At 36.8% G+C, this 69,037-nt stretch overlaps 6 protein-coding genes and 1 pseudogene across 13 annotated transcripts in view; 3 read left to right on the forward strand and 4 right to left on the reverse strand.

Annotated features, from left to right (window-relative positions):
- Nucleotides 1-6,196: 6,196 nt before the first annotated feature.
- LOC109004202 (E3 ubiquitin-protein ligase HAKAI homolog) lies at nucleotides 6,197-13,580 on the forward strand. Of its 6 annotated transcripts, none has more exons than XM_018982663.2 (7): nucleotides 6,212-6,736; nucleotides 6,930-7,088; nucleotides 7,737-7,801; nucleotides 8,638-8,696; nucleotides 9,584-9,898; nucleotides 10,886-10,944; nucleotides 12,120-13,580. In XM_018982663.2, the coding sequence occupies exons 5-7, from the start codon at nucleotides 9,650-9,652 to the stop codon at nucleotides 13,300-13,302; spliced, it is 1,491 nt and encodes a 496-aa protein (XP_018838208.1). In that variant the 5' UTR covers nucleotides 6,212-6,736; nucleotides 6,930-7,088; nucleotides 7,737-7,801; nucleotides 8,638-8,696; nucleotides 9,584-9,649; the 3' UTR covers nucleotides 13,303-13,580. The 6 variants fall into 6 exon arrangements, with proteins under 6 accessions (XP_018838207.1, XP_018838208.1, XP_018838214.1 ...); XM_018982669.2 differs by lacking the exon at nucleotides 7,737-7,801 and having other exon boundaries at nucleotides 6,212-6,410; nucleotides 6,530-6,736; XM_018982662.2 differs by lacking the exon at nucleotides 7,737-7,801 and having other exon boundaries at nucleotides 6,197-6,736.
- Nucleotides 13,581-15,784: 2,204 nt separating this feature from the next.
- LOC109004206 (reticulon-like protein B12) lies at nucleotides 15,785-18,610 on the reverse strand. 2 transcript variants are annotated; one of them, XM_018982674.2, is made up of 4 exons: nucleotides 18,364-18,610; nucleotides 17,925-18,105; nucleotides 16,598-16,809; nucleotides 15,785-16,484 (listed from the first exon to the last, which is right to left on the reverse strand). In XM_018982674.2, the coding sequence occupies exons 1-4, from the start codon at nucleotides 18,428-18,430 to the stop codon at nucleotides 16,315-16,317; spliced, it is 630 nt and encodes a 209-aa protein (XP_018838219.1). In that variant the 5' UTR covers nucleotides 18,431-18,610; the 3' UTR covers nucleotides 15,785-16,314. The 2 variants fall into 2 exon arrangements, with proteins under 2 accessions (XP_018838219.1, XP_018838220.1); XM_018982675.2 differs by having other exon boundaries at nucleotides 15,981-16,484; nucleotides 18,360-18,448.
- Nucleotides 18,611-19,340: 730 nt separating this feature from the next.
- Nucleotides 19,341-25,464, reverse strand: LOC109004204 (ataxin-3 homolog). Its single transcript, XM_018982672.2, has 2 exons — nucleotides 24,834-25,464; nucleotides 19,341-20,213 (listed from the first exon to the last, which is right to left on the reverse strand). The coding sequence occupies exons 1-2, from the start codon at nucleotides 25,074-25,076 to the stop codon at nucleotides 19,629-19,631; spliced, it is 828 nt and encodes a 275-aa protein (XP_018838217.1). The 5' UTR covers nucleotides 25,077-25,464; the 3' UTR covers nucleotides 19,341-19,628.
- Nucleotides 25,465-27,321: 1,857 nt separating this feature from the next.
- Nucleotides 27,322-34,246, reverse strand: LOC109004205 (OVARIAN TUMOR DOMAIN-containing deubiquitinating enzyme 3). Of its 2 annotated transcripts, none has more exons than XM_035688524.1 (8): nucleotides 34,154-34,246; nucleotides 33,759-33,912; nucleotides 33,359-33,446; nucleotides 30,176-30,239; nucleotides 29,149-29,254; nucleotides 28,931-28,985; nucleotides 28,329-28,382; nucleotides 27,322-27,780 (listed from the first exon to the last, which is right to left on the reverse strand). In XM_035688524.1, exons 1-8 carry the CDS (start codon nucleotides 34,173-34,175, stop codon nucleotides 27,670-27,672), a joined length of 654 nt encoding a protein of 217 aa, XP_035544417.1. In that variant the 5' UTR covers nucleotides 34,176-34,246; the 3' UTR covers nucleotides 27,322-27,669. The 2 variants fall into 2 exon arrangements, with proteins under 2 accessions (XP_035544417.1, XP_018838218.1); XM_018982673.2 differs by having other exon boundaries at nucleotides 27,326-27,713.
- Nucleotides 34,247-43,491: 9,245 nt separating this feature from the next.
- Nucleotides 43,492-50,340, forward strand: LOC109004195 (acetyl-coenzyme A carboxylase carboxyl transferase subunit alpha, chloroplastic-like). Its single transcript, XM_035688526.1, has 12 exons — nucleotides 43,492-43,741; nucleotides 44,194-44,579; nucleotides 44,672-44,746; nucleotides 45,385-45,492; nucleotides 45,618-45,778; nucleotides 45,888-46,002; nucleotides 46,122-46,276; nucleotides 47,508-47,559; nucleotides 47,634-47,702; nucleotides 48,337-48,414; nucleotides 48,496-49,663; nucleotides 49,921-50,340. The coding sequence occupies exons 2-11, from the start codon at nucleotides 44,250-44,252 to the stop codon at nucleotides 49,660-49,662; spliced, it is 2,310 nt and encodes a 769-aa protein (XP_035544419.1). The 5' UTR covers nucleotides 43,492-43,741; nucleotides 44,194-44,249; the 3' UTR covers nucleotide 49,663; nucleotides 49,921-50,340.
- A 757-nt stretch (nucleotides 50,341-51,097) lies between these two features.
- On the reverse strand, nucleotides 51,098-52,131 carry LOC109004197 (annotated as a pseudogene).
- A 16,404-nt stretch (nucleotides 52,132-68,535) lies between these two features.
- The window catches only part of LOC109004208 (steroid 5-alpha-reductase DET2-like), a 1,372-nt gene continuing 870 nt past the window's right edge, over nucleotides 68,536-69,037 (forward strand). The window contains exon 1 of the mRNA XM_018982676.2: nucleotides 68,536-69,037. This exon is cut by the window's right edge and continues 870 nt beyond it. Coding sequence (XP_018838221.2) covers nucleotides 68,860-69,037 — 178 coding nt within the window. The 5' untranslated portion in view covers nucleotides 68,536-68,859.

Genomic DNA, 69,037 nt, shown 5'->3' on the forward strand with positions numbered 1-69,037 from the left:
ATAATAACATGTAATTAGACACTATAGTATAAGTCTAGTATAGAAATAAGTTAGACGCTATATTATAATTCTAATATAAAAATAAGTTAGATATTATTATAGAGGTAAATCAACAATGAATGATTTAGTTTTAGCTTTTAATTTTTGAAAAACTAAAATTTGAAAGCCCACAAAATATTCTTTTTTAAAAACGGACTAAATATGAAGTTAAAAAAAAAAAAACCCAAATTTAGCTCCACTTCGACAAGTCAGAGCCAGAGTCAGATCGGATCCTACACAAGTCAAAGTCAAATTTAGGAGAATTTGACTCCAACTATGTTGGTACTCACCCCTAGATGCAAGTTCATAGAGAGCTCCCTCCCCATGCGAGGGTCTAGATCCACCCCCCTCGCTAGTGGTGGAACCATGGAGGTGACATATGGCCGTCAATATGGGACAAAAGAATTTCATTGATAATGTTAGAATATATTGAAGAAGACAATCAATAAAATTAGAAACCAAAATAAAATATGACCAACGTTCACCATTCAAAATGGTCTCAAAGCATAGGGTGTTAGTTTGGTATGTTCCCTTATATTTATCTTACAATTACATTGAAGGCTGTAGAGAGAACGTTCTCTAATACTTTCAATATATTTAGTTTGAGGTTTCTTTGGAGGAAACTAAGATCATTTCCTACGATAATGCTAAAAATAAGAAATTGTCGATAGTTATAAGAGCATTCGCATCAATTTTAGTTTTTCCTTTTAATTTACATTATTGGCTTAACAACCACCTAAATCATTAGAGTTATATGCCTAATAAAAATTGAAAAGACAAAAGATGTTGAATAGCTGAAAATAGAACTTATTGGCTAAAAAAAAAGGAAATGATTAGGTCAGCCCAAAGAGAACTAATAAGGTCCATAGAAGGAATGAAATATCTGGCTCGAAAATGAGCTGAAAAAAGAACTTATTGGTGAATTAAGTCACACACACACACACACACACACACACACACACAAGGCGGGAGCAACGTGCAAAACACGTTTGCCTAGTTTTATGAAATGATTATTATAATGGAATACAAACAGACACAAATAACAAAAATAAACACAAATGAAGGCTTAATTGGGACTAAATGGGAAACAAGAAAAATAACTGAAAAACAAGAAACAATCATTGTTCACAGTTAGATAGGCACTTATTATGATAGAGTAGATATATATATATATATATATATATCTTTTTAATAAAAAAGGGGAAGAAGAAGAAAGAGAGAAATGACTAAGGAGTTGGGCCCAAGAATAACGAGAATTTCTAATAAAATCCTATATTTTATGTTTTTTAACTTTAAAATTTATATATTATAGAGCACGCTACTGATGTGATTAGTCAAAGTAATTATTTTATATTAAAAAAGTGACACGACCAATCAAATCAGTAGAGTGCGCAAAGAGTATGCAAAAGTAACTGCACATAAAGTTTTTGCAATGAAAATATTAAAAGAAAAAAATATGAATGACAAGAAGACTAGATACAGGGAAAATGCTAGACATTCTAGAATAATGTTTACTAATCTTAAGAATAATTCTTATTAGAAAAGATTAAATCCAAGGGTTGTTAATTAGCATTTTTATGTCAACAAAGTAAGATAATTATGTGATAATAATGCAGTTTCTAATATTATTCTAAAGGAAGATATGCAGTTTAAATGGAAGCAACTTATACTTAATTAGACACATAAGTGGACTTGATGATATTTATTGAACATTTTAATATTATTTACAACTATAACTGAAATGAGTTCCACTTTATATAATATCTATCTCTTCTCTATTGTCAACTTTGAGATTTTGACAAAAAATTCTAAAAGATGTTTGGCTCTTTTGAAGGCATTTTTTAGTAGTATATTGACTATTGAGAGGCCGTTCCCTTGACTTTTTAGAGAGAAACTTTGCCTTCCCTCTTGAACCCACCTCAGAACGGTGAAAGGGGAGCAAAGGTTGCCCCATTTCTACTTTTCCTTCTTTTTCTCATTTCATTTTTTCTTTTCCCTCGTCTTCTCCATGCAACTGCATCTAATTTATATCTTCCTTTTTATTTATTTTTCTGCTATATCTACTTGTCTTGTCCCATTTCGATCAGACTTGAGAGGCTAGATCTATTGCTTTTTGCCCATCATCTTCATACATATCCCATGCACCAATGGAACTCACTCCCCAAGCTCCACCACAACCCACATCTGCAACCTCTTTATCACCCGTGTGTGGCCCTCACATGTTGTAAACAACACGCGCAAAAATCATACGATGCTCTATCATGGTGCTATTAATGACTTTTCTTGTGTTTTCTCAACCTCTTTAATTCCTACATTCTCAGCATGCACTTTTTGTCCTTAGTTTTTTTCTCATTTTTATCTAGAAGAAACAACCTAGTTTTGTTACTGTCCGTTGCTCAATCATCAACATGCGCCTCCTCTTTGGCCTTGAAATCTCTCACCACCAATTCGGAGATACACTTGGTACGTGAAGCCCAAGTGCCACCCTACACACTGGCATTTCTTAATTAGGTTTTTTCACCATTACCAAGAGGCAATATTCTATCTGTTAACTTCTAAAAGTAGCGCAACAGGCCAAAATGAGAGAAAGATTCATTCTCGGCCTGCTGAGACTACTCGAGCCTTGATCGGTGTAGAGTGGAGCTCCCGACGGTGGTCTGGTGTGGTTGTACAGTGTCAGTGCATATATACATGGTGGTGAACAGTAAATAAATGTAGAGAAGATAAAGAGATAATGACACCCAAATTTACATGGTTCGACTTAAAGTTTACATCTACGGGGGTTTTGGAGAAGGGAGAGTCCACTATAATAAGCTTATTTACAGTCTATCATGATCTCTCTTTCTCTCTGTACAATGGAGATCTCCCTGCTCTTTCCCTTGCCCAGAGGTTCAAGAAGCTGAAGCCGTTGAAGTCGAAGAAGAAGAAGTCTCCCGAAAGTGGTTTGGTCTCTTTGCTTTATCATCTGCCCCTTGCCTACTTTATGTCTCATCTTTTCTCATTTACGTCTCATCCCCATTTTTCCTCTTGACACCCTTTCTTTCCTCAGCCTTTTCTCACTCTCTCTTATTCTTTTCTCCTCCCTTTATCTTTTAGTAGAGACCCTTTGATGGATTGGAGTTGGTTATTTGGACATAGGATATTTTATCCCCTCCACTATTGTCTCTTACTTCTAATAATTCTAGGATTCTAGAGAATGAGGATATAGAACGCTCTACCAGATGCCTTGGAGCAATCAACTACAATCCACCTTTGACCAATCCTTTTGAAAAAAGAGTGGAGTCCACTAGTGTTAAAAAAAAATTATTAATTTATTCATGCAGATTCTGTATTTACTCACTTTTTTCAAAGGGATTATGCGGCGCTTGTATATTCTACGACTTCAAATATCATTTCTCTTATAAACAAAATGTTCTATAGTAGTAACTCTATCATTTGGTGCTACTTAAGGAATATAGGTCTAAACTAATGTTTTGGTTCCTTAGTCTCTTTTTTACTTCTAATTATATGCGATGTATTGATTGATTGTAACGTGGTATTTTATTGTTGCTTCCCATCTATATAGTGAAATCTTATTGAAAAAAACCCCTTAAGAGCATTCTTGAGTCATTGGCAGTAAAATAAAATTTGATTAGCATAACCTCCAAGCTCCAAAATGGAGGTCTGTAATTCGAAACCTCACAAAAAAAAAAAATGATATTCCCACCGATAAAGGGTTTAAAAAATTGTTTAAAAAAACAAAAGAAAAATTGCACGTTTAGTGAGTTTTTTCTGTGATGTTTTTTTTAAACAGATTCATTCATTGAACTGAAGTTAATACATAGTTTGGAGACAGTGGGGAGTTTCCTCCAAATCCAGTATACACTTTGATCTAATCAAAGCATTTTTACCAAGTAAGTAAGCTATTACATTGTCTTCTCTGTTGATATGCTTAGTAACACATACATCCAAAAACGAATTCTTGTTTTTATATCTGAGATGATCATTCCAAAGTAGCTATCATCTGGCACCTATTTTTTAATCCTCATTACTACTCTTTTGGAATCACCCTCTAAGATTACCTTTCTCATTCCTAGATCAAGAACAAAATTTACAGTTGTTAATGCTCCTACTACTTCTACAATTAATGGATCAGGACAAATGATCTAGTTCCTTCTCATGGTAGCCAAGTAGTTGCCTTCCTCATGTCTAACTGCAATGTCAATGCCAATCTTGTAATGCAATCTGTCAACTGCCACATCTCAATTACTCTTGCAAGACCCTGATGGAGGAAATTCTCATGTACCAATTCTCGATGTATTACTTTGATTCTGAGAGTCTGTGCTGGATTTAATTGCTGCTAGATCATGTTGCATTTGTAGAACTTGATGTGATACTGTCTTAGGATCAATCAATACATTATTGAGCACTTTATCATTTCTTCTCCTCCATATGTTCCATAACGTCAGAGCTAATTCTTCCATTTCATCCTACTGTAACTTCATAATCATATCTACAATAAGCTCATTCATATTCTGACATGTGGCCTTGCTCTTCTAGATCTTTTTTTAACACTGTCCCAGAATATTAGTTACTGAAATGCATTCCCAAAGAATGTGTTTGGTTGTTTCTGGAACTAATAAACAAACGGGGCAGCTATCATCTGTCATCACCCTCTTTTTGCGGAGATTCTCTTTAGTACGTAGAATGCTGAGGCAAGCTCTCCATAGGAAGTTTTTTATAGTAGAGGGAATGCCAAGATTCCATATTTTGGTCCATTCCTCTTTGTTTTGATTGCATTGTGAGCTTTAACCCTTCTTTCTCTCTTGAATCTCTCCCTGCAAGTAGTAAGCACTCTTGACATTAAAAATCCCGTTAGCTGAGCACCTCCATATCAGTTTATCTAGTCTATTAAAGTGGCTAATAGGTATTTGATTGATAATGTTTGCTTCCTGCCTTGAAAATATGGTATTGATTAGATTGGTATTCCATTCCCTTGTTTGTTGATCAATAAGCATTACTACTTTAACTTCTGTGTCCATCATCTGAAAACCATTCTGAGGTTTAAAAGTGGTGGGTGTTGGTAGTCATTTGTCTATCCAGATTTTAATTGAGTGACCATTCTCTATCCTCCAAATGGTTCATTCTTCTAGTAGAGGTCTGGCAACTAAAAGGCTTCTCTATATATAAGAAGGACTATTGCCTAACTTTGCTTTGAAAAAGTCAGTGTGAGGGAATTTGGATTTTGCAACACTCTCCATCCTTGTTTTGTTAGTAGAGCAATATTAAAGTTTTCAAAATCTCTAAACCCTTGTCCCCCTTCAACTTTAGATTTCCCCATCTGACTCCAATTAATCCAGTTTATTTTCCTCTCTTGATTGATCTATCCCCACCAATAAGCTTTCATCAGCTTGTTAAGCTCATGCAACAGGTTTTTAGGAAGTTTGAAAATCTCCATAGAATAAATTGGAATAACTTGTATGACAGATTTTAGAAAAGTCTCTTTACTAGCTCTTGATAGAAATCTCAACTTCCCACTGTTTAATTTAGCTTTCATCTTGTTCAGAATAGTAGAAAATGCCCTCACTCTTGATCTTCCTAACAAAGCAGGTAATCCTAAATAATTTTTATAGGAAGATATTGGAAATAATTCTCATAGGAAGATATTGGAAATAATTCTCATAGGAAGATATTGTTCTCATACCTGCTATGCTAACAATGTAGTTTGTAGCAGCTGCTCTTGTATTCTTGCTAAAAAATAGAGAGGACTTTTCAGTAGAAGAGGCTTGGCAGAATAAGATATTGTCCACTCAACTCTTGCAATCTACTTCATTCAATTGAAGAGGCTTGGCAGAATAAGATACTGTCATATGCAAAAACACAGAAGATTGATGGTGAGCTACCCTCTTGCCAATGGAAACCCAGAAATGAGAGTAAGAGCTTCTGAGCTGTATGACAGATTTTTCTGTAATGTTCGTTGGCACCCAAAATAAAATGGCAATTTTGATTTATGTTATTAATGAGCAATACTACTCGAAGAGGACGAACACACAGAAACCGTCAGAGTCTCTCTCGGTAAGATGTAACATCCAGGCCCATTAAACCCAAACCTAGCCCAAGGCACAGCCCAGGCCCATTGAAATTTTTATTTTCCCCTGCTGTTTTTCCCCCAGCCCCCACGATAACTCCCCCAACTTCTCCCTGTTTCACGCAGCCACCACTTCAAGTTCAGATCCACCCCCCACCTCCCTCTCACTCCTCTGTTTCTTCCTCTCGGCCTCTCTCCATATTTTTTTTCACCTTCTCCTTTCAATCCCGCCACTCTCTCTGCGTCTCCCTATTCTTGTAACTGCCACCCACCACCATAGGCCAAGCCCTCCACCACGACGCCGGTAAGCTTGCCCTCCCCTTCGCTTTCTCTTTCCCTCTAACCCTCCGTTAATCTCTCTCTCTCTCTCCTCTGTTTCTCTCTCTCTCCACCGTTTGCATCTCTCCTCCGTTTTGCCGCCAGACTGTGTGCCACCGCCTCCCTCTTTCGGTTTGTCGATGCCGTTGTCGTGTGCCACCAAGTCGCAGGCCGTCGCTGTTCGTCCTCCGTTTTGCTCAGCCGCGCCATCTCCCCCGTTGTTTTCATCCTCTCCAGGTTGCGCCTCCACGCCAGTCGCCACGCCGATCGCTCATCCCTTCTCCCCGATTTCGGTCGCCCCTCTTCACGCCGGTAAGCTCGCTGCCCCTGTCCGTAGCTCTCTTTATCTTCTATAATTTTTCTCTGTTTTTCAGTTTGTTATAATTCCTAAAAATGACTGCCTTGGCAAATTCCATGCTTTTGGTTGTTGTTCCGGTGTCCGTATTCCCCAGTACACATTCCTCTCTTTAATTTATTTTTCCTGTTGTGTGTTTTCACATTTCAGACTAGGTTTTTTTTCCTCCCCCAGTAGCCCCTTTAAGTCCTGAACCGTGACTAACATAGGCCATCGGAGTCAACCTCTTACTGCCAAAGGCATCGAAATCAGTCCTAGACTGCGTATTCTCAGTATTGAATTCACCGTATTCACTGCAACGAAATTAGGGTAAGAAAATCCGAGCATTAGTATCGTATTTATACTGTTTTTTTGGTGACTTGTACATTAGTGCTTTTTGGATGGTTGTATTGGTTTCTGGTTGTGTAAGAAACTTTAGAGTTGTGACTTCTTGGTTGCGTTGATGTGTGGATAGCCTCTGATTTGAGGTGTTGTGGGCGAAGAAGACTCAGTAGTGTGGCTGTTTGGGTTGCTGTATAGATTGTGTGCGACGTGGGGTGTTGCTGGTTGTAGTATTGTGGGCGGAGAAGACCTGATTGTGTGGTTGTTGTGTTGATCTGTGACGGTGTAGGTTGATGTGTGACTGTCTGGGTATTTACATGTTGTTGTTGGATTGTTGGACATGTCGTTTTGTCATGTCGGGCAAATGTAGTTTGGTGATTGGTTGGAAAGTGAGGGATAAGTGTCTTGAACATGTGATTGATGGGTTGGCGTACAATTGTGATGGTGAAGTGAAATTGAGGAGGATGGGCGAAATTAGTCTTGTATCGTTATTGGGGCTGTGTTGTATAATTAAGAATCGGGGTATTATGATGAATTGTACATGCTGAATTTGTAATTTGAGTTATGGATTTTTGTTAGTAAAGTTAGTTTGTGTTTGTTTGGTTATTAATACTTGGTGAATATTTTCTGGTTTAGGACCTTAGGTTGTGAGACTATTAGGGGTCGGACACAAGACTTAGATAACACGCTACAAGAATCAGGTTAGCGGGATTCTTATACTAGACTTTGCATAAAACGAATGGACTGAGGTTGATTTTATGAAAAATATGCATGCTTTGTTATGAAAAGAAAATTTGAAAACAACCTCGGTCATTTATCTGCATTACTCATGAAATCCGTATAAAAAGAGAAAAATATTTTCTGTCATGACTGGTGTAGACATGAGCTATTGTTGACATTTTTTTTCTGAACTGTGCAAAAAAAGCGAATATGAAATCTGAAATTTATGCATGACTAAGTGAAGATGCTTTGAATCTGTTTTTAATTATGTGAAGATGATGTGAATCTGTTCAGTACTTTGTTTTGATATGATGTGGCATCTGAAAAACCTTTGGCATGAATTTCAGATTCTATATCTGATTATATTTCTAGTCATGATTCGATGATTCTGATTATGCTTTGCTCTAATTTATGGCCTTGCCACGGGTAATAGTAGTGGCCTCCGGCCCAGCCACGGGTTATAGTTGTCGCCTCTATTTGAGTACATACTATTTTGGTGACAGAGTGATTTATGTTTTGCTTGGCTATCCGCAGATGCACAACCCTATCACAGGGGGTAAACATGACATCTATTATGATATGATGCTCTGATATGATAATGATGATGTTGCTCAGTTATGTCATGGCAAAGAATTTTCGAATATGAATGTTTTGTGTCGCTTTGATATTTTGATAACATGTTGATTCTGCATTCTGAAACTAAAAATGTTTTGTTTTGCATTCTAAACCTTGTAAATGCTCATGTTTACATACTAGTATATGTTCTATGCTTATTGAGTTGTTGATAACTCACCCCTTATATCCACAATATTTTCAGATGATGTGAATGTTTCAGTTGAGGATCCAGAATAAGATGCGAGGACAAGATTGTTGAGTGTAAGGGATAAGTACTAAGATTACTGGAGACTGTTATTTAGTAGATTTGATTTATTATGTTGATTTAGTTTATTGGGATGTTGACACGTTTATTAAGACTTTGAGGAGTTGTTGGTTTATTTGTTGGATCATTTCATTGATAACCTTGTGGAGGAATATATATATATATATATATATATATATATGTATAGTTGATGAAAATAGATGAAATTATGTTTATGGAATCTTTGAAAATTTTATTTGTACTGTTAGATATGATTTTAAGTGACAGGAAGTAACTCTCCAACCCACCTGGAACCGGGGCGTTACGTAAGTTTTCTTCGGCGTTTCTCACATTCATTTTTCATATGGATTTCTATCTTGTCGCTCTTAAATCCTTATTATTCTCTTAGAGTTTTATCTGAGAAAATTGGAAAAAGGGAAGAAATTCTATAGCACATAATACCCCATTAATGCTCTGCAAAACCATGATTACAGATCTAATTTATGCGCATTCTACTGGATTAATTCTATTAAACTATTTCTTTGTTGAATTGCCAGCTTACTGGACTCATGCATTTGTAGTTTATTTAGTTAATCTTGTTCTCTAAATTATGAATTGGGACCGTTTTGTGACTTGCTGCAATTTAATTCTCACCTTTAACAAGTTCCTCACTTTATAGTTCAACGTACTTGTACTGATTAAGGGAAAAGAATGCATGTGAATTTGTTTCTGAATTTGAAAACTAAATACACCCTTGATTGTGATTAGTGATGTGTACTTGTTATGGTTTGATTTACAAGATTGATTAGTATAAATTTGATTGTCTCTTCTGTTTCGCTCTATGACTATGATGGTAGGTTTTTCTTCTCAATTGTTTGACTAGAGGAAAGGCTTTGATTTATAGGACTCGAAGAATTGAAGTGGAGTATTGGAGAAAAAGTGAAGGAGAGTGAACATATCTGGGTGAAAGATGCTTCAGATCCGGCTTAGGCCATCCTCAGAAGGTGCTGGAGGGGCGAAGCCCTTGCCTGTGGAAACTGTGACAGTCGCATGCCCTGACCACCTTGTCCTTGCTGATCTCCCTGTAGCAAAGGGTATTGGTGCAGCAACTTCCGCTTCCCTTGTCAAGACTGTTGGTCGTAGGTCCCGTCGCCCTCTTGGTGAGAGAGTCCATTTTTGTGTTCGCTGTGATTTTCCCATCTCTATCTATGGGCGCCTGGTACTTACTAAACATAACTGTTACCATTCTCCTAGTTGCTTTTGAACTCTCTCTGGATGTTTTCTTCTCTAATTACATAGTCTCTTGTCTGGCTTGTGTCATATCAAATTTCTTTATTTTTATAGAAGATCGAGGTAATAGGCAATCTGTTAACTTTTCTTGTTAATCTCATCAGGAATGCAAGATTTATTTAGAATATCAGAAATGAAAAATTTATTGTTGTCAACCCTTTCTAAGGTCCTTGTACGATATAGGACGTCAGGCGAATGAACTTTGTTTCATTAGGGTTCGGAAATGGACTTATTGTATACTTCCTATGTACTTGGGTTGTGTCCCTCTTTGCTTTTAATAAGATTGCCTTACTTATTACAAGAAATGGACATATATAATCTTCAAATTACTTTTAAAAATAAATTTTAAAAGAAACCTTGAAAAAATGGAAACCGCTGTCTTGTATTTTAAGGGTTCAGAACGTTCGTTATATAGTTAGTTAGCGATTCAATTGTTTTCATTCCCTTGAACAGCAATTTATGCCTTGCAGTTTCCTTGAAGTATGTTTGAAATATTAAGTTATAATGTGATTTAATTTGTTCAGCTGATGCGATGTAAGATATAACAAAAGTTAAACTCTTGCATTCCTGATCAAGCCTTTCACTTTGTTTCCTGTAGATACCTCAGTGTAGTGGCAAGTTTGGAAAGTTTGTAATACTAATTCAATTTCTATCCTTATTTTGCTGATTGCTCAGATATTTTAGTCCATATAATTTTCAATGCTTTTATTTAGTGTGAAACACATATGAAGGAAGAATACAGCAATGTTAAGTAGTAAGGTACTGATTGCCAATCCCATGTAAGAAGGTGGGCCCTATCTAAATGAAGGCTGCTTATATTCATTGCCTTTTGTGTGCTGCACAGTACATGTCTACTAAAGTGTTTTGGTGGCTTTGTATGGATTTTATGTTGTCTAACATGTTTATGCCCCTGCAGAGTCCTTGCGAGCATGCCTTCTGTCTCGATTGTGCTAGGAGTGATTCAATATGCTACCTGTAAGGAAATATCTGAACTTTTTATGGCTATCTTTTGCTACTAACTCAATGGTTATTTCTTTCCTTGCAACACCCTACTGAAAACAAATCTGCAAGATTTCCTTTTGTGTTTGTTTTTAACTGTTTTGTAGTATTCATGATATTCATCTCCAGTTTCTGCCTCCATTTCTTTCACAACCTTGTCTTTGACTTATCACCCTTCCCCAAGAGAGAGAGAGAATCTTTTGATTCAACTATTTCGACACATACAAACAGAGATTAGCCCTCTGATACCCCTCCACGCCAATTTCATGCAGTTGAACCTTGAGCCCCTTTATATGAGGACTACTTATCTACAAGTGCTGGCACTGAGTCTAAGAAGTGATTCAAGTCATAGAAATGAATGCCTGTGTTTTATCGTTTTATCCTTCAGATGGGTCCTAATCCGAATGCCCATCACCCTTTCCCACAACCCTAAAACCAAAAGGCTAGTAGAGGGAGGAGGATTCTCATCCTTACCACTGCCCCTGTGTTTAACTGCTGACCATTACAGTGAGTTGCAATTTTGTCATTAAGTTTCTCTGCTGCTGGTTTGTGGGCATCACTATAGAGAAGAAAATTTTGAACTTGCTTTGCAAATGATTTGGTATTCTTGTCTAGCCCATCTCATACGAATTCAATGTTGCGTCTGTTAGCCCTTAAGATTTCCTAACCTAATTCTTTGTAAGTTTTAGATTGGTCTGTTGAAACCGTAGTGCTGCTAGAAATTAGTAGTCCTGACTTGTTACTTTTGGCTGATGTGTCGGGTAAAAACTATACTGTTTAAAATTTAATCTAGTAAAAACTATAGAGAAATGCTGCTCTTCCAGATGGGGGATCCCGAATGTTTTTATTTTTTTTTTAATGATTAAGGAAGTGTTTTTTAATGATGTTGTAAGAAATTAAGTGTTAAAAAAATTCATTAAAAAAAAAAAAAAACTGCTCTGTTGGGATCCCCCATGTGTGGCTGTAGAGCCACTCAAAAATATAATCAATTGTTTCTTAGAAATTAAATTTCTAATGAAGGGTTGTTTACTTTACTGTTAACTTCCTGCCATTTTTTTTCCCAACAACTATCATAGGTCTTTTGTGCTAAAATGTATGAAATGATTGATGACTGAACTAAGCAATTCTTTCTCATCTGTTCTGGAATACAGTTGTGATGAGCGTATACAGAAGATTCAGACAATTAAAATGATGGAAGGGATATTCATCTGTGCAGCACCACATTGTCTCAAGTCTTTTTTGAAGAGGTCTGATTTTGAATCTCATATCCAGGAGAGCCATGCTAACCTTCTTCAACCCAATGCCGAGAAAGAAGATGGAAATGAGTCAGAGTCTCAACTTGCTAAACAACCTACTGCTTCGGACCCCACTGCCCGTGGTCCTCCAAGACCAGTATTTTCTCCTGGTTCAAATTCCCAACTTCATGATCGTGAAGACAGAACTCATCGACAGCAACCTAGGGAACCGCCGCCTCCAAGGCCAGTCATACAGCCAAAGCAACCTAGTTTTGGCCAAGTACAAAATCATCCCTCAGAGCTGCAACCCGACAACAACCGACCCCAAGGCTTTGACAGGCTGGGCCCCCAAAACCGCTTCCATCAACAGATTTTTGACACCCACGCCACCCCACAACAAGAATCTGGCCAGTTTTCAGACAAACAGCAAGGAATCCTATCTGAGAGTCCATTTCCTGAATACCCACCCATGCATTCCTTTCAGCCATCTAATTTTGCCGTGCCAGTTAATTCAAATCCAATGCTAAATCCTCCTCTCCCTTATGGATATCCTCCTTTCCAGCCTGAGGGAGGCCAACCATTTTATGGCACTCCCTATGAGGTTACGCGGCAGGATTCAGCATCAGAAGCAGGAGCAGAACAGGGATCATTGTTGGGTTTCCCACCAGTTCAAGCAGGTGGTGTAAATTTCCCAGCAGCGTATGCTCAGCCCTGGAATGCAGGCTTTGTTGGTTTGCCTTTTGAGCATCAACCTGGTGGTCAAGGCATTATAGATGGTTTCACAAATGCATCAGATTCTCATGGGAAAGCTGCATTTCATCAAGGTGAGTTTGGACGCAGTCCTGGAGGTATGCCTTCAAATCCTCCCCCGCCCTTGGCCAGTAAGGGTATGGAACAAGTGCAGAGTGGCAACTTAATGGATCCAAGGGATGGCAAGGGCATATTAGCACCACAGCCCCTGACACTCCCGCCACCGCCTCCACCCCGACCTCATTCCTCGCAACTTAAAAGAAAGTTCTATCCCGATGCTAGCCGTGATGGACAGGGCTATGGGTGGCAGCATGAAAACCGTGATAGCTATGGGAGTGGCCAGGAATAGCAAATATGCCGGTTTTCACTTCAGAACCTTTTTACATTTGAACTCATTGAATCAATCAATTTAGCCCGTTGTGCCTTTTATTTGTTCCCGATAAAGCGTTAGTCGATCTCATGCTCTGTGGGTCCAGTTTGTTCGTATATTTTGATTGGATATCTTGCGAATATCTTCAGCATATTCTTTACAGTGCTTCCCCATATCACAGACACTCAGATGTAGTTTGAATGAAACATTTGAGATGTAAAATTTTCATAAAATTTTTGTTTATTTTTTGGGAAAAAGAGCAGCAGACATGAGTAAGGAATATTTTATGAGATGAGATGAGATGAAATTGAAGTTAAAAAATTGAATAAAATATTATTAGAATATAATTTTTTTTTTTTTTAGAATTTGAAAAAATTGAATTGTTTATTTTATTTTGTGCAGAGATTTAGAAAAATTATAATGATAAGATGATAAATTTTTAAAATTTTAGATTTTAATCTTGAAAACAAATCAGTAATTAAATTTCAAATATTTTGGAACAATTAAAAACCAGAATAATGTCATTTTCACGTGTATAAAAATAAGTAGGTTTTCACTTTTCCATGAGCTGTTGCATGGCTCAGAAGATGTGTGTGTGTATTAAATGGTCCAAGACTCAATTTAAAACCTTTCACGACTAATGAGGGTCTTGGAATCACATAACGAATATAATTCCTTCCACAACTCAATGGCAGTTGCCGGTTTGGAGTGACATATTTAATCCTTCCACGACTAAATGACTAGAAGTCTACCACCAATAGAATTCTGCCACGTAATTAAATTACAATTCTATGCTAATAATTAATGTCGACGTGGCAAGATTCTATATATATATACCCCCAAAGGCCCAAATTCTTTTTATTAAGTAGAATGAGAGCAAAGCTTTAGCAAATGATCAATATATAGGTTTATCTCATAATATTAGGCCGTACGTATATAGGTGCTTCATTGCAGCAAGAACGATACCACCTAGAACCCACCCTACCTTCTTCCTTAATATCTCTTTGATCGATTCAATTATTTTTCTTCTTGTGATCATGCCCTCCATGACAAGGGCACCCAAAGCAACAGTACTTCTCGAGATCAATCTCATTTCAGCCCAGGAACTGCGCCCTTCACGCAAAGCATCGAAAAGTAGCATGCAGACGTACGTGGTCGGGTGGATTAACCCAAAACAAAAGCTGACTTCGAGGGTCGACGCAGCCGGAGGTAAGAACCCTACATGGAATGATAAGTTCATATTTGCAATCAATGAAGATTTGCCGTTCGAGAAGCCCAACTCCACGTTGATACTTGAAATCTACTGCAAGCGGCGTTGCTTGAAGGACAAGGTCATTGGCAGAGTTCACGTCTTGTTGGATTGTTTGATAGGTAGAAATGGTCGATGGGATACTGAAAGTACTACAGTACCTGGATATAAGGTTGCGGCTTTCCATGTGCGTACTCCATCAGGCAAGCCTGATCAAGGGATCATGAACATTGGGGTCATGAATTTGGATGGTTTGTTTAATCAAGCCATGCCTAGTTTTCTTAGTTCAATCTCGGCAATCGACTACAGAAAATTGATGGGTACTGGCACGCCTATAAGATCGTGCTTTTGAGCATCGTGCATGCTTTCTGATTTCAGATATTTAATTTCACTCATCTATGTAACATTGCAACATATATAGGATAGTTAACTAATTTCCTGTATATATGCCTTGGTTCTGCACCAATATTGGTAATTATAAATATATCCCGGCCGTCAAAATGCTTTGAATCAATTGGCAACGCTTCGATTTTTCACCAAGAGAACTAAGGAATCCCTCCTTCCCATGTATCAAAAATTAAAAAATAAATAATATATGAAATAAATAAATATATCCCGGCCATGTACGATCACAGTATATATTACATGTAGTGCCATTGATGTCTGTATGACTAGTAGTACTAGCAATGAGATTAAAGACAGCTGGGACTTCCTGTGAATGGGACTTCATCTTTAATATTGATGTTAAAGATGAGCTAAGGTTTCGGTTCTGATGCGGAAAAGGCCTGCCCTTGGGCCTTGAGTTCAAGGTAAGCATTCATGTGAATGGGAGTCGTTCGCCAAGATAGACGATTGTGGTATCATTCTACCGATTCGGGCTTCAAGCCACAATAGATCGACCCATTCTACCAAAAAACATGGACCCAAGTCTATGATTTATTGCCCATTTATTTTTAATTTACCTCATCTGTAGTCAATATAATGGAGTTTTTGCATGGTACACCCAACTTAATTTTGACGTTTTTCTAGGTTTATTCTCGGAAACCATGCACCATCATGAGATTCTGATGGCTGAATTTTTTGTGATATTTTTGGTAATAAAATAGAGAAAAAATTCGTCGGTGAAATATAAGTTAGGTGATGATTAATCACATTTGTTGTGATTGGTACTAAATCAATACCATTTTGATACTGTCTGCCAAGTGCCAACTATTTTGATTTGAAAAGATCTAATACGACTCAGGATTGGACTCTGAATCCATCCTTGTCCTAAAGAAAATAAATCTTGACAAAAGTCTACATTTTGACAAAGTTCAAGTTCAAGCGTGTAGAGACTAGGCTAAGGCCCTACCATATCATACCAAACTCCAAGCTCTCCTAATTAATTTCAAATTACATCCACACATAGTTCAAACCCAAAGGGACTCCTTGTATTATATGTTTCTCAAGACAAGATTATATGACTTGTATCACTTTGACAAAATCTTTTTTCAGTTGTGTTTCTTGTGTACAATCGCCTTCATCAATTCTATAGTGGGAATCTAAAAGATCTAGAATGAAAACAAATATGCAAGAAAAGATCTCATTTTTTAAAAGAAAAGAAAATTGCAATCTCCCACACTCTTAGCACTCCCCTGGCATAGCAGAAAACAAAAGTAAGCAGGAAACAAAAAAAACCCGGGACGAAAAAGAAAAAAAAAACTTTAAAGAAAAAGAAAAAAATAAAGGGAAGAAGAGAAAGATCAGCTCAGCTTCTTTTTCTCTAAAATCCATTTCTGGACTCTTCTGATATAGTCCTGGTCTAATTTCACATACAATTGCTGCAATTTCCTGCAGCTCACTATGCCATATTTGTCTATATGATCTTCATACTTTTCATACAGTGCTGGAATCGTGAGAATGATAACAAGGCCTGCAATAGAGGAAACTATAAGAATGACCTGATTCTTAGGATTATCCTTTTCAATATCTAAGGACAGATCATAAGTCAAAACTGCATTTAATCAAATGGTAGCTACAACTTACTGGTGTAGCTCAAGGTAAGGAAATCAGTCAAGCCACCAACAAAATAAATCAGCCACAGATATGCAGCTACTTTGAAGAACAGCCTTGAATCCTTACCCAGGGCAATATCCTGGGAAACTGAGAGCAAATTGTTGACATGCAGGCGGATGAAATTTGCCACTTCATTTACCATTTCTTCTGACAGATGCAAATCTGGTAGAGGTGGAGCAGGTCTGCTCAGAAGAAAGAGAAGATCAATTGAGTGGTAAGTTTTGTTATAAACAAGTAAAAAAAAAAGTCCAGTGATTATTAGTTTATGTTTACCAAGGATGACGGATCAAATACTAGCTTCTAATATAAAATAATCTATCAGGAAGCAACAATGGCACCAAAACTGAAAACTATATATGCAGTATGAGAACTTTGCAGATAATCAACAAAAGAACCACAACTGTTATAGCCCATGACATCATTTTATACCTAATTCTTGTGCACAGACCTCGAAAGTTTTTAATGCCTAGATACCCTTTTCATTACATGTACCCCCTTGCTACTTTATTAAGATACCAAAAAGAAATGTCCACAACTAAACTCAAGGAGACACCAAGACTTGAAAATCCCATGCCTTCTTGACTGATAATCTAAAACATCATATTAAAGGTCGCCTCTAAGACTAATCATAGCTAAAAAGTGCACCTGTTAGATCATCCTAGAAATTCAATTTGGATAATCTTATCACTGAAAAGCATGTTATTTTCTTAGCAGAAGAATTAGTTCATCGATGAGATGTTTTACAATTGACAAACTATTTCCCATAGAATATTTAGCATTCATCTTTCAAGAATGACAAGCAAGTTTGGGTTTGACACAAATTGACAGGCACAATAAAACCATTAACCATCTGTGATGACTGATTCTCAAATATTGTTGCAATGTATTTAACCGGAAAAAAATGTGGATTCGAAATTACAAGACATCTTCCGCATCAAAGAAGAGCTAGATCACTAATGCATAAACCTATAACGATTAGACCAGGGACATGATAAGCCATCAGCAGCTCAAAATGAAAATTCTAAGAAGAAAACGTGATCTCTAGACAACCTAAACCAAGTAAGGAAACCAAGGTGAATTAACAAGTTGTTAACAAGAGAGGAAGCACTAGCTAACCAAGGCAAGGATCAAATAATAAACCCAGGAAAAAAAAAAAAAAAAAACTTTAACTCAATCTGTGCCATGACAACTCATTATCTTAAGATGCGTAGTTAGTTGCCACGTATATTAAAGTTGAAAAAAGAAAACAACTAAGATCAAAACTATAGTTTATCGAGCACCAATTGTTTATATATACCTGTTGAGAATCGACGCGGCTTTGGCCCAAAGAAAGAGGATGATAATGAGAAGCAGGAAAACACTTGAGACAAGCGACAACAGAGTATAACCAGATTTCTCAAACACCACCCAAGCAGCCAGAGTAACTAATAATATGCTCAAGGTCACGTCCTTCCGCTTCCAAAGTATCACATCTGCAGCTGTTTTAACATAAAACCGGAGATCAATGCAAAATCCACCCACATTCATAATCTTAAGTACGCTGTAGTTAATGTTAAACATCCAGAGAGAATTCTTGATAACGATCTAAATTAAGGATGAAATTCAAGTATAATATTCAGAGAGAGAGGGAGAAGAGCTGGGAATTTAGACTGCTGAATTGGATCGAATAATAAATTTTAATATTATATATTATTAAAAAAAAATAGCCATGATCAAGAAGAGAACAACTCACATACCAAGACCTCCTCCAAGAATCTCATGGACACTTCTTTGCCTGTTAAACAATCGGCCAGATGAACTCATTTGGATAGAACTGAGACAAGCTTGAATCCAATCGAGATCTTAAGAGCCCAAAAAGAAACAGGTAGCTTTAAGATGATTTTCAGGAAAAAGCAAAGCAACGGGTCCTCTTTTGCCATGTACCTACCTTTACTATATATATGTCAGAGCCCGATGGGTATAGCATACATGGATGATTCTTGAAAAGTGGGGTTGGTGGTCTCAGTTTCCAGCCTAAAAGCATCATGCCACTCATGACTTTTTTTTTTTTTTTTTAATCTTTTCTTTCGTTTTTCTTCAAAAAATATACGAATAATACATCTAGGAACGTAGAGTTTACTAGTATGTTAGCTAAATTTGTAGAATATTCAAATATTTACAATTTACATGCAGAGAGAGAGAGAGAGAGAGAGTTGAATATAGAGACCAATTCTTTCCATGAGTGACTGACTGCTAAACTGCTGCGCATGTTGTTTTGCCTGCCCTCTCCCTCACTGTTCGACGGGATGAACTTTGTAGGTTATTCCTGTCATTTAACGAGGGTGTCGTTTGTAGGCCAATATGGACATTTGCCAATCAATGTAACAGTCATAGGTTGTAAATACCTCGGCCTATTACAGGCTTAACAGCCATTCAACGGGAGAAGTCTAATGGGATCTGTAAATATTTTCTACAAAGAGAGAATAAATACTATGTATAGATTTACAGAATTAAATGCATTTGGATTATAATGGGATCTACATATTGTATTTATTTATCTCTCTCTCTCAATTGTAAAAAAGTACTTCAATAAAAATATTATAGGGAATCTTGATTTACCAAAGAAATATATATATCATGCTTCATCCTGACCAATTACCAATTTTGACCCTACGCTTTTTCAAGCCTGAAAAAAAAAAAGCATTCGATCAAGGATTGTGGAAGCAACACAAAAAGGCAAAAGCTCCCCAATCTCCCAACGAGGAGGCATAAAATAGAGGGAAAAAAAAAGTATATAAACTATTGCTAATCTGTAGAGAAAAAAAAAATACACATATATCATCCATGGCAAAGCTGAGGCTGTTTCAATGTTTTTACAATGTCAACTAAGGTTTGCAAAGTATAACCAAGATGTATACCGCACAGCTCAATGACCTTGTGCCAAGGATTTGCGTTGCAGCATCTAACCCGACAAGGATCATTGTGCTCAACAACTGAATAAAAATCCAAAGAACTTTTCTTTTCATTGATGTTCTTCTTTACTGGTCTGATTTTCATTTTGTGGGTGGCCAGTTTCAGAACTGGCCGTGGCTGGGAAATAATCAATCAAGCTAGCAGCTATTGCAGCTTTCAAGTCCTCATCTTCCATTTCCGAAATAATTTCTCCTTCCCTAGATGGAAGAAATGGGTTTGATTGTTGTTGACTCGGATCGATTCTCTGAGGAGGAGCCAGTGTTGAGTTGCAGGATTTAGTTATCCTCTCAGCATCTTCGGGTGACAGCCACTGCCCGTAACCATTTGAAGCTTCAGAGGATGAGATGGGACATTCTTTTGGGAAGTTTCCTCTCACCAGGAAAATGCTCCAGCCGAAGCCTTTCAAAGAGTCCAGATAGGCTGATAGGTAAAATTTGGAAAGGTGCTGCGGGGCTGCATAGAGACTATCAAAGTTATACCATTCTCCATTCACTTTCCTGATACAGAACCAATGATCCTGCAAGTGACAGATAAATGCATTTTCCAACTCAGGGTCAACCTGGGCATGCTCAGCGACTGGAGAATCAAGGGGTATGACTTGCAAATCCCACACCTCTAAAGCCTTTTGCAACACCTGCATGAATGTCTTTCTAATTAGTCGGTTCAAAATAGTACATATTAAAAATTATTATCAAGCAATAATGATGATGAAAAAGAATGCAGGTGTATATTTTTCCCAGCCAAAAATAAAGCTAAATAAAATTAGATCTCTGCCTTAAGGTGAACTAATTAGATAAAAAATTATCCATCTCAATCGTAAGAGAGGACACCACACTCTGTGCTTATCGCTTCAGATGGTTTGCTATAGGCTTTTCTCAGGATTCTGATATCAGACCAAGTGCCTAGAACATGAAATCTTGTGTAACTGCACAACTCTATTACAATTATAATTTTTTATAGGGCAGATTAGTGCAGAATTTACAATTTACTGAATATGTACAGCAAAGATTTTGTTCTTCCGGCAGACTATTGAACTAGGTAGATGGTTAACGATGACTGTATAGAACATTGAAAGACATCCAAGAAATGGGCTAAAGTCAGCATACAGGATCTGAGCTGAGATCAACTTACGCAAATTCTTTTTTATAAGACAATATTATAAGAAAGGGTGAAAGGGCGCAATCCACATACACATGGTATATTTAAAGAAGCACCAAACTAAGAGATAGAGGGAGAACGAAGAGAGAAAATCAATATAATTAGAATAGCCATGACTATTATAGGCTGACATCTAAACAAAAAGCTTTTAGCATTCTGGATCAAAGTTCATCCAGTCTTCTTGCAATCATCAAAATTCTGAGCATTGCGTTTACTTCACACGCACCAGATGAGGCATGGCGAGACCAATAGCCAAACTTCCATGCTGCAATGATCAGCATTCTAACATCTCCAAGCCATCAACTCTACCACTTTTGACGCATACCCACACTAAAAAGATGCAATATCGAGGCTCATAATTTCATTGTCTAGCGTTGTTGAAGAGTTGTCGGTAATCTGCCACCGAGGCCTCCTTATTCCAGGAAAGTCTGAAAAGTTCCGAAAAAACAGCTTTCAATGGTTGATTGCTGCACCAAAAGTCGTGCCAAAATTCTCTCTGGCCTGTATCCCACCATAAATCTGATAAAGCCCAAGAAAATCCCCTGATCGTCCTTATGTTTTCCCACATGCCAACACCATAAAGTCCCCTGACTTTACTAGAGCACTACCATCCCCATGTACCACCATACCTGACTTCTATCACAGCTACAACACCTCCCTTTCGGTAGTAAAGTGCCATGGCCATTTGCCCAAAAAAGCACAATTAAACACCAGCAAATTTCTGACTCCTCACCCCCTAAAGAAACCAGAGGACATATCTTGGGCCAGCTAATCAAATGAAACTTGAACTCATCGCCAAACATAAAATATCTCTGAAAGTCTTTCTATACAATTGGTCACACCAGCCAGTATAGAAAAAACAGACATATAGGAGGTGGGAAAATTGAATAAATTGCTTTTGATCAAGATTGAATTCAGACCTAGGTTTAAGCCTAAGGCTGAGTTGGAACTCAAACATATCCCAAACTCTATTGTCACCAACTAATTCTCAACAAATAAGTAGATTTCTGGATTGTAAAGGAAATTCTTATCATCCATTGATGTGCTAAATGAGTCACTGATATGTAGCAGCTGGATGAAGCCAAAAAGTGTGAAAACGATGTATGAAATTCTGATGTTGGCATTTCTATAGGTTTTAGTGTGACAAGTACAGCTTTTAAATATCTTGATCCTCCTTTTTGACAGAGATCTTTACGTCCAATATTTGAAACCATGCATGCACCTAAAACGCTTTAGAATTACTTTGGTGAAGTGATTCAAAGGGAAGGGCACCAAAATTCTAAGTTTATCTAAGCTTTGATATGAGGAGAGAATGGAGGAGTAACTCTACGGAGAGTCGATTGCTAAATAGGTTTTTTGCCCTTTTCTAAACGCCACTTTTCCTAAACCAGGCATAACATTACATATAATCTGTGAATCCCCTCAACAAAATCAAGCCTTATGTAACAATAATATGTGTGAAATAACCACGTATCCCAAAAGTTTAAAATGATGGGAAGGGGTAGATTTACTGATTTAGGCCATGTTTGGATATAAAAAATGTTTGGAAATATTTTAGAATTTTGCTTGCAAGAAACTCCTTGCCGAGGGCCTATGCACCTCTGGGATTAGTCGGGATGTTGTTCCTAGACACCCGGTGCCAATAAAAAAAAATATATATGTTCAAGATTAGGTTTTGGAAGGAGAGAAAATTTCGAATAAAAACCTTTTTAACTGCCCATTCTTGAATTAATAATACTTGTTTACTTATAAAAAAAAAAAGAATTGTATTGGAGTTTGTGAAAGTGGATAGATAAAATTAAAAAGTTGTTTGAATATAATTTTTTAAGATTATTTTTTGTATTGGAATTTGTAAAAAGAGTTGTATTGATTTTTGTGTTTGAGTAATGATTAGATGAAAATTTGAAATAGAAAAGATTTTTGTATTTGGGTAATGTTTTTTTTTTTTTTTTTTGTTTTATAAGTATGTATTTGAGTAATGTTTGGGAATGAAGTTATGAGAAAATTTGAGAAATGTTGAAAATTTTGGAAATTCTTAGTTTGCCAAACATAGCCTTAATTATTTATATTTACTTAACACTCCTCCCTCACGTGTAGGCCAGACTCCCCCTTAATAAGTGAGCCTAACACGTAAAACATTAAATTAATTGAGTGAAGTGTCTGTCAGGGTAGAACTCAGGACCTCTACTTTGATATCTTGTGAAATTATCACTTGTCTCAAAAGCTTAAGTTGATGGGAAGAGATAGATTTAATCATTTATATTTACTTTTTGATTGGCACTAGGTGTGCAGGAACAATGTCCCGACTAATCCCAGAGGTGCACAAGCCCTCAGCAAGGAATTTCCTACAAGTGCACCTCGGGTAATTCGAGGGGTAAACCCCCCAATCCGATGACCCCTAGAGATTGTTTGCACTCAAGAGGATTTAGACCTTGGGGGAGCATACCACTAAGCCCAAGGTCTTTACCACTTGAGCCAATCTCTAGGGGTTCATTTATATTTACTTAACAATATGCAACGATGAAAGGACCATGGGACATGCTTCAAATAGTCTAACTTAAAATTTCATCAAGCCAATTCATGCCTCTTCAGTTCGGGCCCAAAAATTAAAATCAAGCTAAGAAGTTGTAATCACTGTAATGCTGTCCACCATAATCCCAGAATAATTTAGATGGATGTGTCAGAACAACCTATGGCTTTGGAAGAATCCAGTAAATCCATACAAAAATAGGCAAAAGCTGGTATTTATATACTAGAAACAACCTCTGGTTAGAGCTTCATACTTTCATTTTGTTCAGGCTGACCTTATTCTGGTCAAACTGCCAAACTCGCAACCTAAGAACATATCTGACATGCTGATGTTATATCAGTACAAGGTTTACTGGACCAATTGTTGACATGACCTTGTTAGGAAAAAAAAAAAACAGCCACAAGAAATACTTTCCAAGGCAGAGTGGACAAAAAAAAAAATCAAATCCCTTCAGTCCTTCAATTTTAAAGATCCAAAAATAAAAGGCAAAATATACTTTACTGGAGAAAAACATAATCTTGTTGCATCTAATTTAGAAGTTTCAATCATCAAACACCGCAAAGACATCACATTACACTTCCCACTACTCTTAAATTGCATATTAAAGCCTGCATGCATACCCTACATGGAAAGTAGATAAATAGATCATAATAATGAAGTCAAGGTCCTGTGATAACCATTACTTAGTAATAATCACACCTATGATAAAAGGTGCTTAACATGCCTATGTAGAGGAATATCCAGTAGCCTTTAGTGCTTTTTATTAAACTGATTATTACTCATAAAAAACAAGTAGAGGAATAACCAGTAGCGACACACTTGCCAGCGAGTGATGGTTAGCTAAAGTATGCCGTAGATCAATGATGAGCAAAAGTAAAATTCCAAATTCAACTATTATCAGTAAACATCAAGCCCACCAAAACAGGTGTTAAGGATGCATACCAAAAAAATATCCAGTCGAGGTACATCAACTATCCATGAATTGGGCCTATAAAATAAAATCCCCACTAAAAAGTAAGTTACCACCACAATTTGGCTTAGATTAGTTTCCTCCACACCAACCGCAAAGCTAAGTTGTCTAGAGTCTAAGAAACCTAGAACATATAAGTTTATGTCCTCCATAGTCCGCTCCACACATTTAAGAATTTTATATCATAGAGTTACAAAATAGATAGAAACAGATCCTTCTCGTTAAATGCCACTATCAGAATTATTCATTCATTCTTTATTGAACAAAAACTTTAATTCTACTTATAAAAAAACATATTTTTAATTCATTGTTCTTCACAACTATTAATAAGCAACCAAAAGGAACCGAGCAAAGCATGCAAATTTGACTGCTTTCCATAATTAGAATAAACTAAAACCTAAATTCTGAAACCCCTATACTAAACGCAATGCAAATCGAAATAGCTTTGTGCCATTCTTCTAAAACCAAAAAAACTCAAATATCCACAACTTCATTTTTCTCTATACAGTTCTCCTAGTTTTTCACAGTAACCAAACAAGGGATACAGGAAAGAAAAAATGATTTTTTTTTTGGCAAAAGAAATAACGAAATGGAACCTGGATGCTGAAATCGCCGTCTAAAGAGACGTTGTGGGACTCGACGGAGAGGAAATCGCCGGAGGCGGCGCCCCCATCGAGCATCATCTGGCGCTCCTTGAGATCAAGATCGGTGGCCAGTGCGGCCAAATCAAATTCGGAGAAGAAAGGTCCCTGCAGCACCGTGTTCACGCAATGCACCGCGCACAGCTTCGACTCTTGTACCTCGTGGTACAACATTCCTCCATTGCTCGCTCCCTCCATATTATTTTCCAATCTCTTTCTCACAGACCCCAAAAAAAGGAAAACAGAGTAACTGTAAAAATCGATAATCCTAGAGCCTAAGAAAAACCCGTGTTTCTTATGTATCTCTGTCTTCTTTCCCTCTCTTCTGCGTATGGATACTCCGGTATATATGCTTGTGCGTGAGAAGGGACGATGAGGAAAAGAGGATGGTGGGGATATCAGAAAAGAAACTATAGAGTCTAGACATGCCGTTGGGGTCAATCCAGCATATGTTGAAGCGACTTTGTGTTTCTAAAACGATAAATCTCGTCGTAGGAGAAATGCTGGCATCATTATTCAAAAAAAAAATCATGCTACAGTTTCCGCTCCCAGCCGGCAGCACCGCTGGGAGGTACCGTCAGTTATAAAAAAATTTTTATTTTTTTTATTTTTTTATATATGTATTTTTTAATATTTTTAAATATATTTTTAAAAAAATAAAAAAATTTATAATATTATTAAAAAATATTTTTTTAATTATTAAATCAAAAAAATCAAAAATCAAAACGATAAAATGGAGCGTACAATTGGGTAGAAAGAATAATATTATCCAAAAAAAACAATTATTGGTAAAATGGTACGTGGTGGTTGAGAATCGGTCTTTTTATTAAGAGTAATGCTGTGCATCAGCCGGAAGTCGCAGCACACCACACAGATTTATTTTTTTTTCACTCAATGTATTGAGTGTGCAGCGACTGCAGCGCACAATAAGCTGATATTTATATTTTCTCTTTTACTAAACTCCTTCGAATCTTTTTACTAAAAAATTATTGGTAAAACGGTATGTGGTGGTCGATTCTTCAAGACAATTTTTCTTTCTGAATTTCACTAAACTCCTTCGAATCTGACATCTGTATTTAACAAAATTGAATGCTTTTATTTTACTTTATAACAACCATATTAAAAATCGCATTACCTTATATTAAAGAAAAATAATTAACCTTTATAACTCTTTTATAATTCTATTAAATGAATAATAGTTTTGTAAAACTGAATTGTAAAAGAGTTACGAGAGAGTTGTATAACTTGTAAGTGTATCAGTATCTATATCTAAATATAAGTATTAAGAAAAACAGAATAAATACTAACAAAAGCTAGATACTATATTAATTTAAGAGCACTAGCATGGTTTTCTCTATATGCATATGTAAAATTATATCTTTTAGAATTGATTTTTGTATATAAAAAAAAACTCTCACATTGGATTATGTATCTTTGAGCCAAATAATTAATATTATTATTTATTTTTTTCTTAAAATTATTATATATATTATAATTAGCACCACTGCAAATTTTATCATTTAGCACCCACTAGAATTCTTTTCTTAAAATTCTCTTCGTTGGTGGAGAGAGGGAGGGGGGGGGGGGAGAGAAAAAAAAATGTAATGAAATAAAATTTGGAGAGCGAATAGTGCATATTCAAATTTACAGAAAATATTGTTCATAACTACGTAAATTTTTAGATATGCATAATTCAATGCAGCTCAATTTAAGGTCATATTATATAAATATGTGGATACATATATAGATACATAATTCAATATTAGTGTTAGATTTGTAGTTTGTTTAATGAACATATTAATTAATTAATTACCTAGGTTTTAAAACTGAACCTTTTTCCTTGTTGAATTTTCTCGATTGATCAAATCAACATCTTCGACACGTTTCCTAATAAACTATTAGATAGCATAAATAGTTATTCAACACTTATCTTACGCGTAACTCCTCACTCAATGAGAGATTGGAAGACTTTATTTGTTATAACACAAGGAGCATGGTTAATAGTGATTCTCATCCACATGATCAGCTAATGAATACCCTGGATCTACTGGACAACCATTGATCAATTGAAGTGGATCAGGGGTGGAGATCTCCCACTGGCCACTACATTATAGGGCAAGACCTTCGTGTACAACTCGTCTCTTTCCACCCCTTTAAGTAGAACTGAGCATGGGCTAGACCCTTATCCCATCTTTTTTATTTTGAGCAATCCGAGATACAATCTCTAAATAGGAATTGTAATACAAATTTAGACTATTTTAACTTTAAAATTTTTTAAAATTACAAAATTATCCCTCCTAAAATGATGTTTTCTCTTATTTAATAATGTGCCTGCAAATGCAGTCCCTACTTGAAGACTGCAAATAAAATTTCTCTTTTTTAGAATGATACCCATTCAAAAGCCTAATTTTCTATTTTTTTTTTTTTTTAAATGAAGGCACCTTATCAATCAACCACGCTTTGAGTTTAATTCAGCTTTTCTTTTTTTCTTTTTTTGAGTTCTTATTTTCAGATATTATCATTAAAAAATACTAATACTAGTAAATCCCAGAGGAAAGATTATACATTTTCATTAATACAGTAGTAAAAAAGGTATCTCCATGCCCTTTGGCGCCCCCCCTCCTTTTTTTCCTGGTGCTGCAGCATCATTAGCTTATTCCCCTCAGGCAAAATGGATTTTCAGATGAGTTCTCAGACAAGCAGATCATAGTGGTTCTTCCCACTGTACAGTAGCCTCACAACTTTCCTGGCTCTTTCTTTTATCAAGCCCTTACGAAACTCAGCTCCATACTCAGCAATGGGAATAAAACCAGAGCCCCACCCACCCTTTGCGTGCTGCAGTTGAATTGAACGTGAGGATGTTAGAACATGAAACAGCACCTTTTTTACAACCCCTGCTCGTCTACAAGGACGGAGAGAGAGAGAGAGTGGGGACATAAATATTGGAAGCAGCAGCATTGATCCAAAATACAACAATGTGTATGCGTGTGTAGCAAGGGAATCAATGCCTGGAACCATGACAACTGCACAGTTCACAACAAATTTTGTTTTTTTTTTTGGCATGTAATTCACAACAAAAAATTTACTTGCAGCCTCCAGATTTAAGTTGGAGATCTCAAAGGCCCAAAATTATTACATGTAACACAGGTAGCTTTAAGACCATGAGATGACATTTTCTTGATAAACAAATTCCATGCCCTTGTAAAATTTCCTTGTCCCCTTGTAAGCTTTAGACTTGATTACAAATTTCCAATCACAGTTACAAGCTATTACAAAAGTTATAATAGTTGGGAGGACAGCAACTGAAGCGACTTCAGAATCACTAGAAACCAATTCAAATTGAAAATTTGAAAAAACAAATGGTAAATGCAAAAGAAGTAACGAGCCATTTGCCAAAACTAGTAAATAAAAGCATCCAAGTTTACATAGCTTGTGAAGGTAAAAATATACCTCATGCTCCGGTATGTAAACAACAATTGGCTGCCTACACAACTTTGAAAGCACCTGGCAGAATAATAATGGTAAATTGTCAGTATGCAATGTCTAATAACAAGGTTATGTAGTTTGCATATACATGAAGGTTTGCATTTATGCACTCCCACTCAGACACATACAGATTAGTATCGGCAAATAAAAAACATTCAAGGTGAATTTAACAATCAGAGAACAAGCAATGTGACATCAACGATATCCCAAAGGCAGATTATTTAGTGTCCCCAAGAAAAAAAAATAGAACAATAAATCTAACGGTTAAAAAGCGGCATCATGTCTTCCTTTTTTATTGAAACAACAAGAGTTTAATACATATGCAACAGTCCAAAGCACGCCTCAATAGGTTCATGCAAATATAATCCTATAGCAGGTTCTTCAGCACTTAACACCAATTGCCACTTAATAGATAGCGTCAAAACTAGTGCAATGCCTACTATTACAAAGATCTTTTTTTTTTTTTTTTTATAAGTAAAGGAAAGAATTAGTGGTTGTCAGAAGTGGGATCTGAACCCATTACAAAGATCTTAAAACAACTATTTAGACTAACAGAAAGAACTAACCAGTAGCTCTGACTCTCCTCCCCAGAAATCAGGTCGTTCAATGCGTTGGCAGTAACTACAAAAAGATATTTGTTAATAAATGGATAAACCCCCACAGTATTTGGCAATAAGCATACATCGCAAAACCACTAATACCAATAAGCATATGCTAAAACATACATCAGGTTGCCGGAAGTTTAAAAGAAGATCCACAATGGATAGAAAGATAAAGGACCTACCGTTTTAAAGATTCCTCAACTGTAATTGCAACCAGTGCTTCTTTATACTGATGGCGTTCTTTATCATTTTCACATATAACGTCTCTCACAGCCATTCGTAATTCATCTGCATATTTACAACAGTTAGTTTGTACCAGGATTTGTTGAAATTTATTCCTAACAGCCTCTACAGAAGGACAAAAGATAAAGTCCTCTGAAGGTTTAGCTCTGTTTAATATTTAACAAATAAAAAAAAAAAAAAAAAAAGGATACGAAAGCCCAAACTATGAAAGCCAGGCAATAGCCCCTTGCTCCTTATGTTCCTTGCATGCTCCGGGAGAATAATTTATGTGCAGTAGGTTTACAATCTCGTATAAAGGGCCATAATGAGTATCAAACACATGATCCATACAAGTCTGTGTCTTACTGTTACATATTTTTCTTTGCATGGGTCTGGGAGGTGATTTCAGGACAATAAATCCTAATTCTGTGTTTGATCATAGCTGGGCCAAGCTATAGAAATTCCAACAGTAGCCTATGGTAAAATATAAAGAAGTTTTCCAAAGCAAAACACAAATGGAATAGATCCGTTGATCTGGGCCCACCAACTAACCACTGAGTTAAACAAGACTATCTAGGCACTGTATAAAAAAAGGAGAAGAAGAAAAGAAAAGGGAGTCAATTGTAGTTGAAAGTATATTATAAAGCACTCCTGGCTGACATATATTATGGTGCCTACATTAGATTAGAGGTCATACCTATAATCCAATTTATGAGCTCTACAATTCTATATAAATAAAAAAAAAAATCCCCAAACAACCCAAAAAAAAAATTATGAGATAAAGAAGGAAAAAATGGATGAATCTAGCTACCTTGAACTCATTCATTAGAGTAAAGAGAAAGTGTCAAGACTACTAATTGATAACTACATTGAGATGGTATGGAACAGGCAATGAAAAATAATGCTATCATGGACTCCTTTTTATTGAATGAACATATCCTTGAGATTGGAATGGAGATTTTATGAACACGAACAGATCCAGCAAACCTGCATTTTCTCTCTCTTCTCGTGGGTTTAGAGAAATAGCCTTGTTGAAAGCCATACCTTTGACCTGATTTTATCATTTAAAAGTTAGTTAGGAGGCAATGGTAAGTTACAATACAGTTCAATGAACCTTCAGATATACCACAACCATTTTGTACATAAAAGTGAAGACAGCACAGAAAAACAAGTTTTAGTTTATTTTCTTTCTTAAATAGGAAAAGAATTGGAACACTCTCTCTTGTTATTAACTACATTATTTAATGACGTAAAAACTCCTAATTCTTCAGTTTTAGCCCCTTTTTATTTGTTATGTTCTACAAATTGCCACATGCCCTATGTACCATAGATCATATCATACATGAATAACTACAATAACCAACTTTTTTCCTTATTTAACATAAATGGGATTTTCTTCTCATCTTGCTTCCATCTTTTCATGGATGATATTCTTTATTTAGTCTTACATTTAGTGGATAATTTTGTTCCTTCTTTCCCCAAGATAGTATTCTTTCTATATGTCTCTTACTTCTCTTACAAAAGACCAAAGTTTTTATATCGTGTAACTATCCAAGGAAAGTTCAAGCCAAATATTAGCTTGGGATTGGCCAATGTTGCAATTTGAAAACTAGGAATCATTATAAACCACAAGATTTCTCCCTCCAAGACAATGTAGGATTTCATTAACCACCCACCAATATTCAATCCAGGTATGACAATCCCCTAAATCTCACTCGCCAATATGGGATTTGACGTGTTGGATTGGTTTTGATACCACTTATAACGACCCAAGAAAAGCCTAATCCACATATGAGCTAATGGTCCAAAATAACTAGTCAATGTTCCAACCAGGGTCCCTTGGAATCATTACAAGCCTCAAGAACTTCGCCCTCCTAGGTAATAAAGGATCGCATTCACCCTTCTCATATACTCAATCCAGGGTGTTAGTGTAAAAATAATATGTTGGCATGTTCTTATGAAAAAACTTAGTCCAATTGAGTTGTCAATATGTTGAGTAGAGTCCAAGTTGCAAATTCGCAAGATCTGATGAGATCGATCTAGCTGGAGTAAATCAGTCATAACTTTGATTCCCATATTGGATTGAGGTGATATTGGTGTCGTTGAAAAGCTAACTCAATTATTTACAAATTCATGTTTCACAAGGATCTTCAAACTCCAATGTATACAGGGTCAAAACTGGACAAAAAGTTCGCTCGACAGTTGCTCGAGTGAAAATTCCGGAAATCGATTTTTTACTAGGGTTTGGACTCTTTAAGTGGTCTTCTCAAACCCTAAGGGCTCGTTTGGACACTTAGAATATCTCAGAATATCTATGAATAGTAGTGAAATTGTTTGAGTTAAGATGTTTATTAGGTTTTGGAAAATAAAAGAGAAAAAGTTGAAAAAAAATATTATAAAGTTAAAAAATTCTTTGAATATAATTTTTAATATTATTTTTGTTTTGAAATTTGAAAAAGTTATATTATTTAAATGTTTTGTTTAGAAGTTTGGGAAAGTTGTAATAATTAGGTAATGATTTGATGAAAAAGTTGAAGATTTGAGATTGAAAAGTGTTTTGTATTTGAGTGATATTTGGAAAGAAAATATCTTAGAATACTTGAGAACACCTTGTTACCCAAACAAGGCCTAAGTATATATAGAACAATATGCACGACTTCTGGGGTAGGGAGAGAGGCCAGAATTGCCATATTCAGTGTATTTTAGAGAGAAAACCCTAAAGAGATTTTTTTTTTTTTTTTTTATATAAGTATGGTTTTTCTTTTAAGGATCAATACAAGGTTAGAGAGATTTGACAAGTATTATCCCCCGGAAGTTTATAGGAAAGTCAAAGGCGAAATTAGGAATCATACAAGCAAGAGTGACAACATCAAGAACAAAGCAGAGAATTTCAAAGGTCAGAAATCACATAAAGATAGGGATAACATAAAATAAGAAGCCATTTACTGGCTACATGAAACGCTAGAAAGACTCGTCAGTTTCAATCTTGGCGCTCGCATCATCCTCAAACCGATCTTTCTTTGTTGGAGACGGAGAAATAGGTGCCCTCGGAGGTCTTTTCCCTTTCTGCTTGTTCCTAGGCCTTGGCTAGTTATATATATATATATATATATATTTTAAATGAAAATGAAAAGATAAAAATAATGATACAACTAAATGATGATTATTTATCAAAGAATTAAGCTTAGGTTGTGTGACACGCCGACAGCGAGGAGTTCATGAGCTGAAAGTGTTCTGTCAAATAGACCACTTTCATTGTGCATTGAAAGATCGGTTATCTCTTGATAAACAGACCTTCATCATATTGTGCTCGTGTTTGAGTACTACTGAGTCCATTGGTGTGGACGTGTTCATTGGCCAGAAGGATTTTTGGAACTGCCTGGGTAAATCGAGTTGGTGCTCGTGGTGAAACTATAGAAAGGCCGGAGGTCCGGAGCTGCCTTGGTGCAGAGATCGAGTGGGATACTCATAGTGTTACAAGCTAGATTTAGTTACTTTAAGGGTCATGTAATTGTTTTTGAATTGGTTGTAACAAACTTAATTTCTAAAGTGGATATTAAGTGGTTACCGGAGTGGTTTTAGATTTTGAAGACGTTCTTCAAATGAGGTTCCACTTCATTACCAAAATTGATGTGTTAATTATTTATAGTGATCTGATTAATTATTTAATTTATTGATTGATTATAAATTTAAATGGTCCAGTAAATTTAAAAAACACCTTTTCACCCCTCTCTATGTGTCTTTGGGATCTAAACCACTGGTTTTTCACAGGGCATTACATATCGCCTCAAAATACACTAGTTTGGCACCTTCTATGGATCATCAAAGTTTACCCATTAAATTTTATGCATCAATTTCCAATAAATGCATTACTAACCATGAGCTTTAAACACGTCATGTAGTTAATTTATTTGCCCTATCGCAACCTTATAGCAGTAGCTGCAAGCTCAACATGTTAAATCAGTCACAAACTAAATCAAAAGTTTTTTCTTCCACTCCCTAGAACTTGTTCTTAAGTTTGAACTTTTAATTTCAGTTTCCAGCTAGGTGAAAGTGTTACTTAACTCATCCTATAGTATTCAAAGCTTAAATTTCATCAGAATTCGAGGTGAAAAGATAAAATTGAAGCCATGAAAACCTTTTTAAAATCAATATTCAGAGAGATGTTACCAGGGCACGAAAAAGACAGCGGCCATCTCCGGCAACTCTCTGAATCGAATAGCGCTCAACTTTCCTCATTGCTGGTGATTCTATGCCCCTGGTAAGCAACATTATCGTGGAAAAGCGTAACTGTCACAAATCCAAACTATAGTGACAATGGTGGACATATAAGCTGTGGGGGTAAAAAATGAAAAACAAAGCATAAGAAATGCTCATTTGTGAGAACGATTATGATTTCACACTTATCATTCTATCAATAACAGAAATTCACCAAAAAAAAAAAGGAACTGTGCTGCTAAAGAAGTTTTTAAATTTGAGATTTAGGGTGTCTGTTAGTAAATTACAAACACACATGCTCATACATATATCTAGAAGAAAATAACTAATGGGGAAAGAAAAAATAACTTACAATGGTGGTCCAATTTTAGCAAAGAACCTATGGCTATTGTATTCAAGGAAAGCCGTAGGACATGGTTGTGAATTCGGAATTGAAATCGAAGGAACCGGAGAAGAGACCAGCTCGAAGTTAGCAAACCCATTCTTTAGCTGCTCAAGAATAACCCCTGCATATATTTTATCGAAAGATAGTGTATATTAATATATATGTGTGTGAGTGTGTGTGTGTGTGTGTGTGTATTAGTGCTCTGTTTGGTTTTGGAGAAAACCAAAGTTAAAAGAAAGTAGGAAATCCGAATCTTCCTATCTAAGATTTTCAGTCAAATGAAAGAACTTTGAAACGAAATCTGGAACTCGGAAATAGGATGGAATGCAAGTTTGGAGTTTGAGAGATGGTAAGGATACTACCGTTTGAAAGCTTATCCGCCATGATAGATTCACTCCGCGAAGTGAGAGTGCGAAACGTAGATAGGGGAAAAAGGGTGAGAGAACTATAACGACGACGTTTGGGTTTCGACTCCGGCCTTGCTTGTTCTTTACCAATTGTCAAAACGAGGTCGGTTCACATGGTCCCACTCTGCGTGATAAGTTCATTTTTTTTTTTTGAAAGGAAAACTGTGCAATTCATATCTATTTAGGTTGAGTTACTGTTCTTTTAGCAGGCAAGGCTTGTTTACAATCGGGGGCCTAAAATGTGCGGTTTGAGTATTAAGTTTAGATAAAACTTAAAAATTAAATAAAATATTATTTTTTAATATTATTATTATTTTAAAATTTTAAAAAGTTAAATTATTTTTTATATTTTTTATAAAAATTTTAAAAAATTATAATAATGAGATGAGATAAAATATTTTTATTATCTAAACAGAACCTTATTGAATCTGATATCCACATTTATTACTATTATTATCATTTAGGTTGATTATTTTATAATTATTTATTGAGCTTAATTTTGTGATATAAATATTTTGTTTATATAGAAATCTTATATAAAAAGAAATCATAAATTAATGTGATTTAACATGGTACCTCATATCCAATTTACAATAAAAGAACATCACAGTTGGACGAAGAATAAATCTACACTCATCGAGGATCCATCCTGAGGATGGGTCCCGATGAGTTTTTTTTCACTTAGTGATTAAAAAATTATTTTTTAAATGATATTGTGATTTTTTTTTAATATTTAAGAATATGAAAAAAAAATGAATCAAAAACAATAAAAAAACAAATTATAACTTGTCAGCAGCCATCCTCGTGCTACACCCAAGCACGGCTCTTTGATGAATTAAATTAAGTCGCATCAATTTGTAAACTTTTTTATATAACATTTCTATGTAGACCTAGCATTTCTCATATTTACAAATGATGAGACTACACAAAGGGCTCACATGTCTTATGATGAAACAATAATGAAATTCTACCTTATAGCTTGTAAGTGTTTGTGCAATCATTTTAATTTTTGAAAAAAAAATAAAATTCACTCAAAAAAATTAATTTTTTTATAGTGGATTATTTTTTCCTTCAAAAATTTTGCACGGGACTTGCACGCTCTATATTTGTATCTGGCAGTACTGTTCACATCAAAGTTTTAAATTTTATTTCAGTGACTATTTTAATTCGAGTACAAGAATATTTCAATACCAGTATGTACCAATACACAACTTTAAAAATATCGTGTTGTATATCAACTAGGAACAAAATCATTAAATTACTTTAATTTTTGGTAGGTTTTATATGCTAAGATTATTAAATATCACATTTGAAAACTTACAAAATGTCAAAATGCCTATTCCCCAATTCACTTGACATAAAAAATGCCGCAACAGAGTTCATGGAATTATCTACTAGATGCTAGAATTATTGCTGCTTCGGATCCATTACTAACTAATGCATAAAACCATCCAACAACAAAAATTAAAAATCCACGAAATTACAAGCATTACAGTCTCATGGCATAAAAGAAAAATAGAGTTAGATTAATACTACAAAGAATTTTTCTATAAATAGAGCTACAGCCAACAGTTGTGAGATTGGCAACCTCAAAACTATTGAGAGTTGAATCTTGGATTGGCCATCTCATTATTTGCCTCATATCACACTTTTGGTTTTTATCTATTCCATTCAAAACTTAATCACACATTGAATTATATATCTAAATTTTATATAATAATAAAATATTATTAATTTTCAACTTCTTTATTATTTTTGTAAATTTTTTTATCATATTTTACATATCTACTAATTATAATTTTTAATCAAATAAAATATATTTTATTTTAATTATCATAATTTATAATGTGCATTTTCTCGATAGTTTTATAATTAATAACATAACACTAATATCGTTCATTCTAATTAAATTATTATTTTTTAATTATATTTATAAAGCAAACTAATCGATGAAGTCTCAACACATATTTTACCCCTATTTGGATTGGAGGTGTTAGAGAACTCAGCAAAATACCTCAAGCACAGCTTATTGAGTTGCTTCACAAGTTTATCCAATCTAAACAAATAATCCAGCAAGTCTCAAGCGTCTCCTCTTGGTAGTGAAGTATATTACGTAGAATGAACTAGATTAATACTCAAGAAATCCATAATTTAGATACTTTCATAAGAGAGAACAAAAAAAGAGAGATTTTATACTTTTTATGGAATTTTCTGAGAACCATTTGAGGGGGCTATGTATATCCCTCCCTATGCATCTCATACTACTAGCCTTAAAAGCTAACCTTTAAACCATACAATAAGTGGTTATTTGCCATTTTAATTCTTAAGCATGTAATGTATGGCCATTAAGTCATGCGTTACATGTTGTTACGGAACATGAGGCATCTGCCCATGTGGGCACCTCCATCTTACATCTCTTACTCGCACACAGTGGACATGACTCTAAGCTTGCATCTCTCTAACGTTCCCAATCTTGTTCATACAAGTAAATAGATTGTGCGACCACCAAGCATACCTGCAAAAAGAAAGGTGTGAGCACTATACCAAATCTCTCCCAGAGAAAACCAGCATAGTAACATCCATAAAGTGTCTTATCATGTCCTAGACTCATTCGATCGCATCAGATCAAGTATTTTCGAATAAAGTTTTGAATTCCGTTACGATGACCGTTCCGGTTGAAGTACTAGAACGAAATATTTCGGTACCGGTACGTTTTGGTATACTGTTTCAGGATAGACATTATATGAATAAATTATATATATAATAACTATATTCTAAAATAAATGGAAAAAATGCTTTGTATTTCTTAAGAGAGAAAAAAAATGAAAAGAAACTCATTTATCTTTATTCTTTTATTTTTTCTTAAACGTACCCAAAGTAAAAGCATTTTAGATATCGCATTCCTATTTAAATCAATCAATAACCATCTCAAAGAGAATTGGAGACAAGTATCAATGTGCAAAAGTTCTATTCTAATGTGCATAAAATGAAGGGCCCAATTTTGATACAATGATATGTAAAATATAAATCCGTAGCAGAATAACAAATTGACAACCCAAGATTCGTAAAATCAAACTGGAGCAGGAGGAGAAAAACTATTCATCACTTCCAAAACAAAAATGAACAAAAGAAATTGATTAATACTAGGAAATGGGTGGGTGCTTTCAAAAAATAATGGGATACTCAGTGCCCACAGTGACATTAAAGAAGGGGATCTGGGAATCGGGATTCTGGGGTCGTCGACTCGTCATAGTTGCACCGTTGGCTGTGGAGATCGACGGTTGTGGAGCGATGTTAGCGTCATTGTGGAGGAGCTGGGGGTATATCAATGGAGATTGGATCTGCACGTTTTTTTTCATTGAGATTGGACTTGGAGAGCTGCAGGCCATCAACTATCAAGGGGAAGAAATAGAATCGAAGAACCCTGAAGGAGAAAAAGCATCACTTTGCTGGTATAATTACAAAAAAGAAATGGGCATATGAGATATTTACAAAAAGACCATCCCAAACAATTTCAGATCGAAATCATCATTCCGGTCGAAATGTTGAAATCCTATCGAAATGGATCGGAACGAGCCAAAACACCAGAAATTATGTCCAATACGAAACACAGCACTCCATCATTCGGGTCATTTTTCCGGAATGGAGAATTCAGGCCATTCCGGCCGAAACGGAACGATTTTCAAAACTTTGTTTTCGAACCCAACTCATAACAATACTTAATTACCTCCAAATCATTTCGATATGTTCACAACCTTAGTCGCTACCAATGTGTAGCGTCATAGTTCAACGTCGGCAAACGCCATCGAAGATACAATGTTGAATAGTCTTCTTTTTACCCTCATGTCATTCAACTTTGGTCAAACCGCTTTTCCAGCAATGCTTTTTTAGACCATATCAATCAAGGTCATAGACAGCATGCCAAAGTGGCAGGCATCACAACCTCCATATTATGACATAGTCAAAGGTAAATAAATGACACTTGTTAAAATATGAGACTCACACAGTGAGAAAGAACGAAACCATTTACTCACTTATTTGGTCGAATAAGCACATATAGTATGAAATACATGCTACGGTTGATTTCATTGTTGAGCAGAAATATATACCTAGTGGTTGATTTACTCTCACCTAGGTCACTGACCCAATCAGCATCACTGTATCATCTTAGCTACAAATTCGAACCTTGATAACACAACACATAGTCCACAGTTCCCTTGAGATATCTCAAAATTCTCTTAACTACTTTCCAGTGAGCCGGTCTGGGGTTAGATTGGAATCTACTCACCAAGCCAACTACATAGTATATGTCTGACCGAGTATACATTATTGTGTACATCAGGGCTATCCACAACATTAGCATAATGGATACAATTCATCTTTTCCATTTCTCTTTGAGTCATAGGACACATCTTTTTGGACAAGCTCTCGCTTTTAGCAATAGGAGTGTCAATGGATTTACATTCACTCATTTGGAAGCGCTCGAGAACTTTCTTTATGTAAGTCTGTTGGGACAAATACATAAGTTTATTTGATCGATCTCTTATATATATTAACTCCCAAAATATATTTTGTCTCACCCATATTTTTCCTCTCAAAATTGAAGAATAACCACTCTTTTGTGGTGACTATCAACCATTTGTCATTTCCAGCCAGTATTATATCATCAACATACAATGACAACATAATGAAGCTCTTCTTGGACCTTTTGACATATACACAATGGTCATCCGTGATCATCGTAACCCATTCGAGAGAATGACTTGATGGAATTTGAGATACCATTGTCTAGATGATTGCTTTAGGCCATATATAGATCATTTGAGCTTGCACACCTTGCGTTTTTTACTTTTGACCACAAAGCTCGGGGGTTGATCCATATAGATCTTCTAATCTAGTTCTCCATTGAGAAATGTTGTCTTAACGTCCATCTATTAGAGTTCCAAATCCATGTATGCTATCATAGCTAAAATTAGGAGAATTGAGGCAAATCTCACCATTGGTGAAAAATTTTCCTCATAGTCTATACCCTCATGTTGGGTATATCTTTTCGCCACTAAACGAGTTTTATACATTTCTATTGATCCATCCGACTTGCGCTTCACCTTTAGAACTCATTTGTTCCCAATAGCCTTGCGCCCTGAAGGTAAATCTATCAAATCCCAGACCTGGTTAGTCTTCATAGACTCTATCTCATCATTTAGTGTTTTCATCCACTCATCTTTAATAGTTATCTAGCCCTAGTCACATGTAAAGACAAAACCTACTAAAATCGTATTAACCTTTTTGGCCAGTCTACAAGGGCAGCTACTCAGACTACAACAACTTGTTGGGCCAGTCTATAAAGATGATTCTTTTAAAACCATTACAGTCCATTTTTCTTGTTCTATTAATGCATTTACAATTCTTACTAGAGCCACCTTAGTCTTTTGGCTATACATTACATTTACAGTTCTTTCTGGGGTCATTGCAATTATTTCAGCTTATCATTCACACTAACAATACTAACTAAGAATATTTAGCAGGAATTTTCTATTTTATCACTAAAAAAAAAAATGAAGGCTAATGTCTAAACATTCAAGCCTAATATACATAGTTGATAAAATAATCATATATCCACATGTTCATGTAATGACATTTAATCTAAAATATTAAATAAAAGATCACATGTAAAATAACGTTATGAAATATTAATAATAAAAATAGCATGTATCTAAACATATATCCATATGTTCAATTCATATATACATGTAATCACATCTAATCTAAAATATTAAATAAAAGATCATATATAATATAACATTATGGAATAAAAAAAAACATGTATCTAAGCATATAAATTATGCAAAATTTTATTATTATTATTATTATTTATAAAACAAATGTATAATAAATACATTTATAATCCACACTTAAACCAAAAGAAATTTGCAGTCCAGTGGTGCACCCAATTCCTTGATTTTATTAGGTGGTACAAAAAAAGTCAAGTCTATTTTTTAAAAAAAAAAAAAGAATGGGCTGAATAGCCCAAGCCCATATAAGTTAAAAAAACAAAAAAAAACAAAATGGGCCATTTGGCCCAAGCCCAGATGACTTTGATTCATATTCTACCTTCAGCTAGGGTATTGTTCACGTAAATAGTGCCTCTTCGCAGCAAGGCAGTTGCCGCCGCCACAAGCAGCCTCAGTCGTAGATGCAGTCTCAGCCTCAACCGCAGCCGCATCCTCATCCTCAGCCGCTGAGACACGACTTTGTCTAAAAACTAGGTGGCGCCACACCACCTCTTTGGTAAGCGTAGCACCACCACAGTGCACGCAAAAGCGGTTCAACCTTATAAAAATTAAAACAATACAAATGGCACCATCACAAATCCAAAAAACAAAAATGCGAAAAAAATAATTTTTGGTAAACTAGGAACAACTAAAAACATGCTCTGATATCATAATGTTATATTCCATAATGTTATATTATGTAAGAATGTAACGCATAATGTTATATTATTCGTGAAGGTTCAAAATAAAACTCATAAAATGTCAGACCGCATGATTTATATTGTAATGCATGATTTATATGATTTATATTATAACAAAATATAACTCAACATTTTTTGTTGAAGGTTCAAAATATATTGTAACAAAACAAATAGTTTGTCACTTTAATTCTTAAGCATGTAACGTTACAGCACAAGAGGTGTTTGACCATGTGGGCACCTCTCCATCTTACAGGAGGAGAGATGGAGAAAAATGGAAGAATTGGTAGATGATTGAATCAATTTTGTACAAAGAATGAGAAAAATAACATGATTGTTCATAAAGAGAGAAAATAAGCTTAAAATGTGGATGTCTAAGTTACTGTTCATCTACATATATGTTGAGATACTGTAGCTAAAAGCTTAGATGGCTATTAGGTACTTAATCCAATTAAGGGCAATTGGCTTGGCTACTCCAATGCTAACGCACTTAGAGAAATAGATCTAAATGCATGGCATCTAATGCACTTACATGCTATAAATCAAAGTGAGGTTCTAGAAAGAGATATAGAGATTGGGAGAGAGACATATATAGAAGGAGTCTAGACGATGGCTGTAGACGAGTGTGTGACAATGAGGTAGTATGGCTGGTGGCATGACTCGTGAGACTAATGAAGGAGAGCTGACAGAGTGAACTATGAAGATTGTTTATGAAGGAAGAAGAAGAGAAGAATGGTTTCTTTTACAATGTAAGCAAAATTACCAAAATGCATGTCATGTCTCCCATATTTAGTATTGAAATGTGTAGTCTCTGCGGATTTCCTTTAAAAAAAAGTAAGGGCCACCATTAAAAATAATTTTTTTATATAAGTCTTAAATTCATTCACATTTTTCAAAATGAGTACATGGAGATTGTACACTGTAAGACTGAAAATATCATTTATTTTTTTAAATTACAGAGGATGTCATTTAGCAAACAAACTAAACCGAAACATAGACTTTGACTGAAGAATTTTGCTACACATCATCTTACATTACACAACACACGTTTTAATTTTTTTTTTTAACTTTTGTTAATTTTTTTTTGTTTCATTTCTACTAAACTAATTAAGTTATTTTACTCATCATCCATACATCATATATTTGATAATGAAAAAAAAAATTATGTATATTGTGTGGTGTAGAAATGATGAGTAGAAATTATATATCTACAGCAAATGCATCCACATCTCTCCTTTGTCATTTCGAATAGCTCCCCTACCCTGCTCTTCCTGAATTTCCTCTGCAAGGATATACGTGCCTAGAAATTGAGTTGGACTTGCTGATTGTTACTAAATGGATCCATATGAACAAATGTCTAGTGTGGTACCTATAGGACTTTTGGGAGAAAATAGTCAGTTTACTCTGGGTATGCAAGTTTCAGTTAAGCATATATACAGGGAAGGAAACTCTGTGGCTGATTGCCTCGTGTGTATGGGCTACGAAGGAAGGAATCAAACTTGGTTTAACTCCAACATGGTTCCACTGCTCTTGAGAGGTCTTCTAGGCTTCGTTTGGATCTCAAACTCATCTCAACTCATCATTACAACTTTTTCAAATCCCAATACAAAATATAATAAACAATTCAACTTTTTCAAATTCTAAAATAATAATAATATTAAAAAATAATATTCTAATAATATTTTATCATCTCAACTCAACTCAACTCAACTCACTTCAACATCCAATAAGAACTGATAAGGCTAGTTTGCCTTACTTGAGAATGGTTTGATGGCGCTAGTTTATCCTTTACTTAGGTCTGTTCTTACCCTTTATCTTTGTTGAGTTGTGTTTTATCATTTGAGTTTTACGGGCCTTGATGTAACTACATATTTTTTCGTTAAAAGTGAGGGTTTATCAATAAAGTTCGAAGGTTCCATAAAACAAAAATGATGAATAAAATTGTTCTCTACTGAAACAACCGAAACAAGGAAATTTGAGCAAAAACCTGATTGTCAAGTGTCATGGATTGCTATTTCAATAGCAAAAACTTAGACAAGTACAAATAGCCTGCTGATATGCGTGTTTTTTTTTTTTTTTCTAATCAAGGATTATATATATATATATATATATATAAGAAGAACAAAGTTCAAGGTGGATAATTTTCACTATCAATATACAATAAGCAACTAGGAATATTATTTAAGGGTAGACTTCTAAAAATATGATTGGTAGCTGCCTATTGCGCCACTGAGTGCGCACATTGATTTTGAGATCGATGAAATTTAGTAAATTTCCAGTCTTGATGATGTCGAGAGTTAAACAAAATTGTCCCCAATGATGGTTGAAATGTTCCAGAAAGCAGTGGTATCTTGATTCTCAATAGATGTAAAAATCGATTGAGCATCCCCTTCTATAATTGCTAGATTCTGAGCAGAAGTCATGTTGGTTGCTAGCAGCGCTGCCAATGCTTCAGCTACTAAAGGGATAGTTGTTAGTAACTTTTTTATTTTTATCTCCAGAATATCTCCACCTTAATTTCTTTATATTACTGAGGCTACTGCAAATCGGTCTCGAACTGTTGCATCAAAGAAGAAGCTTAGATAATTTGAAAGAGGAGGTTTCTATTCTTCTTCTATGCTATGTTCACTCTTTTTTTCTTTCCAAGCCTGCTGATATGCTTATTAGAAGAAGATTGTTGTGAAAATAGAGTGGAGTGGAGCCGTGGAAGCAAGACCACACGTGCCTAGTGTTGAGTTCTAACAAGCGAGACGGGATCGTCTTCAACGGCCAAACCGAAAAAAGCTGGCTCATTATTATTAGCGCACAGCACAGCGACAGGGTCCCTCCCAAAAGATTCACATAAGAAGTCTCGCCCACGCATCCACCCCTCGCGCAGACACTATCGCTCTCAAACATAAGAAAAGAAAAAAACCCCAAAACAAAAGGCGTCTCTAAAAGTTTGACGATCTCTACGATGCTCCTCCATCTCTCTCTCATTGCTTAAGAATCTCCATTCACACTCCCCCCCTCCTACCTAGCTTACTTTCTAGCCTTTTCCTCTCCCTCCTATAGATTCTCTCTCCACTTTTCTGGTAATTTTTTTTATCTGCTTTGGTTTCTCCTGTGACGATCTTTTACTTTGGTACGGTGCGTGTTGAGTCATTACTTGAGATTTTTGTGTTCGTTCTATGTTGTTGTTCTGTCTGTTTGCTGGGAAAATGGAAGAAGCTTCCGGAAAATGAGAATTTTGTGATTGTATGGTGCTTTCTACAATTGTGAAATCTCGGTTTAGCTGAATTAGTACCGAATAGTTATGTTAGGAATAGCTGATTGGAAGCTTTTGTGAGAAATCTACAATCGAGTGAAGAAATGTCACTTTCTTTTTCGTTTTTCCGCTTTCTTTGTTTTCCTTTTTTTTTTTCCCTGACGCAGCCTAATTAGGCACTGCTAAACTTGTTGTTCAATGTCCAGTCATTTTGTTTAAGTTATTCTGAGATTTTTGTTTTCGAGATTTATGACTTCTGGAGCTATGTTTTGGAATTAGATCTTATTGGTGGATTCGGCTGATAGTTCGGAGAAGTCGGCTTTCGGAGTTGGAGAATGGCTTCTTCACTATCGTATTCTCCGGTTGCATTCGCTGGAGCTTCGGCTTCGGATCTTCTCCGGAGCTCCAGCAACGGCATCAGTGGAGTTCCTCTGAGAACACTAGGAAGGGCTCGATTGGGTGCAAGGAGGAGGGATTTCGCCGTCGTCGCAAAGATTAGGAAGGGGAAGAAGCATGAGTATCCGTGGCCAGATAATGCGGATCCTGATGTTAAAGGTGGGATCCTTAGCCATCTATCGCATTTCAAGCCGTTGAAGGATAAGCCGAAGCCCGTAACTTTGGAATTCGAGAGACCGCTTGTCGATCTAGAGAAGAAAATCATTGATGTAATTCCCTTTTGTAACAGTTGTAGTTTGTTCATTGAGCTGAAGATTTTTATCGGTTTTGTTCAATGATTAGCTTTTGTTTTTGGGTGCAGGTCCGGAAAATGGCGAACGAAACTGGTCTGGACTTCAGTGATCAAATTATTTCATTAGAGAATAAGTATCAGCAGGTTCGATAAACCATATGTTGACGAGACTTGCATTTCTTTAGATTCAATAAATGACCTAAACAGTGGCCATTAAACAGTCTGGTGATGTAACCTTTGATAAGATGATTTCGCTATTTTTCCAACAATTGATTTAAGCTTCAAATATTAATGGGGTTTATTAATTCTTCGTCTCCCTCCATGCAATAGATGTTGGCTTCGTGCCTTGTTACAGGTTCTATTGCCTGTAAGTGCCAATTTATCCAGAAATTTAGTTTGTTAGGAGTAATGGAATTCCTCATCATTCTTTCCTTATTCTGTAGACCCTAAAAATTCTTTCAAGCATGCCAGGGTGAGAAGTCGTACTTCTGTTTCATGGTAGTCTGAGTTGTAAACCTCAATATTGCAACCATACTGCATAAACCAAAAAACTTGATGTTTAACTTTATATGGATATGTGGAAAATCTGAATGCGAATTTGGATGTGTATGATGTGAAGAACTTGCTATGGATAATGACTAACTTTTGATCATGGGGATGCCTCTTGCATTTTGCTTAACAAACGTTTCTGGGAAGTTGATGCTCTACTGCAGATGTTAGAATTTTATTGAAATAGTTACAGATTCTGAAATGCTCTCACAACTCTCCATTTTTGTTCTCAGGCGTTAAAGGATTTATACACACATCTAACTCCTATACAGCGTGTTAATATTGCACGGCATCCTAACAGGCCAACTTTCCTCGATCATGTATTTAGCATTACTGAAAAGGTCCAGCATTCATATTCTCAGCTTCTTTGAAATTTTACTTATTCCTAATGGTTCACTAGAGCCTGTAGGTTTATGGATGCTGAATCAATTATGTTAATATCTTTGGATATATCCCTTATGTACAGTTTGTGGAGCTTCATGGAGACAGGGGTGGGTACGATGATCCAGCTATTGTTACTGGTGTTGGAACAATAGATGGTAGGAGGTACATGTTCATGGGTCACCAAAAGGGTAGGAACACAAAAGAGAACATTCAACGGAACTTTGGGATGCCTACTCCCCATGGGTATGTATGTAGAATGAAAGAGAATTATATGTTTTAACTTGTTTTCCTAGTTCCTGGATAGTCATCTTTTTCGTATCTGACACTGATGGGAAATTTTCTACGCAAACAGTTACCGGAAAGCTCTGCGTATGATGTATTATGCAGATCACCATGGTTTCCCTATAGTTACTTTCATTGACACCCCTGGGGCATTTGCAGACCTTAAATCCGAAGAACTAGGCCAAGTATGTGGACAATTCTAACTTGAAATTTGCATGATTGTTTTTCAATACAAGCTACTAATATGCAAGCTTTACATAACTGTTAAAAAAAAACCTAATATGCATGCTTTACATGCATGCAGGGTGAAGCCATTGCGCACAATTTAAGGACCATGTTTGGTTTGAAGGTACCCATTGTTTCTATTGTCATTGGGGAAGGTGGCTCTGGTGGTGCACTTGCCATTGGCTGTGCTAATAAATTGCTAATGCTCGAAAATGCAGTTTTCTATGTTGCCAGGTGATTTGAGCTTGGCTTTCCTCTCATTGCAACTCATAAAGATAGTGCCAATATACTGTCCAACATGTGCCTTAGTTTCTACAGCATATTGTGTAGGTCCCAAAGTGGTGCTATGTTAATATGTCATCTTTATGAGTTATTAACCCAAATCGCCAATGACTTGGAAGGAAAGGGTGGATTTGACCCAATGTCTGGGATAATTACTATGTTGATTGTAATTCAGAATTCAATGAAGTCCTATGATAAAATAGATAACTAGTTGCCACTTGCCAACCCGGTCCTTGTGTTTCCTATCAGCCTCTTTGTTTGCTACTTTATTTTTATTGTCCTGCCTTAGCTTGTGGTAAAATTCCTGTTGGTTTCCGTCCTAAATTATCTGCTCTCACAAGGCATGATTCTAGACTTTGTAATTTTACTTGAAGCATCAAGCATGTTTGTATTTATTTATTTTTTTGGTAAATATGAAGTATAGTAGTTTCTTCTGATCAGTTAGAAATATAAGATGGCAAGAGTAGGTAGAGCTGCTTGTTTGTCTGTCCTGAAGGATTATTGACTAGCTGTGGATGGCATGGTGGAAATGCATCGTTCCATCGAATTAAAATTAAAAAATGTCCTGCTCGGTTGGAAATTTACCAACTGAGTCAAGATTTTGATTGTGGAATTTGGCAATATGTCACAAATGCTGACTCCCAAGTTTTCATGGAGTATACCCTGTAATTATTGCTTGTGAGGCTGCTGAAATTTTCTTTTTGATATTGATAATATACGCATGCTCATTTGTAAAATGAGTTCAATCTCCTTTTTTAAGTGATAGATGTTACAGCATAGTTCTCGGTTTTCATTCATTTTGACACAGATACAGAGTTATCAGTTTAACTAGCAAAAATAAAATGATTTGTCTCGTTATACAAAATGAGTATATATTACTGATCTCTAAAGGCAATTGGTTGCCTGTGTAAGACTACAGCCTCATTTAACATATTTTCATGTCTAGCTTTGTGTGGCCAGACACACGTGCACAAGCGTTTGATATGAATATTGCTATGTACTATCTGGCCACACATAGTCACAGTCCTACTCATGGATGAATCATCTGGTGCTGGTTTCTTTCTTCCTTTTTTCCTGTTTGGATATATGACCTTGCTGATTTAAATTTTTTTTTTTATCTATCATAGTTGTATGTGCTGATTTTTGTTCTTTTGGCGTTGTCTCTATTCTTGTCATGGGTCAGTCCGGAGGCATGTGCGGCAATCTTGTGGAAAACTGCCAAAGCCGCTCCAAAGGTTCAGCCAACATCACTTTATGACTTGTTTGTCAGTGGTTTAATATTAACTCCTCGTAAGTTTCTTCTTTGCAGGCAGCTGAGAGGCTAAAGATTACTGCTCCAGAGTTGTGCAAGCTGCAGATTGCAGATGGCATTATTCCTGTAAATTATCATTTCTTATGTGTTCCATGGAGTCATTGCTCCTTTATTCTCTTTCTTTAGATGACTTCCATCTATCTTATCCATGACAGTAGGCACCTTCTCCAAACAGTAAATGGATGTGAAACATGGGTGTTTCACATGCATACTTGACTAGATGATTTTACTCCTTTATGGGGAGGAAAAGAGAGCTTAGAATCAACCGTTTTCATTTCTTGGGACCAAAACATCACTGGATCAGATAGATGTGTGATTTAGTCCATCTATTTTTATGTAGTATTTGACTGGAGCAGCATATTTTAATTATTTTTCTATTGTATCGGGATCCTCTAACCAGGTATATTTCTCTGAATCACAATAATTGCTTTCAAATTCAATGTAGGGATTTTGTCGCATTAGATTTGAATTTGATAGTGATAAAAATGCTTATGTGGCAAAATCCTGATCACTGAATTTAGAAACAAACGATTTGGACTCAGGGAAGTTTACTTGATAGATTATCATTGAAATCTAGAAGATCTCTGTCCTTTTATATTGTCTAAACCTCAATAACAACTACCATTTCCTTTTGATAATCCTTTTACAATCTTTCGGTCTATTATATGACATCTCAAAGAAATCTTTATACCTTTAACAGGAGCCACTTGGTGGTGCACATGCAGATCCATCTTGGACCTCAAAACAGATAAAGAAGGCAATTAATGAATCAATGGATGTAAGTGTGTTTTTCATGGTAATCCTAAAAGAATTGACGACATCAAGTATTAGTCCTATTTAAGATCTTTCTTTTCTATAGGAGCTCATGAAGATGGACACACCAGAGCTTCTGAAGCATCGCATGCTTAAGTTCCGCAAAATCGGTGGGTTTCAAGAAGGGCTTCCAGTAGATCCTAAGAAGAAAGTCAACATGAAAAAGAAAGAAGAGCCCATCAGGAAGACTTCTGATCTAAATATTGAGGATGAGGTCAAAAAACTTATGCAGCAAAGATTAGATGCTAAAGAGTCCTCGGTCACGCCTCCACAGTCAGATCTGGACGAGATGATAAATAAATTGAAAAGAGAGGTCGATCGTGAATTTTTCGAGGCTGTTAAAACCATTGGGTTGAAGGACAGGTTTGTGATGTTGCGGGAGGAGTTTTCCAAAGTAAATTCGGTGGACCACCTTGTGCATCCAGCCTTAAAGGACAAGATCGAAAAGCTTCGGGATGAGTTGAACCAGGGTCTCCCTGCAGCTCCTAATTATGAAAGCTTGAAATATAAATTAGACATGCTGAAAGAATTATCTAAAACCAAGAGTCTTGCTGAAAAGAATTATAAGGCATCCACATTAAAGCAGGAGATCAATAAAAAGTTTGCAGAAGTCATGGATCGGCCTGATATAAAGGAGAAATACAGGGCACTGAAGGCTGAAATTGAAAATTCTGGGGCGTCTGTGGTTCAGGATTTAGACCATGGGCTGAGGGAGAAAATTGTGAAGGTGAAGAAAGATATAGAGTTGGAACTGGCTGATGCTCTCAAATCCTTGGATTTGGATGTTGAGGTTGTAAATTCAAAAGTAAAGGAGCTCAGTGAACAACAGACTTCATTCTCAGATGTCAAAGTCAAGATACAAGAGTTAAATGAAGAAATCAAGGAAAGAATAGAAAATGTAATCAAGTCATCAGATCTGAAGGACAAAATTGAGTTACTGAAGTTGGAGGTTGCAAAGGCTGGAAAGACACCCAATGCTGTTTCCAAAAATAGAATTGCAGCTTTAGAGCAACAAATTAAGCAGAGCCTTGCAGTGGCCTTGGATTCTTCTAACTTAAAAGAGAAGCATGAGAAGCTGAAGGCAGAGATTTCCAAAACCATTGAATCTTCTGAAGGATTGGATGGAAGTCCGGAAAAACAATATGCAAAAGAAGATGATTCTACATATGCTGAACCAAGAGTAGAGATCGGTGCAAATCGCACCTTTGCTTAATGTGAGTTCATCTGTTTTCATCATGTGTTAAATTCTTTTTCGTTTTGAACTTTTTGGTCAGAATGGCTGGTATTTACATGGTTTTTTAAATACAAAAACATTGGTTGAGTTTTTCTTTTCGTCGTAAAGACTTCAGAGAATACAATCTTAGATAACTTCATCCTGACTTGAAAACTTGTAAAATTAGTTGTGTTATATCTTAGTTTGTTGAACTCTCCATTTGGATATCATGGTCACTGGTTTTACTACATTGTGCAGAATGATATCAGTATTTTGTATCTTGCCAAATGAGAAAATGGGGCGATTGATAAGAGATTGAGTTTAAGCTGGCTAATTTCGGGAAAAACATCACCTTAAGCTGTCTTCACTGCCACCAGCATCTACTGCTATCTCTTGCTCTGGTTCACAAGGTTTTGCATCTATAGAAATATCAAGGGACACGGCATAACAGCATATTTTTTAGGCCGGAATGCTTTTAATTTATATTAGGCTGTTACAACCTAGTAGCTCTCCATCCAGTTCGTTTTCATAGTTCTTTAATCTTTTTGGTAGAACATGTTACTCTTTCTATATAGACACAGAAACTCTGTATAGGTTGTGAGAATGTTAATGGAGGCTATGAAAGCTTCCGCTTATTTGAAATAATGTCTTTTGGTAAATATTCACGTCTTTTGTTTAGCATGTTGTTGCTGCTTTCATTGCTGCGCCATTATGTGAACCGATCGAAGTGGGTCACCGGTGAGATGACAATAACACAGAGTTCTATAAAAATGGAAAACTAGAGCAGCTTCAAGCCAAGGTAGATTATGAGCACCTTTGGGTCTAAAATGCTTGCCTTTGTTGTTCTTTTGATGCCTGGTATTTTGGCGAACTGCTAGTTTGCACAGCTAATTTAGACACCAATGAGGGGTGGATGCGATCTAAGGTTATGGTTGCTGGTTGAAGCATCAATTGTGCGGCACCAGTGGTTGCCACTATAGAAATTAGAATAGCTAGAGCCTAGAAGCTAGATTAACCTCAAGAATACTCTGGGGGAATTCCGCTTCTAATTTACCAGCTTTTTATTATTATTAATAAATCGATAGTATAAATGAAAAATATAAATAATTTAGACAACAAATTCAAACTTGTACTAGTTTAAATGCAAATGGTACTTATCCTAATATTGTTTATTTCGTATAGGCAATAGAATCACGTGGAGTCAACCCAAGGGAAAGTTTAGCAGGTAAGAGTTTTAAATAAGTAGCAAACGGATCTTGAATACGAACTCACAAATTGTACCTCAATTTCTCAAATAGTTTGAAATCTTATTAATTTGTTCGATAGGTCCCAACCACCTTCAGGTCTCTTCAATAAAAGACAATTAAATTTGGAGAACCCCGATGTTAGAAACCATTTGATCTGTCAAATAGGCTAGCATACCTGTTGCATAATATGGCAGGAAAGATGCGTAGATATAGCATACTCGTATCAATTACAACGCATATTTTCTACAGGTACTACATACACAAGCTATAAAACCTTACAAAAGACGACCAATACGACCTGTGAAATTGTCAATTCCCAAATCAAGTTTTCTTAAAATGCTGCTGCAAAAAGGAAAGAGTTGTTGCCATCGCACATGATCCAAAGGACCAAAAGCCAACCAACAAAAGGAACGTCAAATTGTCAATACAAAAAGGGGACAACAGCTTTTCTACCCTTTGTATAGTCCTCCCCAAATTTCTCCATATACCATCTATGGTTCGCACGTGCCTTGGGTACCAAGTTGGCACACGTGTAGAGGAAAAACCTTGGCCCCACCCAAGACCAAGTCATCACCGCCCAGCCCAACCACTCCACGATCTACCCAAGGTAGTTTGGGCAGCTCACCAACTCAAACCATCCTCCTCTTGGCACCTTATACCCTCCCCCACGATCCCACCTTCCTTTTTCAGACCCACCAAAACTCTGTCTGACCAAATGTTCACAGTCATGCCACCCAAAAACACCACCAATCCACCAAAAAACCGCCACCAAAACCACCCATCATTCTTGTAATCCTTGTAATGAGACACCCATCTGGCTTGTAAGTAAGCATTCCAAATGTTAAACACAAAGCCCAACACCGCCATGCTGATCGGGAATCCAAGGGTTGTATTCCGACGAGCGGAATTGCGATGGAGTCAAAGTGGATAGATGCAGGTGCCGTGGAAATAGTGGAAGAGGAACAAAGACATGAGGATGAGGGACTTGGGATTTGAGAAGTTGAGATCGAAGGAGAAGAGGAGGAGGGTGAGCCAGATTGTGGGGCTTTCCATGAGGAACCAGGCCAAAGGTGGGTAAATAGTGGGGCCCCACCCGAGACGATGGTGCTTCCTGTAGGGGGCTTGGAGGAGCCGGAGGGCGATTGAGGTCATTGGAGCTATGAGGTAGAGGGACAACAGGCTGTAGTGGAAGACCTCTGATCTGACACCATATTTGTTTGTATTCGTGTTAAGTTGTGTTTCAACATTGAATTAAGTTGAATGATAAAATATTATTATTTATTATTATGATTATTTTAAAATTTTAAAAAATTAAATTATTTATTATATTTTATACTAAATTTTAAAAAAATTATAATAATAAATTGAAATTCTAAACGAAGCCTTAATGTCTGATCTTGTCAGAAGGTCCGACAGAGAAAAATGACTTTAGGGGCGGAGAGAGCAATGCGGTGCATTGCACTGTGAGAAGGGAATGCGGTTGGGATATGACTCTTCTGGAAATTCTGGTCTGGTTTTCCGGACCGGGGATGCTTTTACGTTTATCAGCCGTCTTTTTATTAATGATTGTACTTTGACTACTAAGTTACGTCTCGTACATAATTGATAAGTACAAAAGACTAGTCATTATGGGCATGAAAATTCGAAATTATTGTTTTTGGAGCTGGATTTACCATTTGATTTTGCTATGCTTATGTCCCCAAGTCTTTTGCCAACACCGTGGCATGACTATTGATGTGGCGTTTCTGATAATAAGCCTTCTCTTCTATGGGATAAGTGGTTCTATACTTAAAATTAGGCTTTGACGAGAGTAACTTTGATTTGAAAGTAAGAGAAATTTTTTAGCCACGAATAGAATGAGATTTTAAAATAGTAAATTTATACACTGACTTGTCTTGATGCGTTAGGTTAAGCTCGGTTTGGATTAAAAAATCTCCCAATTCATCTAATCTAATCACCATAACTTTCTCAAATTTTTTCACAAAATATAATAAACAATTCAATATTTTCAAATCTCAAAATAATAATAATATTAAAAAATAATATTCTAACAATAATTTATTCAACTTTCATCTCATATCAACTCATTATCCAAACCTCCCCGAAATCTAACGTATCCTATGAATTCATGTTAACTTGTGGACTTTTTTGTGGTTGTAATACTTCTTTTGAAAGAAATGGTGTGTCAAATAATTTCATCTAATTTCTTAAACTACTTGTAATATATAGAGGAGTCCTGGTAAATGATCCCTCAATTGCACACTGGAAGTAGGGGTGTAACGGGTCCGATTTTGGACAAATTTTGGAACCAAATCGATATACACTGATTTTGAGAATTTAAGAATTGATACAAACCGATTCATCACCGAAGCTTAAACTTTTGGTTTCTCCAATTTCGGTTTGGTCCAGTTCGAGTTTTTCGATTTACCGTTTACAAGTGTGGTTATGAGACTTAAGAGCTAGTTCCTCTAATACTTGTTGTCATCAAAAGTATGTTTATATTAATAAGTTAATATTAATGTTTATGTTTAAGATTAAAATCTCATATTATATTAATTTTATGTTATATGATTAAAATTTAAATGTTATATTAAAAATTATAAGATTAAATTTATGTTGTATCAAATATTATATAAATTTTATGTTATAAAATCAATAGACATGAAAATAAGATTAAAATTTCATGTTAGATTAATTAGCAATTTAACATATAATATAATATAACAAATTAATGGACAGAAAGTTCACTCGATAGTTGTCTCGAGCAAAAAATTTGAGAAACACTTTCACTAGGGTATGAACTTTCTAAGTGGCCTACTGAGACCCTAAGTATATATATAACATAATATGCATGACTTCTAGAGTGTGGAGAGAGACCAAAGCTATTGTTATTCATTGTATTCTTGAGTGATTCTCTCATGATACTCCATCATTTGAGCTCATTTCGAGTGTTACTGAGTCTATTGGGGTGGATGTGCACTTTGGCCGAAAGGAATTCAGAAATTGCCTGGGTACAGAGACCGAGTTGGTGCATGTTGGTCTAAAGCTACCAGGGCGCAAAGATCAAGTGGAATACTCGTGATATTGCAAGCCAAATTTAGTTACTTTAAGGGCCTTATAAGTGTTTCTAAATTGGTTGTAACGAACTAAATTTCTATAGTGCATTTTAGGTAGTGACTTACACCCAGAGTGGTTTTAGGTCTTGAAGGCATTGAGTTTTCGCTTCATTACTAAAATTGATATGTTGATTATTTTTTGTGATATGATTCACTAATTGCTTGAATGATTGATTGTTAATTTAAATAGTTCAATAAATTTGAAAAACACATATTCACCCATCTCTATGTGTATCTGAGATTTGAACCACTGATTTTTTAATTGGTATCAGAGCGGGGTTCATTCCACTATGATTTAGTTCCTAAGTGTGATTCTGCATCAAGTAGTTAAAATGGATAGATCCCAATCCCTTTCGCTAGCCTCTTACTCATAGATGAATGAGTGCGAGTGATTGCAGAAAAATGATGGAAGAGGCCTATTTCAATTGTTAAGGGTGTAGAAGTTATCAATGATATCAATAATTGGTCTAAGGATGAGATCAATAAGTGCAATTGGAAAAGTAAAGGTTTAAATGCAATCTTAACAGCTATTTCTTTGTGTTTAAGAGAATCTCATATGTGAAATTGCCAAAGATGCATGGGGCATATTAGGGGTCACACATGAAGGAACTAGATTAGTGAAAAATTCTAAACATTGACCACTAGGTTTGAGGAAATAAAAATGATAGATGATGAGAGTTTTGATGCTTTTTATACTAGACTCAATGATATAGCAAATTTAGGTTTTAATATAGGCAGAAAAAATCCCTGTTAGGATAGTTAGAAAGGTTATAAGATCTTTACTAGAATGCTTTAGACCCAAAGTCACCGCGCTAGAGGAGAGTAAAGACTTTGAAAATATAAGGATTGAACAGCTGGTAGGTTCTCTTCAAACATATGAATGCACATTGCCCCAACCAAAGAAAATTAAGTCAGTTGTTCTTAAGATTAGTAAAGAGTTTGTTGAATCATTTGAGGATGATAATGTAATAAATGATGATGGCATAACTTGATATGTTAAAAAATTCGTGAAAATCTTCACATCTAGGAAAGATAAGAATCAAGAAAAGCATAAAAGTTTTTAATAAGATCAATGAAAACTCTAATTCTTATAGTGGTTATGTGCACTACTCCGACAAATCAAAGAAAAAAGAACCAATCAACGATAATGAGCGACAGACAGAGAAGTACTGCACTTATCACAAAACAATAGGACACAGAACCCAAGACTGCTACAACTTGAAACGAAAATTAGAAGAGATGAGGGGCAGTGAGGAGTTGGAACGCTTGATCCACCCCAATATTCATTTGAACTTATTAATATAAACAAAAGTATGTTTATATTAATAAGTTAATATTAATGTTTATGTTTAAGATTAAAATCTCATATTATATTAATTTTATGTTATATGATTAAAATTTAAATGTTATATTAAAAATTATAAGATTAAATTTATGTTGTATCAAATATTATATAAATTTTATGTTATAAAATCAATAGACATGAAAATAAGATTAAAATTTCATGTTAGATTAATTAGCAATTTAACATATAATATAATATAACAAATTAATGGACAGAAAGTTCACTCGATAGTTGTCTCGAGCAAAAAATTTGAGAAACACTTTCACTAGGGTATGAACTTTCTAAGTGGCCTACTGAGACCCTAAGTATATATATAACATAATATGCATGACTTCTAGAGTGTGGAGAGAGACCAAAGCTATTGTTATTCATTGTATTCTTGAGTGATTCTCTCATGATACTCCATCATTTGAGCTCATTTCGAGTGTTACTGAGTCTATTGGGGTGGATGTGCACTTTGGCCGAAAGGAATTCAGAAATTGCCTGGGTACAGAGACCGAGTTGGTGCATGTTGGTCTAAAGCTACCAGGGCGCAAAGATCAAGTGGAATACTCGTGATATTGCAAGCCAAATTTAGTTACTTTAAGGGCCTTATAAGTGTTTCTAAATTGGTTGTAACGAACTAAATTTCTATAGTGCATTTTAGGTAGTGACTTACACCCAGAGTGGTTTTAGGTCTTGAAGGCATTGAGTTTTCGCTTCATTACTAAAATTGATATGTTGATTATTTTTTGTGATATGATTCACTAATTGCTTGAATGATTGATTGTTAATTTAAATAGTTCAATAAATTTGAAAAACACATATTCACCCATCTCTATGTGTATCTGAGATTTGAACCACTGATTTTTTAATTGGTATCAGAGCGGGGTTCATTCCACTATGATTTAGTTCCTAAGTGTGATTCTGCATCAAGTAGTTAAAATGGATAGATCCCAATCCCTTTCGCTAGCCTCTTACTCATAGATGAATGAGTGCGAGTGATTGCAGAAAAATGATGGAAGAGGCCTATTTCAATTGTTAAGGGTGTAGAAGTTATCAATGATATCAATAATTGGTCTAAGGATGAGATCAATAAGTGCAATTGGAAAAGTAAAGGTTTAAATGCAATCTTAACAGCTATTTCTTTGTGTTTAAGAGAATCTCATATGTGAAATTGCCAAAGATGCATGGGGCATATTAGGGGTCACACATGAAGGAACTAGATTAGTGAAAAATTCTAAACATTGACCACTAGGTTTGAGGAAATAAAAATGATAGATGATGAGAGTTTTGATGCTTTTTATACTAGACTCAATGATATAGCAAATTTAGGTTTTAATATAGGCAGAAAAAATCCCTGTTAGGATAGTTAGAAAGGTTATAAGATCTTTACTAGAATGCTTTAGACCCAAAGTCACCGCGCTAGAGGAAAGTAAAGACTTTGAAAATATAAGGATTGAACAGCTGGTAGGTTCTCTTCAAACATATGAATGCACATTGCCCCAACCAAAGAAAATTAAGTCAGTTGTTCTTAAGATTAGTAAAGAGTTTGTTGAATCATTTGAGGATGATAATGTAATAAATGATGATGGCATAACTTGATATGTTAAAAAATTCGTGAAAATCTTCACATCTAGGAAAGGTAAGAATCAAGAAAAGCATAAAAGTTTTTAATAAGATCAATGAAAACTCTAATTCTTATAGTGGTTATGTGCACTACTCCGACAAATCAAAGAAAAAAGAACCAATCAACGATAATGAGCGACAGACAGAGAAGTACTGCACTTATCACAAAACAATAGGACACAGAACCCAAGACTGCTACAACTTGAAACGAAAATTAGAAGAGATGAGGGGCAGTGAGGAGTTGGAACGCTTGATCGCCCCAATGGCGAACAAACAAACGAGTGAGCATAACAATGAAAAAGTAAGAGCTATAGACGACGAGAATCACCAAGAAGGGAAAAGAGGTTAAATGAACCTCGGGACCGAAGAATAAGAGCAGATGAAAACTGCAGAAACCCACCTTTGGGCGATATACACACGATCGCAGGTGGATATGCAGGAGGTGGGCCAACTTCCTCAGAAAGAAATGCCTATGCAAGATGGGCAAAATATGAAGAAGTTTATAATATAGAGAGGCCCGTCAAACAACCCCGAGTACAAGTGTCCCCCACAATATCATTTGGCGACGAAGATTTTCGAGGGGTTGTATATCCCCATGGTGATGTTTTGGTGGTAACAATGCTGGTAACAAATTTTACCACCAAGCAGATATTAATTACAATGGAAGTTAGACATACATCTTATTTTGGGATGCTTTCAGCAAAATGAGAATTGGTGAAGATCAATTGAAACCAGCACCAACTACATTGAAAGGGTTCACTAGAAATGTGGTACAACCAATGGGGTCCATTACATTGCCAATATTTGTAGTTACAGACCCTCATGTCGCCACATCGATGACTGAGTTTTTAGTAGTGAAAACTCGGTCAGCATAAAATGCAATCATTGGGTGACTCACATTGAATGCATTAAAGGCTATCACCTCGACTTATCATCTAAAGATGAAGTTCCCAACATGTGAGATGCAGGAACTCAGACAAAGGTAAGGAGAGGTCAGTAATGTGGATACTGAAGAATACACGGTCCTCCCGCCAGGACCTCAAGTAATGGTGACAGAGCTAGAGACTAGAGATGAAAATGCTCTGAAGCATGGGGAGGCAGATGAGCCCCTAGAGTTGGTCACTCTTGAGTAGAATCATCCCGAGAGCCATGTGAAGATCGGGACTAGGTTGGCACAAGAAGAGAGACAATAACTAATAAATTTCCTTCTAGACCATAAAGACGTATTCTCATAGAGTCATAAAGATATACTTGGGATAGGCGAGGAGGTCATCGAACATAAGCTGAACGTAGACCCAAAAGTGCGCCCAATAAAACAAAAGAAGAGAAACTTTAGCACCGAGAAGTAAAAAGCAATCGTGGAGGAGGTGGATCGATTATTAGCAGCTAGATTCATCAAAGAAGCATAGTATTCAGAGTGGCTGCCCAACGTGGTATTGGTAAAAAAATCCAACGTAAAGTGGCGAATGTGCGTAGATTTCACCGATCTCAACAAATATTGCCAAAAAGACAGTTTTCCATTACCACGGATAGATCTGATAGTAGACGCCACAACAGAGCATAAAATATTAAGTTTTATGGATGCCTATTCAGGATACAACCAAATCAGGATGGAGGCTAACCAAGAGAAAATCGCTTTTATAACTGACCGAGGATTATACTGCTATAAAGTGATGTCTTTTGGCTTGAAGAACACTGAGGCAACTTACCAGAGGTTGGTGAACAAAATGTTTAAAGACCAGATCAGAAGAAACATGGAAGTGTATGTCGACGATCTCCTAGTGAAAAGCATGGAGTTTGACCAACATGTGGAAGACTTTAAGGAGGATTTTCAGGTTTTACGTTGGTACCAAATGAAGCTCAACCCAACGAAGTGTGCATTCGGAGTACAATCGGAAAAATTCCTCAATTTTATGGTGTCAGAGAGAGGAATCGAAACAAACCCTGAGCAACTCAGAGCAATAATAGAGATGAAGTCTCCCACAAACTTGAAGGAGGTACAGAAGTTGGCAGACAATATAGTAGCTCTTAATAGATTTGTATCCCAGTCAATGGCTAAATGTCCCCTTCTTTCAGGTGCTTAAGAAAGCACGAGGTTGGGATGCCAAGTGCGAGGAAGCATTTACCCAGCTAAAGAAATATTTGGTTAAGCCGCCATTGCTCAGCCACACCAATCCAGGGGAGCCATTATCGCTATACCTAGCAGTGACCCCAAACCTAGTGTCAGCTGCATTGGTACGAGAGGAAGGGAAGGAACAAAAGTTGGTGTATTATGTAAGCTGGGCCCTAAGAGGAGCCAAGACCAGATGTTCAAAGGTGGAGTTCGTCGTCTTCGCCGTGGTGGTAGTAGCAAGGCGATTAAGACCTTATTTCCAAGCCCATCCGATAAACGTGATCACCTCATCACCTCTATAGAAGGTGTTGTAGAAACCAGACACCTTAGGACGGCTCGTCAAATGGTCAATTGAGCTGAATGAATCTGACATCAGTTACATACCAAAAAGCATCGTGAAGGGATAGATCTTGGCCGATTTTATAGCAGAATTTTCAAATTTCAGAGAAGAGATCTATAAACCACCTGAGAAGAGTTCGTGGCAAGTACATGTAGATGGGTCAGCCTGCCGAGCAGGGGGAGGAGTTGGTGTGCACGTAGTAACGAGTGAGGGAGAAGAGTCGTACCATGCAGTACAATTGGAGTTCAAAGTAACAAAAAATGAAACTAAATATGAAGCAGTACTCGCCGATGTAGCAATAACGAGAGTATTAGGAGGCGAAGAAGTCGAGATGAAAGCTAATTCAAAGGTAGTAGTCGAGCAAATCACCGATGAGAACTTGGCAAGGGAAACCAAGCTAATAAAATACCTTCACCAAGTCTAGGAGCAGTGCAAAGGCCTCAAATATTTTTTAATTGAGAAGATACCTGAATGAGACAATTTAAAACTTGACCGATTGGCGCACACGGCCTCAGCAAAGGAAGAAGAAACGCTGCCATAGAAGGTTGATTTACGAATTATGGCTAGACCAGTGGTAGGAGAGAAAAATTTGCAGATCAGGGAGAGTACGCCAGGATGAGCTAATAATATAAAAAAGTATTTGGAGACAGGTGATCTTCCCCCATCTCGAGAAGATGCAAGAAAATTAAAAAGCAAGGCGACCAGCTTTACTATAATTGACAGAGTGCTTTACAGGTGGGGTTTTGCAAACCCATTATTGCGATGTGTAACAAATGAGGAAGTAGAGTACGTGATGAAGGAAGTACACGAGGGGATTTGCGAGAGTCACCAGTGCCAGATTCATGCACCAATCCCAAGTGCATCTCCTTATGCCTCCTGGCAAAGGAGGAACCAAGTTCATCATCGTAGTCGTCGACTACTTTACAAAGTGGGCTGAAGCGATGGTTACAATAACTACCCAAAGTGTGACAAAGTTCATGTGGAAGGCAGTAGTGTGCAGGTTCGAGATACCTCAGTGTATCATTTATGATAATGGAAGATAATTCAATTTCGAATATTATCGTCAATGGTGTGTGGAGCTAGGAATCAAGGTCAAATACTCTTCTCCAGGTCATCCCCAGGCAAACAGACAAATGAAAGTAACTAATAAAACCATCATGGGGATACTGAAAAAGAAGATAGGCAACAAAAATGGACTATTGGCCGACGAGTGAGGCCCAAATCTTTCAAAGTAGGCAACTTAGTGCTAAAGGAAACTAGTGTCACCGTGGGAGAAGAAGGGAAATTATCTCCCGATGGGAAGGCCCTTACGATGTAGTGCCAAGCCACAGACCAGGAGCTTACCACCTCAAGGATGCTGCAAGGCGTCAGCTATCTCACTCATAGAATGCAGAGCACCTACGAAATTACTACGTTTAAGGGAAAGATATATAGTTTTCTTTTATTTGTTGATTTGTTTATTGATATCATTTATTTCAATAATAAATGCTTGCACCTTTTATCCACCTTTTCTTTGGTTCTGTTTTTGACAAAAGCAAAAATATGACCTAGACTTGAAAAAAAAAAAAATCTACAAAGGGGGGTGACATGGTCGAGGGATCTCCCACTAGCCTAATAAAAACTTAAAGGTTAAAGCAGTCGAGAAAATCTCCCGTTAACATCTTCTCGCCAAAAGGCGACGTAGTCGAGGAACTCTCCCACAAACCTATTACTTACAAGGTTAAAGCGGTCAAGGAAATCTCTCGTTAACACCTTATCGTCATCAGGTGACATGGTCGAGGAACTCTTCCACGAACCTAATACTTACATGGTTAAAACGGTCGAGGAAATCTCCTGTTAACGCCTTCTCGCCATCAGACGACGTGGTCGAGGAAATCTCCCACGAACCTAAGATTTACAAGGTTAAAAGGGTCAAGAAAACCTCCCGTTAACACTTTCTTCCCAAAAGGTAACGTGGTCGAGGTCGAGGTCGAGGTCGAGGAAATCTCCCGTTAACATCTTCTCGCCAACAAGCGACGTAGTCGAAGAACTCCCACGAACCTAATACTTACAAGGTTAAAGCGGTCGAGGAAATCTCCCGTTAACATCTTCTGGCCATCAGGCGACGTGGTCGAGGAACTCTCCCACGAACCTAATACTTACAAGGTTAAAACGGTTGAGAAAATCTCTCGTTAACACCTTATCACTAAAAGGTAACGTGGTTAAGGAACTCTCTCACTAACTTAAAAGCTTAAAGGTTAAAACGGTCGAAGAAATCTCTCGTTAACACCTTCTAGCCATCAAGCGACGTGGTCGAGGAACTCTCCCACTAACCTAATACTTACAAGGTTAAAATGGTTGATGAAATCTCTCGTTAACACCTTATTCCCAAAAGGTAACGTGGTCGAGGAACTCTCTCATTAACCTAAAAGCTTAAAGGTTAAAACGGTTGAGAAATCTCCAGTTAACACCTTCTCGCCATCAGGCGACGTGGTCGAGGAACTCTCCCACAAACCTAATACTTGCAAGGTTAAAGCGGTCGAGGAAGTCTCCAATTAACACCTTCTCCCCAAAAGGTAACGTGGTCAAGGAACTCTCCCACTAACCTACAAGCTTAAAGGTTAAAACAGTCGAGGGACCTCCCATTAACACCCTCTCTCCAAAAGATGATGTGGTCGAGGAACTCTCCCACTAGCCTAATCCTTAAAAGATTAAAGTAATCGAAGAAATATCCCGTTAACGACTTCTCGCCAAAAAGCGACGTAACACTTAAGATTGTGAATGGCATAAGCCTAATACCTAAGGTATGAATAACATATATTGATGTCGTGATGCAAGTCAACAAGAAACAACAATAAGTACTTTACAACCAACAAACAAAGTGATAAAGACCTCAGAATGGCTTACAAAATTCAATAGCCTCAAAACGACTTATGAAGTCCTGTTATGTACAAAGCTTCAAAAAAAAGTTCAAAACAAATCCTGATGGGGATGCAAAAGCTTCAAACTACATAAATGTTAGGATGGGTGAGGAAAAGCGTCAGGCATCTCGGCCCAATCGAGGGAGTCACAGATATGAAGGGCAACCTCACTAGCCCGAATAGACTTCCACTCCAAAGTATGCAGATTCGTAGTGGGTTCCCGAAGAAGAAGCTCACGGAGCTATTTAACACCCAACTAGAAGCCTATACCCCAGGCTCGTAGTCGAACCTTGGGGGCGACAACCAACTGGGGGAGAACCCGATTAAGGTCGTTCTAAGAACTCTCCAAGGCAGGACCCAACTCGGCCAATTGTCGCTCCAGGATAGTAATCTTTTTCCTGGTAGACTTAAAAACTTCATCAAGCTGAAGGTATTGATGGTCGCTATTTTTGAGAAGGCCTTTCACTCGGCTAAGTTTTTCTCAACTTCAGCTTTCATCCCTTCGGCCGCCCTCAGCTTTATGATTAGCTCCTGTTGTTTGTCTCCGAGAGAGACCAGGCGAGAAGCATAGTCAGATTTGGACTTGGTTAGTTCTTCAATCTCCACCTTCGCGTGATCAAAGCTGACTGCTAAGCCATCCAGCTCTTGCAAGGAAAGCTCCAACCGAGCAACCAACTCATATTGTTCCTTCTTAAAAGCCTCTGCCTGAGCAACTAGGTTGTTCCGTTCTTGCACAACTCCCTCTATTTGATTTAGGCGAGTGGCAAAATCATCTCGCTCTTTGTCGATTGCTACTACCTCTTGGCGATAGTGGTCAGCATCCGCGGTAGAGATCGCCAACTCCTCCTGGAGTGAAGCAACTTGGGCATGAAAGGTAACCAACTAGCCATTGGATGAATAAGAATGAGCCTCAAGCTGGGCCAACTCACCAACCAATTGGTTTTTCTCATCCTCCAAGTGTAGCCTATCATCCACCAAGTCAGCAGCAAGGCGATCAACTCCCTAAAAAAAATAAAAATAAAAATAAATAAAGAAGAAAGAAAGAAGGGAAAGGAAAAGGGGAATACATTTAAGATATGTTTTTAACTAATGAATCAAAGCACTAAGTAAAAGGAGAACGAGTATGAAGGGAGTACCGGGGCAAAGACACTACGAAGCTATTGAACAAAAGCATTGATGACCTCCACCCGGCGAGTATGCAGGGATGCGGGGGAAATTAACAGATGATAACTTGAGGAACCTCTCAGTTTGACGGCTGGTGAAGAGGTAGTAGCAAAATCCTCCTAAGGAAAAGCAACTTCAGTCAGAACAAACGAGGGAGCGCTGACAGGTGGATCAACAGGAGGACTAGCGCATTTTTCGGCTTCCTCCCTCGCCCCAGCCTCATCCTGGTAGGGCACAGCCTGATCAATCCCGAGATTCTCTTCAGGAGTTGTCAAAGATGGCTCGCCACTTCCTCAAGGAGAAACACTTAATGGGGGAGAAAGAATCGAAACCCTACTGCCACTGACAAGGGAGAGGGCTGGAAACATGAAGGGCAAGTCAGGAGTAACCCCACCTGAAGTTGTCGAGGCAAAGGGGAACTAAACACTGCAGCTAACTCTTCAACACCCCCCTCCTCACCTTGTTCCAACTGAGGAAGCTTTGAATGAACATTAGAGGGCACATAAACGATTGGCGGGGCAAAATCAGTAGAGGCATGGAAGCCTCAAAAGGCGGAAAACTCGTAGAAGTAGAAGGAGGTGTTGTAAGGAGGTCAGGATTCAGAATAAGAATATCATCTTCCACTAAAGTGTTATCACCCTACTGCTGGAAATCTTCAGCTGGAGCCGTCGAAGGTTGAGCAGCAGCTTCGACTGCAGCCTCCATGACGATTACGTCCTCGAGATCTTTTTCGGCCAATGACATGACGTCATTCAGAGAAAGAGTTGGTGGATCCACAAAGGTGGCCATGACACTTGTTTCCTCCCAAGAAATGGCCAACCTAGTGCTCCCACCTGCCTGGGAGGTGTTTTTACTGGGTAACTCCTGAGAAGAACTCAACCTAACATTATCAACAACCGGAAGTGTTGGTCCACTCTGTTTTTCACAAGGAAGTACTAATTTTATACCTTTGCTCGGCACAGAGGGAAGTAAATAACCACTTTTGGATGAAATAGACTCATCTGAGTGAGGCGAGATGCGAGCCTTTTTAACATTTCTTTATTTTTTCCCACCTACGGCATGACGTTTCTTCTTTCTCAAGTCACCCGCCTGGGGGGCACCCAAAAACTCATGTCCTAATACGTGGGATTGACTAGGGACCATCAGGAACTTCTCAATATTGCTGGGGGTCAAAAGCACATATGAGAAGTATAAGTTGGGATGAGCTTGAGCCCAAGTCTCCACCAACCTAACACGAGCCTCCCACGTGGGGAAAGAATTACTTCGAAGTCATCCTCATCGAGAACAGGAAACCAGCAAGCCCTAATAGAAAATTCTCGACTAAGAGCTTCATCAGCGTGAAACTCCCGACTAGAGCTAGAAATGAGGAAAAATTTGTTGGTCCAATCATTTACATGCAAATACTTACGCTCTAAATCACCCAATACCAGATGGGCTCTAAAACTGCAAAGATTCCCCACCAAATGCCTAAACCCATGAAGAGACAAACTCACGGGCTGTTAGGTGTGGGTATTCATCTTCCACGGGCTCCAGTACCCATCGCCACAAAACACATAGGCCATCAAAATTCTCCAAGCATTAGGCACCAACTGAGCCGGAGCAAGCCCTAAGACATCTAACACGTCGTGAGCTGGGCGCACAAATGGCAATCGAAGCCCTATGGTAAACATAGCAAAATAGAGACCAACAACGACGGCCATACCTTTGGCGTCAATAGCTTTCTGGTTCGAAGAAGGAACCCTCATCTCGAAAAAATCATGCATGTTGAAGTTATTTCGGGCATTCTCCAATTCGTGCAAAGTGATGGTTGAAGACCAGTGAGAACCCACAAAAATGGACGACGGAGGAGCAACGAAAACTTGAGGAGAGGAGTCGCGGGGTGGTGAAGAATCTGGAGCAGGAACAGCAGCCTTACCCATGGAAGACGAAAAAGCCATGGAGAAAGAAGATAGAATAAGAACTCGGAAAGAGAATGAGAACTCGGAAAGAAAGCAAGAAATGCGAAAAATGCATAAGTTTGAAAGATAAGAGAAAGTGAATAGCAAAGGGGTATTAAATAGGAACATACATGAGGTGACGGTTAACGTGCCCAAGGAATGAAGGTAAAACGGCGTTCTGACATACCTCGAAAATCGAAAATGCACTTAGATTCAAGTCCCATCACACCAGATGTAATGACTCTTTGAGGGGTAATTGGAAATGACATTCTTCTCGCCATATAGTATGGGCCTGGGCCTTCCCATATTCAAGATTTAAGTCCCAATAACGAAGGGACCCTTTAAAACTGAGAAAGACCCAACTCACTTCCCATTGTCGACTAAGTAACCACCCAGCGGCGATAAAGGAATGACAATTATTATAACAATCCATTAGAGCAAGAATGCTCATCCCCAAGTTTGAATTTGAATAATAGATATATCTATTATCACTTAAGTAACAGAACGGTTCAAAGGCTCTATATAAGAGGAGAACCCAGGTACGTAAAAGGGATCATATTTATTATTATTATGATTATCATATTCAGTCACTGACTTATGCATCAGAGGCGTTCCCTCGAACCTCCAAGCCCTCTACTCTTTGGTTGCAGGTAATCATGAGGTGGCAGCGATGAAACACGTCCACAACAAATAAAGTTGATGATAGGACTGTTCATCCGGGCTGGGAAAAAACTTGGCCCGGTCCGAAAAATCGAATTTTGGTTTCAGGTTCCAAAAAAGTTGCAAAACCTGGGTTAACTCAGTCCAGGTACCGAGTTTAAAATCCGGAACCTGAGTTTAGAACTTGAAATTTTTTTTTTTTAAATGTTTGAAACTTTGAATACTTATATTTTTCTTTTTTTCTTAAAAAATGGCTACGTACAAACAAAATCTTTATCGTCTTGCCAAACCATTTCGAAAGTGGTCCCATAAATTTTTGCATGCACCAGATTTCATTAATTTTTGGTCAAAACAAATCATGAAAGGCGTAAGAGAATCAGAGATGATTAAATGTCCATGGACATGACATCCAGCTTCTACAAACTAGCTATATGCATGATATGATAGGCATCCTACCACAGTACCACTATATATGGTATAAATTATTGAATTAGTTTGTATTAGCCCAGAGATTCCACCACATGGATCGAGTTATATAAAATGCATCCAAAATTACTAAATATATCAAAATTAAAAAACAAAAAACATTCAAACATCAAAACATTCAAATTGAAAAAAAAAAATTCGGGTTTTAATCCGGATTCCGGATTTTAAATCCGAATGCATCTGGGTTTCAACCCGAATCTGACTCGAGCTAATCCGGTCTAAATTTAAAAGTCAGATTTTGGTCCAGATCGAGACCCTGATGAATAGTTCTAGTTGATGACAATGGAAATCTACGGCTATTGCAAGGGAAAACAAAGGCCATAAGTTGTTTGATAAAATGCTAAAGAGACATTGAATTGCTACGAGAGTATTTCGAAGGCTTCCAAACCTCGTTACAAATTTCACTTACTACAATATTCTCGATGATCCTCTCTTCCTCTCTGATTTTCTTCTTATTCTTACATTTATCTGACATGTAATTAATTCTTTCATTTGCTAAACTGACCTTGAAAGACCTGTACTAAACTGACAGACTCGGTACGTTTTGGTAGTGAGAAGTGTTGAAAATATTTGTGAATAGTAGTGAAAAAGTAATGAAAAAGTAATAATAAAATATTAAATAGTAATAAAAAGTAGGTGAAAAGTAATGAATAGTAAAAAAGTAGGTAAAAAGTAATAATAAAATAAAGAATAATAGTGAGAGTACCTCACTATTACTAGTGAGAGTACCTCAAGTACTCTCACTTGCCAAACACACCCTTAAGAACGAAATGGAAAGACTCTATACGCAGGTGCAACCCAAAATGCAACGTTTGGCTTTAAGGCCAAACGCTGCGTATTACTCCACTAGACTCTATAACCCAGTGCCCAAACACACCTTTTGAAGTCTTTGACTCAAACAGTGCGTATTACATTATTAAAACCCAACCCAAACTGAACCCCAACACACGCACACGTCTCTGCACTTTAGCCGCAACGCCCCATTTTGATCTCACTTCCCTCTCTACTCGCACGACGTCGTTCCCAGTTCCAGCCCCTACACTTCACTTCACTTCACTTCGAACACACTTCATTTCTTCTTCTCCACTTTACTACTCACAACCAATGTTTTGAATACCGTACCGGACATCGTACCGGTCAAGGCACTGGAACAAAATATTTCGATACCGGTACCGTTTCGGGATAGCGTTTCGGGATAACGTTTCGAGATAATCGGTATATAAATAAATTATATATATAAATATATATAAAAATTATATTCCAAAATAATAGTCTATATATAAATAAATTATATATAAATACATATATATAAAAATTATAAATAGTCTAGTCTGAATTAGGGGTTAAAATAAGTTTGTAGTTTGAAAAAAAAAAAAAAAAAAAAAAACGGTAAAATAAATATAGGGTGGACAGCTGAAATTGTCCGAAATCATTGGATTTTATTTGCAGGACGACGTGACGATACCCGAAATTTCGTACGGCCTACGGTACGAATTTAAATGCTCAACCCCTTCTTCTCTTCTCTGATAGGGTTTCCAAACGCCGGCTTCATAACACTCTCTCTGCTCTGTGTGTGTGTGTAGGGTTTGGGCGATAACCTTTAGTGGCGAACGTACGGCAATTGTAGTTTTTCGTTTTTCCATGCTACAATTGGAGAAGCCAACTTGTTTTTTACTGATCCCGGAAGCCTTCAGTTTCTACATAGGGTTGTTTTTTTCCTTTCTTTTTTTAGTTTGAATTTTCTTACATAGGGTTGTATTTGAGTGTCGTTCCTAGCTAGTGTGCCTTTTTGTGCTGAAAAAATGCGAGAAAGGAAGGGTGAAATGGAATTTTGAATATTTTAGGTTTTTGGTTGATTGGAGCTGAGGGAAACTAGATTTTGTTGTCAAATGGTGCAGATTTTATAACCATCCGTCTTAATTAAGCAATATTACTTCCTGAACGATTACGCATAGAGTCAGCCTAGGTTTTCCTTTCACTTCTCTCTTTTCATTTCAAAAGTTTTCTTTCTTTGTAAAATTTTCTCTCTTTTATTTTAGAAATTTTATAGAATCTAGTTATCACGAGATGTAACCTAGTAGTCAAGTACAATCATTAATAAGAAGACGGCTGATAAATGTAGGTCCGGAAAACCAGATCAGAATTTCCACAAAAGTCATATCCCAACCACATTCCCTTCTCGCACTGCTCCGCATCGCTCTCAATCTCTCCGCCCCTAAAGTCACTTTTTCTCTGTCGAACCTTTCAACCAGATCGGACATTAACACGAATACAAACAAATATGGTCTCAGATCAGAGGGTCTTCCACTACAGCCTGCTGTCCCTCTACCTCATGGCTCCAATGATCTTTATCGCCCTCCGGTTCCTCCAAGCCCCCTACGGCAAGCACCACCGTCCCGGGTGGGGCCCCACTATTTACCCACCTTTGGCCTGGTTCCTCATGGAAAGCCCCACAATCT

The sequence above is a fragment of the Juglans regia genome, chromosome 3 (genome assembly GCF_001411555.2).
Source record: "Juglans regia cultivar Chandler chromosome 3, Walnut 2.0, whole genome shotgun sequence".
NCBI classification, from domain to species: Eukaryota; Viridiplantae; Streptophyta; class Magnoliopsida; order Fagales; family Juglandaceae; genus Juglans; species Juglans regia.

Bases quoted from the DNA above. Each gene is read 5' to 3' on its own strand.
- LOC109004202 (XM_018982662.2), top strand. From the start codon at position 9,650: ATGCTTCAGATCCGGCTTAGGCCATCCTCAGAAGGTGCTGGAGGGGCG. The intron at 9,899-10,885 runs GTACTTACTAAA...ATGCCCCTGCAG, and splicing joins TCTCTATCTATGGGCGCCTG to AGTCCTTGCGAGCATGCCTT. The intron at 10,945-12,119 runs GTAAGGAAATAT...TCTGGAATACAG, and splicing joins AGTGATTCAATATGCTACCT to TTGTGATGAGCGTATACAGA.
- LOC109004206 (XM_018982674.2), bottom strand. From the start codon at position 18,430: ATGAGTTCATCTGGCCGATTGTTTAACAGGCAAAGAAGTGTCCATGAG. The intron at 16,810-17,924 runs GTATATATAAAC...TCTTCTGAGCAG, and splicing joins GCCGCGTCGATTCTCAACAG to ACCTGCTCCACCTCTACCAG. The intron at 16,485-16,597 runs GTAAGTTGTAGC...CCTCTATTGCAG, and splicing joins CCTTACCTTGAGCTACACCA to GCCTTGTTATCATTCTCACG.
- LOC109004204 (XM_018982672.2), bottom strand. From the start codon at position 25,076: ATGGAGGGAGCGAGCAATGGAGGAATGTTGTACCACGAGGTACAAGAG. The intron at 20,214-24,833 runs GTTCCATTTCGT...ACATTCATGCAG, and splicing joins ACGGCGATTTCAGCATCCAG to GTGTTGCAAAAGGCTTTAGA.
- LOC109004205 (XM_018982673.2), bottom strand. From the start codon at position 34,175: ATGGCGGATAAGCTTTCAAACG. The intron at 30,240-33,358 runs GTAACATCTCTC...TGATAAAATCAG, and splicing joins GCTGTCTTTTTCGTGCCCTG to GTCAAAGGTATGGCTTTCAA. The intron at 27,714-28,328 runs GTATATTTTTAC...ATTCAACTGCAG, and splicing joins TTTACATACCGGAGCATGAG to CACGCAAAGGGTGGGTGGGG.
- LOC109004195 (XM_035688526.1), top strand. From the start codon at position 44,250: ATGGCTTCTTCACTATCGTATTCTCCGGTTGCATTCGCTGGAGCTTCG. The intron at 44,747-45,384 runs GTTCGATAAACC...TTTTGTTCTCAG, and splicing joins TAGAGAATAAGTATCAGCAG to GCGTTAAAGGATTTATACAC. The intron at 45,779-45,887 runs GTATGTATGTAG...CTACGCAAACAG, and splicing joins GGGATGCCTACTCCCCATGG to TTACCGGAAAGCTCTGCGTA.